This window comes from Ixodes scapularis, unplaced genomic scaffold, assembly GCF_016920785.2.
Source record: "Ixodes scapularis isolate PalLabHiFi unplaced genomic scaffold, ASM1692078v2 PGA_scaffold6__148_contigs__length_123643588, whole genome shotgun sequence".
Lineage (NCBI taxonomy): Eukaryota > Metazoa > Arthropoda > Arachnida > Ixodida > Ixodidae > Ixodes > Ixodes scapularis.
This window is the reverse complement of record NW_024609881.1, coordinates 67,431,454-67,503,542: the sequence shown is the minus strand read 5'-3', so window position 1 is coordinate 67,503,542 and position 72,089 is coordinate 67,431,454. Positions and strand designations below refer to the sequence as shown.

Below are 72,089 nucleotides of genomic sequence, written 5' to 3'. Positions count from 1 at the left end.
TTTCGCCAATCTTTGTCTACATTTCTGTTTGGTGAGCCAACATGAGTCATTTTATTTTGTTTATTTTTTTCCGTAAAATATATTGCTTGCCGCTTTTGCCAATGGCTGTGTGTTTTTGATATTTCAATTTCTTGTTGTTTGTATTTTATTGTTTTGTCAGTTTGTTTTATTTTGCTTTGCCCCTCCCCTCTACAATGCTTCGGCGCTTGAGGGTATTTACAATAAATAAATAAATAAGAATCCAGTGACTGCTCCCGATAACATCACTTGCATGATCGCAAGTGACATTCTTCTAGCCGTGTCCGCGTTGACTACGTCTACCTGATTTTTTATTGTGACCTGTTTTGCTGTGTCCAATCACTGCGTGTCTTGCCATTTTGTCGAAGTATTTTTGTGTAAAATATGCATTCCTGCAGCAATAATGGCGTGAATCAATGTTTTCTCTTATACGCCTTCCTCGTACCATTTCATACGGATCACTTAGCGCTGTAATATTTTGCCCGTGTAATGAAAGGTTTTCGAGACCCGTTGCTATGTGCAGCTTTCAATTTAGCTAATAAGACACGCTTATTTAACTAAAAGCACGTTACGACGATCGATCCACGCGCGTTGCCTTCGGTTCGCCGCGCGCCCCCGATGGCCTTCCCTCGCGACGTCACGAGTAGAGCGCTACGGCCTTGTCTTTTAGGAGGTATTGGCTCGGGGCTCCGTGTAACAGCGACGTGTCGATTGACAGAGAGCAAACCCCCTTTCGCCTTGCACGCCTAGCTGCGAGCTGGCTCGCGCTTCTCTCACCCACCATGCTCCGTCTCTACCTCCCCGACGCCCCCCGTCGGGCTTCAGGAGGCGAAGTCGAGCCAGTAAACGTTTTGTTGAAAGTCGAAGGCATGTCTTGTCTGTTTTTCATGAATCTACCTCCTTCCTTATCGTAAATTAATAACCAACACATTACGAGTTATACGTCTGGGCGACATTATGTTCAAAGATACTATGCCGAACATTCACTAGCTTAATTTTCAAATAAACGTTTTAGGGCACATGTTTATATTGAGGAAATGGAGGCAATCATTGTTAGCAACCAAACCAGTTCGTTTGTTTGTGTGTGCGTGTGTGTGCGTGTGTGTGCGCGTGTGTGCGCGCGCGCGCGCGCGCGCGTGCGTGCGTGCGTGCGTGCGTGCGTGCGTGCGTGCGTGCGTGCGTGCGTGCGTGCGTGCGTGCGTGCGTGCGTGCGTGCGTGCGTGCGTGCGTGTGTGTGTGTGTGTGTGTGTGTGTGTGTGTGTGTGTGTGTGTGTGTGTGTGTGTGTGTGTGTGTTTGTGTGTGTGTGTGTGTGTGAGAGAGAGAGAGCACGCAGTATTCTGGGAATCTGTCGTCGCCGAAACCAAACGCGCTATGCCTCCCGCAAAGACAACCCTTGTTCGAGACCGGAGGGTTACGTCTTAATGACGAAATTTGCGTCACAAGAATGCCAAGCTGAAACAATCTTACGGCCTATTGAACGAACTCCATGTATATGCTCCGCTGGCGCTGGTAATACACATTTCGAGTGGTACAATTAAAACTTAGGAATTATATATATATTTGTAAAATATGCATGCGCCGTGCCTCACGACAGTGTTCTCAGCGAGTTATTTTTACGTCACTACTTTGCAGGCGTTTAAAACGAAGCTAGGACCCGGAGAGGCGAACGGCATCTTGCCGCAAAACTTTTCCTACATGCACAGTGTCGCCGTTTGGCCCCGGAGAAACCCACCTGATCGTGTCAAAGCTCTCTTAGGGTAAGGAGTTTGAGTCTGTTCCAGAAATGTACACTAATACAATTATTTCCAGTAGTCGAAAGAACTTAACAACTTGGTTTCTGGTTCATTCTAAGAATATATTGCCATGGGCATCTCTGAGCATACGCTCCCGTGGCCGAATGGATATCGTGCTTGGCTTCGAAGCAAAGGGCCAATGCTGGATGGCTGGGAACGGACGCACCGTTTAGTTATTTTTAGAGATGTCGCGTTCTAGTGAACTCGAGAGCCCTGGTTCTTATTAGAGGTTCTCATGTTCTACGTGTGGAACGTTTTTCGCCGTTCGTTCCACAAGCTAACTCGTGTACATAAGATGCTCCGCGCCGCAAGCCGGAATCCGTCTCGCTCCAGTGTTCGATTCCGCTATTTCGCCGACATCGATGCCAGCGACACTAACATTCTTCTATTGTGTTTCGGGTACTTGTTCGCCCAATTAGATGTTTACTTTCTCCAGCTGTTCGCAGTTTCATCATTTGTCATTCGTGACATTCTTGTGGAGGTACGCAGTAACGCGTGTTCGGACAGAGTAACCCTCTGAAGGCCCGCAGTGCAAGTCTGACCCCAAGCTCACAGAGACACAACGAAGTGAATAACGAGACTTTCGCCACCGTAGACTAAGTAGCCAACGAGGCCGACGATCGACAATCGGTCGTGGAAGACCCTTGCCGCCGTCGCCGCCGTAATCCAGTCCGGCACACCAAGGACACCGCAACCTTTCCAAGGGGAGGTCCACGAAGACATTAAGGGTTGGCTGCAACACCAAGAACGTGTAGCCTGCCACAACGAGTGGACGAGTGAGCAGTGCCTCCAGAACCTCTTCTTCTTGCTTGGAAGCACTGCGAGGCACTGGTGTAAAAACCACGAAAACTACTTGACTACATGGGAGTCCTGCGCCGCCGAATCGAAGTGTGGACGTTCATCAACCACCACCGTCGGCAGCGAGCGGAGAACCTTTTTCAAACAAGGTTGCACGGCCCTAACGAACGCGTGACCAGCTTTGTTGAAGGTATCCTGCGCCTTTGTGCTCGAGCCGATCTGGATGCCGCGCAGGAGAAGAAGCTTCGCGTCCTCATGCGTGGCGTATAAAGATCGAAATTTTCGGAGCTCTTGTTCGCAATCTCCAGACGGCTGCCGATGATTTTTTACCTCGCCTTTCTTACCTCGTCTTCGCTCGTATGCCAGCGACGCTTCGCGATGCCAGCGACGCCGGATGTCTTCGATGCCGTCGACGCCATCGCCAAAAACAAACAGGAAGAACGCTTACTCGTAACGTAGGCAGCGCCAAGCTGCGCAAGAATGTCACTTCCGGTCAGCAAAACGCCTTATTCGGCGGCAGAAATAGGTTCTGGACCCATACGGCCCCCCCCCCCCCCCCGCGTTTTGCGGACAGAGTTTCGCCCCAGCGGCAAACGCAGCGCGGATTCGCTAGCGCATCCGCAAGCGTAAACGCACCTTTGTGGTACGCTTACACCTGAGAAGAAATCGGCTGCCGCGAGAGCGGATCCGCTCCCGGCGGTTGCGGCGATGAGCGGGTTGCGTTTACATCTATTTCCTTCGAGCAGCAACTGCGGCGGCGGCTGCGGCAGCTGTTCTCGTAACATCCCGTCAAACATGACGAAAAGGCGCGAGAGTTCCCACCTCGGCTGTCTCTTCCGGGCGTTGCTGCTCCCGGAAGAATGCATACTCATGACGTAGGCAGCGTCGCGCTGCGCAAGAATGTCACATCCGGTCATCGAAACGCCTCGTTCGGCGGCAGAAATAGGTCCCAGACCTATAAGGCTCGTTTTCCGCACAGCGTTTCGCCCCAGCGGCAAAAGCTGGGCGGATTCGCTGGCCGATCCGCAAGTCTAAACGTACCATTAGGCGTGCCTTTCAGGTTCAGCGGGTTTGGCGTCGCCATCGACGTCGCCGTAACCGCGCTAAATTTAGAGGGAAAATCAACGCCACGTGACCTTAAGGCCAATTCAATTACCCTCTAAATTTAGCGGAGAAATTCAGGTTCTCCGCCCGATATAGCGGACAAATTAAGTTTCCCCGCAAGACTTAGCGGACAAACTCAGTTTCCCCACTAGATTTAGTGGAAAAATTAATCTCACGTGACCTCAACACGAATTTAAATCCCCGCTAAACTTAGCGGGCAATCCAATTGGTGTTCAGGTAACGTGACGTCATTTTCCCCGCTAATCTGGCGGATAAACTGATTTGTTCCTAGCTGACGTGACACCAAGTGATTAATATTGACATCATTTTTCCGGCTAACTTTAGCGCGAAAACTGGATTGGATGAGGAGGGGAGAGGAGAAGGTGGAGGGCGGGAGGGTACGGAGGAGGACGAGGGGCATACCCTTTTCTCCGTACCTCAACTTCTCCGCTTCAAGAGTTGAGCTCTAATTTCGCATTGCAGAGATTTGTAAACGTCTCTCATTTTTTGTTTTCCTTCCCAAAATTGTGGACGTATAAAAAGACGCTTCGCACAGGCACTCTCTGCAGTGACCTGAAAGGTGGTCTCCCACTGTGACTCGGAGTACCTGTTCTCTGGGTGCATGTCGTTCAGGCAGCGTCCCGTTCGCCCAACGTAGGTGTGGCCGCACGAGAGGAAAATACTGTACGCAACGGAGGTCGCACATGGCACTAACGGCTTAGCCTGCTTCTTACCGGAATGTTGCGCTAAAGTGAGCCTAATGCAGTAGGCACAAGGCTGGTGGTACCACAACCCAGATAATAAGATACACCATACTAGTTTTCGGACCGCTAAGCCTTGCGCCTCTTGCATAAGTGAACGCTTTAGCGCTCTATCTCGCTTCCCAGGTAATCAATGCCTTCCTAAAATATTTTGCTTTATCGGCATTTGATGCCTCTCATCAAGTTTTTAGTGGGAACCATTTGTTTATTTTAAAAAATAAAAATGCATTGACATCTTGTAGTAAGTTATTCGACTTATCGCGACGCTTAACACCCTTCATAGTGTCATCCAAGCAGGTATATTCTAACCTTCACAAAACATATTAGTTACCTTTCAGATTTTTTTTAAAACACATATTTCGAGCTTATAGAACATTCTGTATAAATGCTTATTGCTGACCCATGTAAGAGCTATTTACAATCCAGGCGGGTATAATTTACAAAAAAGAAATGAAAGGCGGCTACACTTTTTCTGTAATGCCGAATTAGAGCGCAGCTCTTGAGGAGGAGAGGAGGGCATGCCCCTCCTCCTCCATCTTCCTCTCCTTCTCCTCTCCTCCTCCTCCCCATTTTCTTCCATCTCCCCCTTCTTCTCTCACTCTCCTTCACTCCACCTCCCTCTCCTTGTTCCCTCCTCCTTCCCTCCACACTCGTGACATTCGTGACGTCACTCGTGACCCTAGAGACCCTCGTTACGTCACTCATGAAGGTCTCATGAAGGTCGTCACCTTCACTGTGAAGGTCGTGACCTTCACGCGTGACCATCGTAGCGTCACTCGTGATCCTTGTGACGACAAACGTGACGTCCCGTGTTACGTCATTATGCGACACGACCCATAATGTAACGCGCGGTTACGAAGATTTGAGCGCTGGTTACGCCGCTCAAGCCGGAAACGGCCGCCTAAAAGCTGCCCTCTGAAAAGATATGCATTCAAGAATGTGAAGCACGGCTTAGAGCAAACAAATATCTGCAAATTTTAGTTACTTTGTAAGTGTGGCTCAAAAATTATGGATCTGTAACATTACTGTTCTCCCAGCCCTTCGCAGTCACTCTTAATTAAGAAAAACAAGAACGCTACAGCCACTGGCAGGATGACAACGGCAGGACGTGTCTATCGAACGCCCGACCTCTATCACGCGCTTGATGCTTTCCACCGTGCTGTGGCTGTTCGCGCGCACACTAGGTGAGCGAGACGCCCCATTTTCGTAGAAAGTAGAAAGCTCGCGCTGCAGGTTAGAGAACTGAAGCTTCTTCCAGTCGTTCCCACCTTAACAGTGTCTACAGACCAGGGGTGCCCTATTCTCAGATTGTGAATGTTTTGCAGGGAGGCGGACGTCGTGGGAATCAGCACGCATAATTCGACTGGATCCAATCACGATCTCCTCCGATGGAAAGCCGACTGGAAGTCTCCGCCTAATCCCATCGAGGGCATGGTAGGTTGTAAAAAAGAGCTGGATGACACCAAACACCCTGCTTTCCTCCAGTGAGGGGATCTGGCTGTCTCGGAGCATGTGTAGATGCAATGCCCGACAAAAGACGTGTGTTTTCCACCTTCCTACGAGATATGCGGGGAGGAAGGGCTACATTTCACGCGAAGCAGAAGGGCAAGTTGGAGATTCTTATACGAAAGCTCAAGCGCCCGGAAACAGAATGGAAGATGAGCGAGGGTAGGGGATTGTTCTGGATCATAACGTGATATGTTCTTTGGCTAGGAGCTCATAATTTCATGAAGCCTAATAAGCGTGGCCGCGAAGCTTGAGTCTGATTGGTTAACCTGGAGGGTTGCGTGAGTAGAGAGAAAGGTGAGGAGTGAGGCAGGCCAGAAGGAACTCGACCACCTGTGCGCACTCAAGGAGAGGAGGTCTAGAGCATGGAAGCCTTTGGAAGATTACTAGCTTTATCAGCCCTCCACACGTGAAACTCAGAATATGCATAAGCGTTTGCGACGTTAAAATGTGTCATGTATGGAGCGCGATTGCCTAACAATTTACCATATTTTTAAAGGCAAATTAGCGGAAAACCTTAATCCCAATGTCTGTCTATCCGTCCGTTCGTTCGTTGTTTCATTTTCCGCTAAATTGACGGGATTAAATGACTTCGCGGGACCTGACGTCACCTGACTTATGCACTAGTTTATTCTAGACGCAAACTTGAGCGGGGAAATTAATGTGACGTTACCTCAAAACCACTTCATTTTTCCGGTTAAGTATAGCGAGAAAATTGACCTTACGTGACATTACTTCACGTCAGCCTTACACAAGTTCAATTTACGCGCTAAAATTAGCAGGAAATCGATATCACGTGACCTGCACACCAATTCATTCGCCCCGTATTATATGGTTGGGAAATCGATGCCACGTGATGTGTCACGTGACCTAACCGACAATTGAGTTTCCCCACTGAATTTAGCGACCAAATTGACGTTAAGTTAACTGACGTCACGTGACATAACACCAATTTACTTTCAGCGCTAAATTTAGCTGGTAAATTACCGTCACGTGACATAAAAACAATTTAGTTTACCCGTTAAGTTTCGCGGGAAAATTCATATAAATGGCTTCTTCAGTTGCCGAAACGGCCAAATCGAATTTAAAGGTCGCTGAATTTCTTTTCTTCTGTTATTGCAATTGATGCGTCTATTATCAGATGTAACTACATCTGCGTTCAGTGAGCCAGACGCAGCACCCTTCGTTCTTTCCAGCAACTAAAAACAAAATTCCAACAAATGGGAGCAGCCCTGTGAGTGGACACAGTGTATTGGGCGCATAATACGGGCCGTGTCTGACGTGCGACTGGCACCAGATAATTTCAAATAATTCCGGAAGCAGCAAACCTTGTTGCTTTCGTACACAGTGTAGAACATACAGCGTGATATATCTTTATGGAAACTAATAAAAAGGTGCGAACTGCTAGCTGATGCCGTCTTTTCTAGGTGTTCCTCGAGTTCAGTGGATAATATAGGAGCGGATAACTGCCACAGTATGTTTAATGAAATGACTCAAAGTGTTTATTCATATGTTTGTTTGTGATAATAAACATATAGCTTCAATTAGAAACTTGCTGAGCACCGTAGAAAACTAGTAAATCAGTCACTTCTAGACCGACTTGAAGCACGTGGGAAACGCGTGGTTGGACCAAAGTTACTACTCGTCCATTCGGAACACCACCGCGTTTAAATAGGTGCTTTAAATTGTTAAAAAATTTACTGACTTAGTGGTTTTCGTGATGCTCAAGAAGTTTCTAACTGGAACTGGTGTTCTTGTTAATAAGACTGTTAACTAAGAAAATGTTAATTAATTATCCGGCTTTTCGCGCAGATTAGCAGCTTTTATAAAGTCCCCCTGGCCATATATATCACACGCATTAACCGGGTTAGTGCGTATTTTTACAGATATTTTGTAATAAATCTGTTCAAATTAAAACCACGCCGCCTATACATATGGGTGTGAACACCGCGCGGGTCGCATCTGCCAGATAAAGTCCCCTCATAGCCTTGGTTGCAAGCCGCGCTACCAGATGGCTCCTCGATACGCGGCTAATCGTAGCCTGTCGCTGGCCCAGTTTCCCATGCTTCTCTATGCCAAACATGCTTGTTTTTAAAGGGCAAATTTCTTGGCGCGCCACGTCATTTAGAACTTGGCCCTTGTACTGTGCGTGTTGCTGTTCTCGGTGCAGTGTATTTGCTCCAACTTACTTGCAGGGACCGGTAGGAAATGTTTGTATAAAATTCAGTCCAAATTTACATAACCTTGAAAAAAAACTAATGGTAATCTTGTTATGAATATGGGAACTTTACCAGCACAATTTGTTTTGTCTCGAAAGCGTGAGGTCTTTACGACACTTGTCTCAGCACTGCTAGTTGCCGGTCGTGCAGCGCACCCAGAATAAAACTCATTTTGCCAGGTGTTCACTTACCCAATTCAATCGCCATCATAGCCGGAAGCCTAACGGTGTTGACAGACCGCTTCATGCAAAGCGGCTTGTCAGAAGCGGTTAGCGCCAAAGACAAGAATAACCACAAAACTCGACAGGACAAGCTATACTTTCAACTGACGTTTGAATGAAAAGATAAAGAAAAAAAATAAAATTATACTAAGAAGAAAATCCACAAAAATTTGAAAAACAAAGTATGGAAATTTGGCTACATATTTTATTAAAGGTGCGAACTGCTAGCTGATGCCGTCTTTGCTGGGTGTTCCTCGAGTTCAGTGGATATTATAGGAGCGGATAACTGCCACAGTATGTTTAATGAAATGACTCAAAGTGTTTATTCATATGTTTGTTTGTGATAATAAACATATAGCTTCAATTAGAAACTTGCTGAGCACCGTAGAAAACTAGTAAATCAGTCACTTCTAGACCGACTTGAAGCACGTGGGAAACGCGTGGTTGGACCAAAGTTACTACTCGTTCATTCGGAACACCACCGCGTTTAAATAGGTGCTTTAAATTGTTCAAAAATTTACTGACTTAGTGGTTTTGGAGCGGATAAAATTTGTTAAAAAATGTATTAAGGCATATTAAATAAAGTAATGGAATTAAAAGAATAAAAATAATAAGACGCGAAAAGTTCAGCAAAATAAATATATTGCAGTTGCTTCGATGAAAGGTCACTCACACAGCACTGAAGAAAGCATCCCCTCTCGTTCCGATGGCCTCAGCTTTACACATTCCGCTAATTATCTTACTATGATACCGGACTAGGATCTCGGTGTTGATAAACACCGAGATCCTAACCCAAAAGTGTCGTTTCATGTAATAAAATCAGTTGTTAGTAGCGCACTGTGCTGTCTGTTTATCGCCTCTTTGTCCCGGTTTTTTGAGCGCTAAAATGTTTTCGAAATTCCAAAACCAACTAGCCCAACAATCTACTCTACTGATAAACAACGGGATGCATTCACAGTCCTTCACATGCCTGGCGAGATGTGCCGACGGGGACAATTAAAAAGAGAGCACATGTTTCCTTAACCTAACGTTGTCAAAGGTTCCGGACTCGCCCAGATGACCCTCGGCACACGAAAACGGGATCTCACAGACAACAGCGCAGCAACAGCTGTGTGTATATCTTACGCCGTATTCGTCATTTTTGTCTAGCAGAAAGTTCATTTTGGGGCAGAGTCTTCTGAGCTTGTCGGAAAGCACCGCAGGTACATCATGTCTCGAGGCGACTCTCTTGAAGTGTTGGAAATGCGACGGATCTGAGGGGCGACCGCCGGTCGGCGTCGTTTCACTTGATTTGTCTCTCTTTTCTAAAAGATTAAAGCAAATATTCAGAAATACCTGGAAGGAATGAAGTGGGGTAACCGAAACCTTGAAGCCGTCGTTGTTGCGCTTCAATGATCTCCCTTGCGCAATGACTACATGACGTTTTTAGGGCCGCGCTCGTACGTATGGTAACAATTCCTCTCTTGACGAGTTTAAGTGTGCCGAATAATATGCAAGCTGTCGTTTCTTAGATATTAACGGACACATTCAGCATACGTTGTTAGTTTGAACGAAAGGAGATGTAGAAATTGGAGGGTGCTGGGGGTCGGATCTTTCTGCGTAAAATTAGCCCCTCAGCGTGGTGGCCTCCCCTTTCGATGGTGTTGACGAGTCCGGTGCGACCTGCTTCTGGTGTTACAGTTAATTGCACAAGAAATGCGTAATTACGCATGCTACATGGCAAGTGAATAGACCGTGCGTGATGACCATGTCGCAGATGGAGAACCAAATGGCGTACAATGATGGGTATGCTTTAAGCATATCCAGCCATAAAAACAAGTAGCAAAGAGTTTAATTCATGCAGAAATTTAGTCTAATCCACAAGACCAAGAATAAAAAAAACTAACCTTAAAAAAAACTACCTTTAGTTAAAAGCTGTGCGTGAAGATAAGTCCCCGCGCCAAATAATTTAATAGAAAATTGGCTGCATGTTTTGGTCATTTTACCAAAAGTGTTTAAATTTCGGCGCCATGTAACGGTGCTGCTCTTAGTGCCGGTGGTTACGTAGGGCAGGATAACCCTTAGTCTTTTGGTGGCTGGCGTGTGTGGTGCTTCAAGTGGTGCCTAGAGAGGTTTTTGTATGGAAACATTGCGGGGCGCCAGTGTGTCTTGGTGACGTTGCGCGCGCTCCCATTCAGCACCCCCAGATACAAAGCCTTTGCACTGAATTTTCTGTCACAAAGAGAGCGGAAACGCGCTTTCTTGAACTTTCGGCTTATTGTTCTGTGCGTTGTTTCTACATGACCTGTTTGTGCTGCCCCCTTTATTGAGCTTGCCCCCCCCCCCCTCCTCCGCCCCGCGCGCTTTCTCACACCACCTGATTCTGCTCCTCCCGTTCCTGCGTGCTGGGTCCGTAGATCAGTCAACAGCGCTGTCGGTTTCCATGCCGGTGACTGGTGTTAAATCAACTGGCACCGGTTGGCATTTTTTTTTTTAAAGATCGTTTGACTGTACAGGGTGGCCGACTTACACATTTCGTGCTTACGCGGCTCCTGAGGTTCATTTGAACGTCCCGCCACTTCGCGGGCAGGACGCGACAAGAACCCTTTGTTGTTTGAGATAAAAAGAGAGTTCTCAGCGAGGACGGCGGCGGGTTTGCCCTTTCTGGAGGTACAGTGCTGGACGGCAGAGTGTTGTATCACAGGGGCGCGTCTTAGCCGACCCGATCACCCACGTTCATGCCGCTTCGCGCCGACTGTCTGCGGCGGTACGTTACAAGGCGACAGAACCGGTGCCGCTGAACGACAGGCATTTTGCGGTAAACAAACGGCTCATCGGGGCGTGTCTTAATACGCCCAACACCCCTCGTTTCTGCCGCGTCGTGATGGCAGTGCGCTGCGGCACGTTACAAGGCGACACGATGGGCGCAGCTGACGAAAAATATTTAGCGGTAAACAAAAGGAGGTTAGTTTTGACGTTAAATACAAACCCCCGACACCGTGTGGCGGAGCGCTGAAAGCGTTTAAAAGCCTGACCACACTCGCGGTAACGGCGCCTCCCATCGACGCCGCTGGGCAGCACCGCCGTCCGGCGTCGAACCGCGAAGAGGCCACACTGGCGCCTCCGTTTTGCGTAAGTTATAGTCACGTGACAGCACTAACTCTTGCGTCCTCGAGATCGCGCGCGCGCCTCCCGCCGGATTTCCCGCCCTTTCGTCCCATCTGCTCTTTGTTATATTCTTCTCTTTTAGCTCTCAACTTTCGCATATATCCGCTTCGAAAACGCACTCGCTGCCTACATGGTAGGTGTCGAACTACGATGATGACCTGGTGATCAGCGTCATGTGGTCCTACTAGCCTGCTCATTGGAATTGCGATATCGCGGCGCTCCGAAGGGAACGAGGCGCAGGTTTCGGGTCCGGCCGTGTTGCTGCCACCGAAACACCGAGGGACCGGCCGGTGCTTTGCTGCCCATTCTGTACGCCAAAGATGAAGGCTAGTCTCGAGGGCATCACCAAATCAACACGACATCCGACACAACGCAGGCGACATGCATCAGCATTCATGAATTGCAACAGTTCGTGTCGCTTCCAGCAAGACTCGCATAACGGGAATCTATCCTAAAGTTTTTTTCTTACAAGTCTTTCTTCCATCTCTTCGGTGATAACGATTCCGGGATAATGAGGCTTTAGAAGAGAATGAAACATGTAAACACGCTGTAGTCCGGAAGAAAAAAAAACGATTTTTTAATGAATCAGAGTGACTACGACAGCTTATAATTTGACCCTCTGGCTCATTTCCGCGAGTTTGAATGTTTCTGCATGACAATTTATGTATATGTTGCGTGCCAATTGTTTAAAAGTGTGCATTCTGCTCTTATCGCTAAATATATCCCGTCTATAATGTTATCAGGCATTCGTATAAATGACAAACCTTGGTTCAGCAAGAACCTGAGGTATCTCCCTAATAAAAAGCTACGTTACTTATAACGTACAAGAAAGCAATAAATCGGGTAACAAAAAGTGAGCTCAGATGCCTTCATCATGTTTTTTTTTTTTTAAGTTGGAGAAGTGAAACAGCATTTTTACTACTCTCGGTCCTAGGTTGGTTAACAACCCAAAGGAATTATCGAAAGTTGTTAAAAAATCGAGAAATGATTAATACGTAGGCATACCACCCATTCTTAACACCAATGAACAGACTTCGAATGACTTGGAAATGGTAACTTGCTTTACTTTCAATTCATTTTCTCCAGTACAGTTGAGAACATTACACCACAATCGTCGGAAACAAATCACAGAATATGATTCCTTGAATCGTGCTCTGTGAGTTGTGGTTTTATATGTAACGTGTGCGATCTGATTGACTTCGGAGTGTCAGCGGTTGAGTGATTCTTCTGGTTTGCCGCTCAACTGGAGCACTAGTCCTTCAATTTTGGGCCGTTCAACTTGTATTTCCTTGCCCTAACGCTTTACTTGATGAATTTGCGGTTGTGGTCAGGTCTTTTCTTGGACGATATGATCAGTAGTTGAGACGTAATAAAATATAAGGAGAGATCTATTTCCCAGATGTATACTTCGACTGCTCTGCAGCTATGGTAATGAGTGTTCCGGCATTGTCCGGGGATTCCTCGTGAAATCCTTAACGTTATGCCATCCAGGTAAATAGAGTGGTGTAGACCGGGGATCTCGTTCAGCTGTTTTGGTAAATCTTCCATATAGCGAGGTTGAATAGTGTGAAGGATATAGTTGAAACCTTGCGGTGTTCCCCGGTCGAGATATTTTATTTGCTTCGTTGGGCATGTTTCTGGAGGCCTTCCAGTTTGGAGGGAATGGTGCGCGCAAGTCTACATTCGATGTCCTCATTCCGTGTTGGCGATATTGGGCAGGATTTCTTCGTGTTTGAGGTTGTCATATATGTTGCGTATGTAGAATGCTACCATGCCTCTTAGTGAACTTGATTTGGGCCTATATGTACGCCATGTTGTAGGCATATGAGTGTATGCGGGGTGTATATGGGTATGTCTTCTGAAGGCTATTTAAGTTAGGCCCAGGTCGTTTCTTGGTTTGAGGTGTCATTCCAACCAGGCCAATATGATTTTTCCATTACCTTTCCTATACAAGAAATGAGGCAGATAAGTCTGAGATTTCTCAATAGTTTGGGCTTTCCTTGGTTTGGGTATGAAACAAATGGTGGTATACTTCCATTCAATTAGCAGTTTCCCGGTCGACCATACGTGATTGTATAGGTCGAGGAGGAGCAGGAGGAAAAAACTTGTTAAGGTTTTTGCTGTTGAGATTTTTTACGACTTTGCATGTCGCGAAGTAGTTACCAAGGTCTAGTGCTGCGTTTTATACCTGCCGGCGCTTGCGGAGTTACTCCGTAGTGAGGTGACTATCTCGTGTGGTGGCAAAGCAGGATGACAGGCTGCGGTTGGGAGGACTTTCTACTTTCAGGGAAGTAGGTCTCCAAAGTTTTCTGTCCAGGTCGTTTTTTTTTTTTTTTTTTTCTTGTTTTTTTTTTGAGGGGGGGGGAGACATCTCCCCGTGTCATTTGGATTCTGGTTAAAAAGTCTCACGTGACTGTTCGCTTGAATTATGCTTAGGAGTAGTGATCAAACGTTTTGGGTGGGCATGTGGGTATTTAAGGAGTCGGATTGTTGCCACCAGTTTTTATGTGCCAACTTGGTGGCATAATCTTGGACCTCTTCGGTCATGAGCTGTATTTGTTTGTTGAGGTTCCTATGTGTTTTTTTCCCATATCTTGACGAGTGCCCGCAAAGTTTTCCATTGGGTTAGCATATTTGGGTTCATGTAGGAGTGTCTGGAGTCGTATGGATACAGATTGTGTGTTACACGGTCTTTTGAAAATTTTCTTTCCCCATTTGTTCGGGTTGTGAATGCTCAGTTTAGGTGATGGTTCCTGGCGTTTTTTCTCAGTCTGTAATAACGTTTTGTCGGGGCTCATGGTTGCCTTTTTTATTTATTGATACTACTATCTCCTTCGGGAGATGTGGATGGAGGGGGTACATAATGTTGTATAAAGGCATACATTTCTACTCCTTTTAGCATACTTGAATAAGGCAATCAATGTCATCATTATACAGTATTGAATAAAAATTAAAGCAAAAAATAATCAACAACAAAAAACCTACAAGAAATACCATCAATCGCAGTAGTGACAGAAACTGCGGAGGTTAGCAATAAGTGATGACTCAGATGAAGGATTTATTATATGACTGGGTAGGGCATTCCAATCATGAATGGTTTTTGGGAAAAATGAGGACTTAAATACCTCAACCCTACAGCTCTATTCTTGTAATGATCTAAAATGGAAATTTCGTGTAGAGTAATTATGAAGAGCAGGTGAAATATATGTAAAGGCGTCAATATTAAATCGGTTCTTTGGTATTTAGAGCAAAAAGTTCAATATTCGAAACCTGCATCTATGGGTTAATGGGCTAATGCTGGAACACACATTTAGTTGAAAAACCGGGTATTGTCTCTTAAATTTGTTGAATATGAAACGCAAGCCTTTTCTCTGATTGGATTCAAATAAATTTATGTTGGTTTTAGTAAACGGGTCCCAGACAACGCACGCACATAGGCAGAACAAACGTTTTATAGGCTGTTAATTTTACATCTTATGAGGTTTGCTGTAAATTTCGCCGGAGAAACCAGAGCTTAGTTAATGCCTTGTGAACAATGTACTTAGTATGGGTGTTCCACGACAGGTCGTTTGAAATGATTACACCGAGGTATTTATAGGAAGTCACTTCGGTTAAGGGCAGTATTGTTAATGGAATAATTATAGGAAAGAAAACTAGTTTTCTTTGCTATAAAATTTGTGGTCCGGGGTGTCGAAACGGATATTATATTCTGATCGTTACCTAGGTTCTTCTCCGTATAGTCCCACGTCAGATGAGCCGTACCTTTTGCAGAATGTTAAGCCTCGGTTTATGTCCCGCTGCGCGGAGTTACCAGTACGAGTGGGTCGAGTTAAGTTGTTTAGTAGAACTTACTAGCTTGATGTTGCGCTTCGTCGAACATCCTGCCTTCGGAGTAGGTTTTGGGGTATTCCCGTGCCACGCGTTGGCAATTCCTCATCAAAAATAGGTTCTGATGTGTTATGGAGCCCTCTCAGTCCTTCGAGCCCCCTCAGACCATCAGACCCCTTCAACCCTTCAAACTCTTCAGACCCTTCAACCGTTTACAGTCACTTATGACCCTTCAGCCATTCAACTCCTTAGACGCCTAAATATTTGAGAACCATACACCGAACATGCAGGTGTTGAGAGTGTAATATAAAGTTTATTTTAGAAATTAAATTTTACAAACATGTTGAAACTCAGAAAGACGGTAAGAACCAACGTGTTCTCAAACCTGGGTACAAGCACTTGTAGAGAGAAACGACTACACCAAATAGCGGCGACTGAGTCCTTTGTCTCCAAAATATTTGTCGAGGAACTCGCAATGTCGCCGAGTAAACTCCTGGGACGTACGGCAGTTCAACCCTTAAAACCAAGCGGCTGCACCTTCAGCAAGACGTTTAGCAAATACCATGAACGCCAAACCATTAAACGGCGGACTTGACTAAATCATGAGCACGGTCACGTTGTTGTCTTTCGCGTCATCGTGTTGGCGTCCCCGACATATTTTTCACTCTCTGTACAAGCCTCTAAAGTCAGACAGACAAATAGGCGCAGGAAACCGGGCAGTGCAATGCCTTGTTCCTTATTTGCAGACTGAGGTATTTTATAAGAAACATCCCACGCGTGGGACGGGAAACCGGTGCTGAGCGACCGTCCGTTGCGGCTGCCCGACGCAAAACGACCAAACGGCTTCCCCGAGGCACATGTCCTGGAAGTTGATGTTGTCTTTCCCGCAGACCAGTTAGAATTAGATTCATGCGCCAGGTACCTTTCAAAAATAATCGTGACAGTCTCCACGTGACTCTAAAAAGCTAAGACGGACCACAAAGACCCTTTGAAAATCTTTGAATAGAAATTGCGTAGATGTGCATTTTTGCTTGTGAATGTGCGTGCTTGTGTGTTTGCGCGCGCATGTGCATGCGTGTGGAGTTATCTCTTGTTAGACTACATTAATTGCATTTGTTTCGTTGCAGATGTCTACCCTCGATAGGTTTCCAGACTACAAGCGTGCGTTGGGGGGTAAGCCTGTCTGCTTCTCCGTGTCCGCAGCTGTGAACTACATTCAACAGAACCAGATCTACATAACGAGATTACCTCGGAGCGCAGTAAGTGATTGCGTGTCGGATTTGTGACCTATAGTAGGCGACAGGTTGAGATTTCCGCACAGAACATTTTCCGCTTTCCTTGAGAGAGCGCTAGAAAGCAGGCCAGATGGAACTCGCCTCCTCTCCTGCGATTGTTTTCCTAAAAGGCAAAAAGCGCAGGGTTTGCAGGAGAAGCTAGTTTTCTATTTCTACCTTGTCCACGAGTAGAAATTACAAGTCTGTTTGGACAAATATATAGAAGTGAAGAAAAAACGTTAGCCACTTCAGCGAAACTGTGTTTGAATCTAAGCGGCTGCTAATTATGAAACAGGTATTTCGCTTCTTCTTCCGAAAGCATTAACTACGCATAAAACATGTCAAGCAACACGTAATCTACTATAATATTGGGATGAAAAATATGACCGATTAATTTTTTAGTATGTCCGCAACGAAATGCACAGAGTACTGAAATATGAGCAGCCCCAACACAGAAAAAAACTGCTTTCAGGGCACATGCTCATTTCGAACAAGACTAGGATAAACCTCCGCACTTTCATAAACGAATGAATGTCGGAAAAGAGCCACGGAAGGCCAGAATACAACGCTGGCCTTCGCCTCTCGGTAAAATCCGTTGAAATTCCTGCTATCTTGGGAGGGTGCGCGTCGTCTTCCCAAGGCCGTACCCGCCGTTTGGACATCGAGACATTGTAAGCAATAACAAAAAAAAAAAAAAAAAGAAAAATTGCTCCACGCTATAGTACGAAAGTACGGAATTAGAGTAAGCGATCGCGCATCTAAAATTTGGATGTACATTTTGAATGAACGGATGGATGGATGGATGCGAAGGGCTGTGCCCTCTATAACTGGCTGTAGCATGCTCCACCTAGCCTTGAATGCAAAGACGGGAAACATCGCTGCCTAACACATGAAATCAGTCACACCAAAATATTATATGGCATTATGAACCTAGTGGCTCGTTTTAGCGCTCCGGTCTCAATACGTTTATCTAATAATAGTACCAGAACGATTTTTTTTATGATACCTAATACCGATACGAAAAGAAAACAAGGAAGATGTGTGGTTCGGGACAGAGGAGCAAGCTGGCGGTCAGTTCGCTGGAGGCAGTGTTTCGGGTGGACGCAAATTAAAGATGCAGATAAAAGAAGCCAAACTGCGCAGGCTGCAGCTGGTTAGGAAACACCATATTCTAAACCCCGAGATTCTGAGTAAATAAAATTAGCGACAAGACGACACAAGGACTTGAACGCAGCTGCATTTATTTGCAAGAGAACAGCAATCTATAGCCGTCCATACGGAGAGAAAGGGAAGACAAAAGACATACCACTGCAAAAATTGGACAGACCTCAGCCAGAGAGACTAACCTCCAACCTAGGCACCGCACCAACCCCAGACACACGCAGCGAAGCAACCCCGAGAGAAGCGGAGCGACCTCCCTCCCCCCCCCGTAACCCGCCCACCCCTCGACGCCACCAAACACAAAAAACAAAAACACAAGACTCAAAGCAAAATAATTTTTTTTTTCTCGCAAGGAGCTAAAGTATGCAGTCGAGCTGGTCGGGAAACATCGGAATCTAAACACTGAGACAAGGAGAAATAATATAACGGACTAATGATCCGGCCGTTACGGTGTAGGACGTTTCGGTGCGGTCTTTTCGGTGCACGGACGTTTCGGTGCACGGACATTTCTGTGTACGGACATTTCGGTGCATAGATATTTCGGTGCACAATCATTCAAAATCTTGAGATTTTGTTTAACGTAATAAGCATTAATTTAGGCAGAAGTGATTTTTTCGCATTTTATAAATTTGTAGGCTTGATCATCTATTTAGGTCACTTTCTCATATAAAATATAAGTGACTTTGTAAGGCGCAGCACCATGCTGCGGGAGGACTGGGTACGTTGGACGTTATGTTTATTTCACCGGTGTCTCATTTCCAACGTTGCTAGACGCATCACAAAGTATTTACGCTTTGGGTAGGTACAGGCGTTCTCGGCGCCTTCTGTAAAGGTGTGGGTTTTATTATTGGTAATGTGTGTAGGAAAGGCTCCAACAGCAAGAAGCTTGAGATTGTTGAAAACTACTCGAGACACGTGATGTGACTAGTGCGCACGTTGGGAAAGAGACACCGACAAACGAAGCATAACGTCTAACGCCTCCAATCCTCACGCAGGATGGTTCTGCGCCTAACAGAGTAACTTAGGTGGTATGGTTGTTTTAGCCAATAAACAACTTTGAACCTTTTTATATCAGTAAGTGGCCGTAAATAAATGACCAAGTCTAAAAACGGTAAAGTGCGAAAAAAAAAAAAAACTTTCAGCTAAAATAGTGCGTATTACGTTTAGAAATATGAAAAAAAAACTCGTTATTTTGATTTCTCATGTACCGAAATGTCCGTCCACCGAAATGTTAGCGCACCGAAAAGTCCCACACCGAAAAGTCCCTGCACCGAAAAGTCCGTGCACTGAAAAGTCAGTGCACCGAAAAGTTTGAGCACCGAAAGATCCGTGCACCGAAAAGTCCGCACCGAAACGCCCTACACCGAAACGGCCTACACCGAAAAGCCCTAGACCTCTTGTGCAATATTTTATTTATCTTTGTCTCAGGGTTTAGATGAAGATGTTTCACGCTTTCGTTCAAGAATATAGACGGCTAGCTTACGCAGTTTCTGGGGTCCAATCGCTTTCTTTACTCAAAATTGAAGTTTCCCAGAATAATGGCGAGCGCGCCTTACATTCAGCATTATGTTTTGCTAGTTCTGATGATAGAGATAAATTTGTCGCGCTTCCCTTGAGTCCTAAGAGGCGGTCATACACCCCCCGACCCGTCTGGCCCACGTAGCAGTGTCCACAATCGAACGTAAGCGGTAACAGAACTTCCTTGACGCAGTCAATTGGAGGATCCCAATGCGTCTTCACACAGCCCCACCCTCGCTCAAACGCAAGCGGTGTAAAGGCCCGTTCACACACTTGCGGGTTCATAAGGCTGTATGTCTTGAAACCGCTTAAGATATTTTAAGACGAGAGAACACACTGCACACTGGTGGCACCTGTCGAACAACCGTAGACACTAGGCAGTCCCGTATATTTCCTTTTTTTCCGCGTAGTACGTGCACTTGACCTCGCAAATACTGCAAAACCTTCGCTCTAATGAAATGTCGTTCCAGGGTCACCACATAGATGGCGCCAGCGTGCGAGTGTGTCTTATCTACAGAGCCTAGATTGTGAAGAGGGTGCAACTGAAACCATCGGGAGCGTTTGCAATTTAATGTCAAATCCTTTTGCAGAGATTGATAGCAGGCAAAAAGGCCGAGACGTTTGCAGACGATCAGCGTTTTTGCCCAACATCGCAGGCTGGGGCAAAACGCTGATCGTCTGCAACGCGTTCTGTAAAACACGGGACCCCGATTGAGCAGTTGGAAGCTCTCTCTAATGCAGGCTCTAGTGTTTTCTCGTCGTAAGAAATTTTAAGAGATTTCAAGGCTCTAGGTCCTAAGATGTCACAAGTGTGTGAACGGGCCCTAAGACTGCCTAACCGGACCGTCCTAAAAACTACATTTACTTCGAACGTCTGAGCCAAAGCTCTTATAACATGCGAAAACATGTGAAAGTACGGAGTCACAACAACGATTTTCTTTGGAGCTCCCTCAAATCTTTTCGGGCTTTCTACAATTTGTCTGCGCAAAGTTTATCCAACAAAATCAAAAGTATATCCACCTAACCTAAAACGCTGCAACTGTCTCACTAGCGCACTGCCGACGCAATGAGCGCACGACATTTTTCAAAGTATTACAGGTAATTACAGGTCTATAAGGAACATTAGGACACCGACGCCAGAATGACCTATTGGCGAGGAGATCAAACTGTAGGTGGAACAGTTTAATTATCATATCATCACCAGGAACAATCGCTGTGTGGCAAACGACTTTGACGCTAGCACTCACCTAGCTTACGCCGCATCGTTTCCGCGCTCGCTGTACATTCGTTTGCAGCGATATGGTGAGCGCTAGCTGCGTACCGCACTGCTCGAAGCATGCCCTTAAACTGGGTATATGCACCGCGGAGGACTGCAGTACGTACGCGACGATACGGACACTGTCCGCCGTCGGCTCTGCTGCAAAGCTGCACTCGATGACCTGATCAAATTTGAGCACGTCCTCTACTTTCAACGATACACTCTTTGCTGTCGCCGGTGCTGTCCATGAATGTCGCAAGAGACGAGGTAACTGAAAAGTGATGTGCGAGTTTCGTGAATTTTATACAAAAAAAAAAAAAAAAATACGGACGCCGCGCTGGCCACGGACGATCCAGCGCACACGGCCGACACGACTCGGCTGCCCGGCACGCCTGCGCTCCGCAGAGGCGGCCGCAGGTATCTACAGAGAGGGGGGGGGGGGGGGGGGGGGGAGGGGGTTCGGTGTGTTATGTATTTGATACCCCCCCCCCCCCCCCCCCTCCCCTCCTCCCGTTTTCTCGCCCTTCGAGCCCATGGCAAACTCAAGGCGGGCAGGTATAGTGGACCAACTAGCCCAAACCAAAGTTTTAATGACTCAAGGCGGGCGTCTGGACATCCGCACTCCACCTGTGTAAGCCAGCCGTCTATATATTTAAACAAATATGTAAAAGAGTTCCTTTTGTTGTGAGTCCTTTTGTGTTTTTGTATAGTGTTGTTGGCGTTGCCAATGGGTGTGTGGTCCGCGGGGTTGGAGGGGGAGATTGCTGTCTTTCGCTCGGATCACATAGCCTTGACGGGGATTGGCTTGTCGGCTAGCTTGGCGGCGGTTCTCTGCTCTTGGTGCGGTGTCTAGGTAGGAGGTCAATATGTCTGGCTGAGTTGGCGAATCTCTGCGACGGCGTGTCTTCTGTCTTCCTTCATCGCGGTCGTGTGGACGGCTTGTCCTATAGTTCGGTAAGAGCGGATGGAGGGTTATTTTTCAGTGTTTATTGGAATTTACCAAAAAAACACTGATACAATGTAACTTGTAATTATCTTCGGTCCACAGATCCAAGATATATGCACCTAATAGTCACAGGCTTCGTATAGACTACCTGAAAGATCCAAAAAATACCGTATTTCCCGGGCTATAGTCCGCCGAATATACATGTTTAAAAGTTGAAATTTTAGTCTGGGCGAACTATCAATGCGTGCGAACTATACAGGATTTTTTTTAAAGATTGTTCATTACGAGACGCGATTTATTTTGTGAATGAAAGAATGTTAATGATGATTTATGTTTAATGCAAGTTTCTTTGTGACCTAAGAACGCAGACATTTGTCAAGATGTTTCGTGTATGAGAAAATGTTCGTGTTAACTAAGCACGAGGGGCGGACTATGCACCGCGCACGGAATATGCACCGGCTGCAGATTACCTAAGCAAAAACTTTTTTTTTTTGTTACATAAATTTCCTCCTGCGGACTGTACACTGGGCGCGGACTACAGCCGGGAAAATATGGTACTTTGGCGTACGCAACCCGTGTTGGAATCTGCATTCAACTCTATTGCACTCAGTTATTTCATCTTCACTGCGCTTTACGGATCCTCCGTAGCATTAGTGGCGCTTTGTTATATTGGACATTGCACTGAATAAGGAAATTTAAGACAATAGAGCGGAGTGTCAATTCACAGTGAATGCAGTTGAGCAGCTTAATATCGGTTGGCCATGTTCATAAATTGAACTACAAATAAAGCCTATGTGATTACTAGTCTGCCAATGTATTAAGTGGAGTTCCAAGGCTGTAAGGTTTCATTTATTTTCACTCTTAAAATATTCTGACAGGCATCTTCTATAGACTTTCTGAACGGTACTGAGAAAGCGGATATTTTATATTTTAATAAAAAATGTGTTTTAGCAGCCGAATTTTTTTTTTTTTTTTAGTTTTGAAACGTTTAGGCCGGTTTTAACGGCCGGCTCTAACAACCGGCTGTAACACAAACCGACATCGAAGAGCGGTACGCGTCCAGAAAACCAGATAAAAAGACTTCAGTCCCCGGCAGTACTTGAACACCTTTGACAACTAAGAAATTTGTTTGTTTATTTTTTTTTTTTTTGTTTTTTTGCGTGGCAAAATAGATTTTTAGCTTCGGTGGGTGCTGCACGAGAAATCGAACATAATGGTGCGGTCGCGCGCTTCGCGGCCTTTCAGCAGTCATTCTGCACTATATCATGGCGCGTGTCGAGAATGGGAGCGAATCTTGGTAGACAGTTCTGATCAGACGCCCTTCGTTTTTTCCCAGGAAGGCGCATCACACAATCTGTGCCATACCAATCTTTCTCAAACATGATCAAACTCGTTTATTTTAAGTTGCGTACTTCAAGATTTAAGGTGACTTGTATTTTGCAGCTCTGCAATCACACCTTCACTCAAAAGTGGGGCCCTATCCACGGGTTCGACAACATTACTAAAACGCATTACTTAACTGACCGCTTCACCCGTCTCTACTTTGAGGAAAGGAACCTGTTTAGACAAAAGGTAAGTATCATCGTCATTGGGTTTTGTTACATCGGCCTTTATCGAGTGTAACCAAACTACGATTGATTTCAGATAAAATTTTGCATCTAAATTTATTTATAGTACTGCTTCCATATAACTCAAATGCATTACAAATTTCTACTGGGAAAGAAAAATAAACAAATATTAAAATTTCCTCGAAGATATGTAGCGTCTTTGCTTTGAAATGTTTATTTGTGCATAAAAGAAAATGTGTTATTTATTGACGGGTAATTGTGTTGTCATTATCAATATGTTGACTGTATAAATCGCTGTTTAAAGCGTGCAATCCCACATGGTTGCTCCGGTAGCGGCCCCGCAATATGCTTCAGAATGCTGATCGTAAAGAAGTGGAGACCGTTCTCCACTCCGGAAAGTGCCTTATATATTTCTATAACAAGAAGATTTGGTGGTTTCCTATAATGCCCCCGGGAAGTGTCTGTTTGAAAACATAACTTTACGAATTAGAAGGTTGGTCTGTAGAGAGTAATTCACAAAATAATTAAAACAAACTTTATTCGTGTTTTCCAAATGACCAACGCCACATTAAATGGACAATGACAGGGTACTTACGTATGCCGATCTTTTTTATTTGAACACAACTTATGAGAGTCCGACTACCCAGAACACAATTTGCGGCTCAAAGTTCTAATCCTTTCCAGCCAGAAACCGCCTGTCGAGAATTGGATGTTTTCAGTCGCACTCATTGTCTTTTCTACAGTCACATGCCATTCCAACTGATGCAAACCAAATATAATGAACGTCGTGGGTTGTCTAAGACACACATTCAATATTAAAAAAGAAAAAAGTAGTAACCCCATTTTGGTGGCTTCCAAAAAAACTGCAAATAAGTTTATTAAAACAAAAAGATGTTGCATAGATCACGGGCAGCACCTGTATTAAGTCATTCTCAATATGGCGACGTACCGCTGGCTAGACGACGCGATGGCGGCGCGCAAAGAACCAGTGTTGCGATTGACGTGGGAACGCTACTTCGAAACTGGGGCTCGCGATACCGGTCAATCGATCCTCAAGCACAGAACAGCGAGCGGATGGGATGTAAATGCGGAACAATCCCATGACAAACGGTTTAATCAACCTCTTGGATGTCGTTGTCTGCTTCACACGCTGGAAAAAGGGACGAACGGGAAAAACGGCAGGGGACGATAATCACGTGACTTCCGGCAACTCTCTCCTCTGAGCTTCCTTGCAAATATTTCAATTTCTGTTTTAAACAAATGCGTCTTTTTTTTTTTTTTTTGGTGGGGGGGGGGGGGTTATTTAGAAATATACGTGACTATTAAGCAAAGTATTGATCGGGTATTATTCCGACATCATATTAAACCACTTGGCAAAAATTAAAAAAAAAAGAAAAAAACATTTGGCGAATATCAGTGCCCTTTAATTTTTTTTTTCTTCGTTTTCTCTCCGAAGCGTATTTTTCGCAAAAATTGTATGATGTTTTCGATATAAAAAAAAAACAATAAAAGTTTTAAAAAAATAAGTTATCACTTCAATAGACCGATCTCCCCAAGCGAACTGCGGAGGCTCGCGCATTCCGGAACTGGTGTTGCCGCCACGCTACATGTGGTCCTCGCTTTCCGGCTTCCCGGCTGCATGGGGCTCAGATTCTCGTACATTATGGTACACGATTGTGTGTAACGCTTCGGTATCGGATTGGAGTTTCCTAGAATGTGTATACCTCATAAAGTTTTTTTTTATGTTCTACTTTGTCAGCAAGCGCAGAAACAACAGTTACAGGCGTCTTATCACTCTAGAATCGCTCCTTCGTCTGCTGCCATGTTCAAGTCGTTCACGTGATAGTCCCGTGTGGCGGCCTGAAAAAATAACGGCGCCACTACTTGAGCAGTCGGCTGCTCCGACGTCTTAATGAACTCGGAAGCAAGTGAACATCTGGTTCAATTGCAAAGAACAGGAATATTCGAGGGGCCATCGGCTCAGTGTAACACAGCGGAACAGCATAAGATATGTCGGTGGGAAACGAAGCTTGGTAGTGCTCATGCTTTGTGCCTAACGTTTAATCGACATGGAAGTGAAGAGAGCTAAATAAACTTTCTCTTGGAGCGATAGTGTTGTTTTTTTTTTTAGCTTGTTTTATTTTAGCTGACACCCTGTGTGGTGGGGCACAGGTGAACTGAGGGGGAAGCATGCACACAATCAAGAATCTATCAACTGAAAGACCTTGCTTGACGCGCTATAATAACTGGCGCCTGTCAAAAACAGCAACCATGTCAGATACCTAAAAACATTGGGTGGAGATAAGTTTTCGTGTACAATCCTTGTGAAATTTGATTTCGTTTGCGCAAGCTCCGAGCGGTAACAGCCGCCCGATGGTGGGAGTTTTTTTTTTATTTCTGCGGTCTCGCTTCGTGTTAATGCAGAACGGATCAGTAACGCCAGCCATAATCAAGTTCTGGCACTATAGAACACCATAAGATGGGTGAGGTTCTTTTGCTAACTTTTCGGCGGTACGTTTTGCACGTCTAAATTGTTTAACCTTGTTTTTATTTATTAAACGGCTTTTCAAAAAGTTTGTTTTATTTCAAGCGATTCGTATCGGGAATCACTACATTTAGTGTGATCGTTCTAATCATTTGAAACACAGTTGGACTTGAAACATACTGTCGCAATAAAAGTCGAATCCACCCAACTACGCTGAGCAAAACATGTATTAAAACGACCGTTGCAAAGCAGCGCAGACGTCACGATTTAGAGACCGCTACAGAACCAGTGCTTAGGGAGATTCCAACGTACGAAACACTTCGGTACGCGTCTATGTTAATCGAAAAACAATTTTTTTTTCTTAAAAACGCTTTTTTTCCTCTGGCTCTGCCCGGCTCCATTTTCCTTTCTTAATCACTCTTCTCGAAGGCTGCTTTCTTTCCGGAAAGCATAAAATTCGATGCAGTTTCGCCTGTTGCTGTTATTGTAACACGTCGGCACAGAAAGGGTGAAGCCACTCATGGGAAACCGCGATTAAGCACCCGACTAAAAGTCTCGTGCTAACCCGAAGAATTTCCAAACGCCGGGCATACGACGCACACCCAGACTTGTACACGTTACTGAAAAATAGTAAGGAATTACATTTACAATTACTCAAGGCTAAATTGTAGTTTATTACAATTACAATTACCCTCTCATAAAAGTAACTAACCGTTACTCCAAAAAGTAATCCGTTACTTTCGTGGCGTTACTTTTGACATTACTGTCCTCAAGTAAGAAACAAAGAAAAGAGGGTTATTCAAGTCCTTATTGTTCCAACGTGTTCCATTTAATGACCTTGAGTATTTTGAGCAACTGCTGGCTCTCGAAAGTCTCGTCAGATATTTTGCACTATCTCTTACTCAATATGCCGACTGCTACGCTGAACACCATTTGAGCTGAGGCACTGGATGGGAGTGCCATATTGTTCCTCACGAATGCTTCATGCTCTGCACTGAGCTTTTTCAGCGAAGCAAGGGAAGTACTATTTACCTCGAATGTAGAGCAAAGCTTCGTCGTTGCAGCCGTTGCTTGCTATTCGAGAGATTTAGTAGATCCTTCTGATACCTCGTATACTTGCGATAACGGTACCCGATAACGATATGATGCATACGCAAAGACGGCGGCGAAGTATCGGATATCGTTATCGGAGTCATCGGACCGATCTACTAAAATTCTCCATTGTCTAAATCGCGAAGCTGTGGATGTTATCAATAGCAAAACATAGTTGTAACAGTAAGGTGATAATTAAATAAGAAATAAGGTTTGGTTCGATATTCTTCTTCCTTTGGTTCTGAACAGTTCGAGCCTCACTTGAGACGTTGGTGAATAAGAAGAAGTTTCCAGTATATACATATAAGTAATAAAAGAAAAGGAAGGACACTCATAATAACAATTAATTAGAACGTCGGTTAAAACAAGGAAATGTAAATGTGCGTTTCCCATGTGTACCATTCTTGGTGCCGTTCAAAAAAGCACGGAGCACGAACCGACAACAGTTTACTCCGGTGTTCTCCAGGAGTCCAGATAGACGTCCGCTGATGCCACGGGCAGCAAAGGGTAGAGTACTACTAAGTAAGCGGCACCCCACGAATTTCACTCTCTCCTCAAGCCCAGAATATCAAGTCTACGTCAGTCACCAATATGTTTTATTTGTAAAAATATCTGCTTGAGATAAGGTGCGTCCTGCTGGGGCAAAGCAGGACGAAGAAGAAAGGAAGACTATTACCATTTTCTAAGTGCTCGCAAAAAGCTGACTCACAAAAAGGGTAGGGTAGACGGAGCGTTGTCTCGTGTTGTGACATTATGAAAATGGTCGTAGTCACTATAACCGAGAAGGACATTGTTAATTCTTTTCAGTGCACTTAGCGCCTCGAGCTTCTCGAAGACGCGCACAATCACTTGGTGTCCTCCTCTCCCCGTCATCGACCGCAAAGAAAAAAACAAAGGGACTAAAACGAACCGGAAAAAACTTGCCCCCCTCCCCCCCCTTTTTTTTTTGCAGAAATGTTCATTTGGATTTTTTTACATTGTTGTTAGGGTCTAAAAAAATAGTTCAGGGGCTTGGTGTTGCAAGAAAAGGCTTTGCGGAACTGAAGAGTGTCAAGTCTCACTTTGCGCTGGTCAATTCGCGTGACAGTGTCACTGGGCTGGACTTTACAAAAATGAGAAAAAAAAAGGGGGGGGGGGGGCGTGTCCTGAGAAAACAAAATGTAACGAATTACAAGGAATCCGTTTCGTCAAAAATGTATGGGAATTACTTTAAAATTACTCTACAAAATATGTTATTATTCCGTTACTAAATTACCGATAAATGTAAGGGATTACAAGTAATTTCGTTACTTGTAACGGATTACGTACAAGTCTGCGCACACCGATGTGGCCGCAAACGTGGGGAGAAGTGCAGGTACCAAAAAGCGCCTCCACAAAGCTGTCGCCGCGCAACTCCTGGTGAGATTGGTTTATTGGCTAGCATATCGCAATCTGCGAATGGGATAAGCTATACGTTTCCTTTGATAGCATACATTTTAGACAGTGCAAACAGGAGCCACCCCAATATCCGCGGTTCGAATGGCGCGTGCCAAGTTTCTTCTTGAACACATTGCCATGCAGAATTAGAAGCACGGAAATCGTGGTGACTCGCGCTCAAATTTCTGTGCAGGCTCCCTTTCGTATGATGTATGAGCAGGGTGACCCGGGCCTAAGTATTCCGAAAAGTGTAAACGATCGCCCCACTAATGAATCAATCGGTATTCTGTCATCGATAATCCATCGTTTATGAATGACGTCATCGATATCTGTCATTGGTTAAAAATTGGGACGTCATCGCTTGACCCTGGTGACGTTACGTTTTCGCATGACGCCCGTGTCGGTGCGCTGTCGTTAGCTGGCGCTATCGCTTGATTTCGTGACGTCATGTGTCCCCGCGGCACTTGTGTCGAGATCAGCCGCGAGGTGGTGCATTCGACTCCTATTGACGCTAGAGAGCCGAAACTGAAGAGGGAGTACATCGCAAATTATGGGGAGCGTGTGTAATTTAATGGCGAACTCCTTCTGCGGAAATTCGTGGCAAGTGCGCATGCGCTGCGTTTTCGCGTGGTGAGGAGGAATGCAGGGAGGAAGGCGCAGACATTTGCAGACGATCAGCGCCTTCGGCACCTCCTCCCAGATCGTATTGCCTGTGCGGCTGATACACCACTTGATCCCTGTCGAGAGGTTAGAAACTCTCTGTGATGGAAGCTCTCTAGAGGGAGTATTCACTGGACGCCATATTTGTGGGTACTGTTCAAGGCGCATGCTCAGAACGAGCTCGCATCAATAGGCTGCTAAGACCGGCATTCTTGATGGTGCGGAATGCACGCTGCAAAAGAACTGTGGAAGCTCGCCATCAGCTAGCGCTCAGCATTCGCGCACACAGCTATGGCCGCCAGTGAATACTCCCTATGGTTGGGGACAGGTGTTCAGAACAAAAAAAAAAAAATAAATAAAATCCTCCTACCTCTTTCCACTTTAGCAGCGCGGACGCAGGAGAGGAAATTGCCTTCTTTCCAGCATTCGCTCGGCTAAAGGGTCAGACTGGGAAGAGCTTTCCCTGAACTGTCACTGACTATAGCTGTGGCATACGGGTCCGACCACGAGGCGTCGCGCTGCCGCGAGGTGGCGCATATGGATTGCTAAGCGGACTGCTGCCGGGGGAGCCTGTGGGGAGTGAGTGGACTTACTTAAAGCGCAGATCCAGTGATTTTAGGCATACTCCTGACGTCAGAAACAGCAACGTCACGAGCCTGCTGCCGGGAAGGACTTCCCGTCCTCGCCAGGTATCAAGCCTACGACCGCTCGCTCTCTTGTCCGACGCTCTAATCAGCGAGCCAACAAATATACTTAACGCGCGCGTGCTCAAGGCGAAAGGTCAATGACTTTTTCGACTCGTAGAATGACTGGACATATCGTCATCATCCAAGAACAATCCTGTTTCTGCGTCGCAGACAATTTATGTATATTCCCGCTGCCGTCTGCATCCTTTGCCCTGAAAAATTCGAATATCTCGCATTCTTTCTTGTCGCCACGACACTGTCAACGTCCGTTATAGAACTTCACGTCCCCTCCTTTGGTCCCCACTTGTACGATCTCATATCGAGCTTCCTGCGCATTCGAGCGAAAATGGTGCGAGCCAATGGCGATATCCCGCAAACACCGTCGCACCCGACAAAAGGGTTAGGTACGACAAAGTCAAACGCGTTCAGGCCTTTCAAGCTCCCTCTTGCTATTGCTGCACATTTATCTGAACCAAACGCTGGTAAGCCGTTACAAACACTACGCCTACCGCTCTTATCTTGATATCCTGCTAAACGCAGATCAAACGAGTGGAGGTTCTGCTCTTTATGCAATGCTCGGCGAAAACAGAGCAAAGTGAATAAGTCTGCAAATTTGGACATGCCTGCAAGGGACTCGCAGCTCGTTTCAAGCGTACCGAGTTCTCAACTCTGTGCGATATGTTGGCTTCACGCATTATACTTTTACCGGCAAAAAAAAATTTATTCTCAACGGGTTGGACATTCGAATAATATTGCGACAAAATACGGAATATTTCACACTCATGAAAGCCTCGAATGTTCAGCAAAAGAACGTTGTGCAACTCTCTCGCTTAGTTCTCTACATTAAATGTGTTCAAGTGGCTCAAACGGTGCTTGTGGGAATGGAGCGACTCCTGCTTTTACAAAATTGGTTAATGAATTTCATTTTAATGTTTATAGAGTCTACTCATCGTATCTTTCCGAGTCTCAATAGAAATGCAAATGAGTTTTGTAACGAATCCGCAAGGCGTTTACGAAAACTATTGGCCACCGCGTTCCAATTGAAGTTTCGACGTGCTACCGCATAAACTTTCTAATGTACTTCCTACGAATATAATTGGAAAGTCTATTGACACCGTTTCGAGTCTGTGTTGAAAAACAATTGATTCTTGGTAACGAGTCCCCAAGGAGTTTACGAAAACTATTGGCCACCGTGTTTCAATTAAGGTTTTGCCGTGGCACCTCATAAGAATTTCTAATACATTTCATTTGAAAGTCTAGATACACTGCTTTGCGTCTCTGTTGAAAATGAAATGCTTTTTTCTACCGCCTTGCAATTGAGGTTTTGACGTGCCATCTCATTAGGTATATTCCGACGAGTCGGAATATACCCAATGAGATGATCCATCAGAACCTGAATTCCGGCACGGTAGAAAAAACATTTGATTTTCAACAGAGACTCAAAGCAGTGTATCTAGACTTTCAAATGAAATGTATTAGAACTCATACTTCTAGCATAGGTTTCTAGATACGGAGCTCTAAGAGGAAAGACGGGAATAGGTTGCATGACATGTGTTCCGGATGTAACCGCTGTTTTGAAGGAAGCGGAAAGTGAGTGCAAGTGTCACTTATATATGCCTATATACGCATGCAGAGTTCACAAAATGCCTGCATAAAACCGTGGGAAGGAGTAATAACTAGTTTATTAAAAATGCGAAATTCGAGTATATGGTACACTGCCATCGTGTCTATGGGGGACCTTGTACTTACTGCCTTCGTGTCCACGGGAGACCTTGTGCTGGTAACCTATAAAGAAAAAAGATGCACAGTTACACATTGATCTGCTTATCTGAACTTCAATGTCGGAGCAAGGTATCCTGTTCACAGCGCTGAATCAGTATTACAAACCGGGACATCAGTCCTTTGTATGAAAGGAGGCAACTCAGGACACACAATACAAGCCATGGAAGTACCAGTGACTCGTTGCCTTGACAGGGATGAGTTAGCGCTGCACTGTATGAGTGAACCAGCCTTAAATGCGGAGTCACATTTAAAATCCCTATATTTTTGCTCACCCAGGCACTTAATTTACACACTACCTTGATAGTTTAATGAGTGCCACTAATAACATTGTCAGGGACACCATGGTGCAAAGTATATTTTGCCCCCGAGTCTGCGAAAATCAATCTTTCACTATTTTTGCCGCCACATTGCAGTCTTTTATTTCGGCTTTTGACAAGGTCTACCAAAGATAAGCGAGCAGATGTTCTCGCTTATGAAGTTTACCCAATTTGAACATAGAGAAGCTATGGCTTATAAGCATCTCGAAGAATTACTATGCCAATTCGGGCCAATTGGTTCGTAATCGTAGACAAGCACCGCAAAAAGCACATGGACAATAAGTGGTAGTAAACACTGGCGCCAGCGTTTTATGTCCAGTTCTTGTCCCTGCGTATTTTTTTTGTGCTTGTTTGCTATCTTGACGAAGTATTTTTAATCACAACAGACAGGAAAGAAATGATAATAGAGTTCTCGGTGGATCAAAAAGCCATGCTCCGATTGTGTGTGTGTCAACGGCAACTTTTCCAATCGATGCAATACACGAAGTTTGAATTATTGGGAGGATCGAGACATCAGAGGCCGAATTAAAAAAGCAAACTTACGATATAAAATTGCGTATGACAAAGTCCGAGAAGAAAGCCGTAGTAACGAAACATAAATGTCGCAACGTTTGTGTGACTTACAAGTTACAACGGAATATTACGACATCATCCAAAGTGTCTTACAAACTTCTTAGGGCAAACATGGCCGCACGTCACTTGGCTATTTCACCGCGACCAGCAATCAAGTTAGAAGCGTGGGCAAGAGGCATGTGTTTTGCGCACTGTTTGCTTGCATCCCTACTTGAAGCAGCACAAGGACAACGCTAAACTACACACGAAGGTTTCAGCCGGCGAGTGTGCCGAGCTGTCCATCCCGCCGGTTAGAGCTAACGAGGTGCAGGACTGCGGTCAACCGCAAGACGCGCCGATGAATCAACGAAAGAAAATGCCCACACAAATCTTCAGTGCACCCAAATGGATCCTTCTTCTATGAATGGCGTGAACCTGATTTGGTGATCACTAGCGCCCCCTCGTACTTCAGTTGTGATTTTCGAAGTGGTAGGCAGCTATGCGACTCTGCCACATGAAAAGGCACATTCCTGACTGGATGGGCCTTTTTAATGCGAAAGCATTATATGGTCCATGGAGCAGAAAATCAGGTGTTTGGCGGCGTTGACCGAGTGGTGACAAATGCCAACAGAGGAATAAAATAAGAAATAAAATGTGCTTCCACGGCTGAGATTCGAACACGGTGTTGCTGTGTGAGAGCCGGTCATGCTAGCTGCTGTGCTATCTCAGCCGCCTCGGAATGCGGCATTACTCTCCCCTCAAAAAGAAGCTTGTCCCATTACGGCAAAAGACGGCGTCAGCGTTGATGTGCCCTAAAGATGGTCATAAGAATATGTCCTCGGTTCGAAGACATCGCACTTCACGTGACGACATGACCTACCATGATGCATGATGTGTGACGCCGTATGATGTAACGTAAAAAAAAATATTACAGGGGCATTTACGTATACCTACGTGGATTGTATGCTAAAGGATTGCTATTTCTAACAATAAAGAAAAAAAGAAGTGTCGTTAGGAATGGCAATGTTTCAGCATTCAATCCACAAGGGGATATCTAAGTTCCTCTATAATTTTTAGTGCGGAGTAGAGCTGGAATAAACGCCGTACGGTGCAATATATCCACGATTAAGTAGCTGCTAGTCATGAGACTTAATGTTTTGCACTAACAATACCGTGAAGTGTTTCCTCAGTTGCGACGAAGCGCCACTGCGCTACGAACTTGTTAGAAATTTCTGCATATGCGACCGCTTTCTTCTGGAAACCTATGGCGACCTGCCACTCACTTTTGGCCAAGGAACAGTGAAAATACCAGATGTAAAAACAGCCATACAAGCAATAAAGAAATCAAGATGGGGTCACAGTATTAGCTTCCCAACGTGGCGAGAACGTGGCGAGACTAGCACAGGATTTTTGTTACTCGCCGTTTATAAGACAGGAGCTCGCGACGTTTTCTAGTCTGATCCTGAAAACTAAGTTTGGTCCGGTTAATTTTGTAGCAGAGGGCCCGTGCTATCGCGTTCGTGGGGTCATTTTCTCTGTTCAAAATATCTGCAGAGTCCTTCCCATAAAAACGCATCAGTGCCCGCTAGGGCTCTTCGAAATGATTAAATTAACCGAAGTCGCGCTATACTCTGTTGCAGACATGTACAAATTACTCAAAAAAGGTAGTTAAGTTAAGTTACTGAGTATCGACGCCAAAAGTAATTGGAGTAGAGTAGAAATTACGCATTTGTAATAGTAATTGAGTAAACTACTAACTACTCTAAAAAGTAGCGAGTTACTTTGAAGTTACTTTCGAAGTTACTTTTTTTATATTTTTGTGGTAGCGAAACGAACAACAATTTTGATCAATGAAAAACCCTGCGAGCCTAAAATAAATGCACTCTATTTATAGCTTGCGTTTGCGCCAAAATAATTTATTCGCTCGCAGAAGCAATTGACTTTCAAAGTTCTTGATAGGAGAGTTTTCCCCTTTTCCTTTTAAAGACGTCCCCAGCCGAGGTAAATACACGTTCCACCGTGGCACTGAATAGAACGGCAGCGTTGAATTTGAGAAACCGGCTGTGCAGGGTCGAGTAAGCGAGTGTCGGCATCTTAGGTGTCCATGACGAAACATGTGAGGTTTGCCTCGGGTAGAGGGTCTTTTATAACAAACTTTCCTACTTTTTCTTTTTTCTTCGTCAAGTTGAGACTGTTATGACTGGCCCCTCTTTATTCCGACGTCGTTCTGAGAGTACGCTGAGCGAGTGCACCAGACCGTCAAGGGTTCAAGTTTCGCGCCACGACGATGAGATCATCAGGACGACTGCGCGTCCCGTTGTAGTGCTAGTGCTACGCTACTGAAAAAAGAAATGTTTTGGTCTAACAGAAGATGAACCGAAGTATACTTCGCCGCTGACGCCGGGTCCAACAAAAGGATCTCCCAAGGGTAACTCGCAATCCTCGCCGGCGACTGCAATATTCTGACGCGCCTGACACGCCTGACAAGTAAATCGTTTTTAACAAAGAGGAGGTCTCCCAGGCATGGATGGTCGGAAGGACACGAAGGATTACGTGAACAAGCATCGTCGCTCGTATACAGTTACAGCTGGAAGCGGGAACGTGCTCCCATGAACGGATTATCCGTGCCAGGGTTTGTGCGCGGGGGAGTCCGGCTTTGCAAAGGCGTATGCGCTGACGACAAGGCGACCATGGGAACAGGCGCCCAGCTGCGAGGTCATTCCAGTGGCGCCTCCCGTGGAACCTACCGCTTGAGTCAGAACTCTCTAAAGACAGACAACAACTCTCGGAGTGTCCCCGTCTTTCACGGTTGCAGCTGGAAACGCGGCGCCTGCGTGCATTACCGGATTAGGTCAATACCCGACCAAGGCTCGTTAAGCATCTCTTCCTGCGTTCGTGCGTGCCGGTGTTATGTTTTGGCTGCTCGTCGCCACCTTGACCCAAGGACGCGTTCCCGAACAAGGGTGCTCCTTGTTAGGAAATGCCACCTCATCTGCCGGCGTCTTATTCATTTCCGCGCTCAAACTTTCGTGATGGGCAAAATTAGCACTATATAATTTCGAAAGTAGTTAGTAATTTGAGTAGAAGTTACCTGAAAAAAAGTAGTTAAATTAAACTACTAATTACCTAAATCAAGTTGTAATTGAAAGCTACCAAGTTACTCGAAAAAGTAGTTAAACTACAGTAGTTTGAGTAGAGTAGTTGAACTACGTCCAAGTCTGCCTGTTGCAACCTTAGAATAGCAGCCCTTTACTCTTTTTAATAAGCAAACACTAGAGAGGAGGAGAGCCGAGAGGACACCGCCAATCATGGCGAGCAAAGGGAATTGTGGGAGGGGCTTCTGCTCTTCGATACGTGCAAAGGACTGTAACAAAAGTTTACAGTGCCATGAAAACAAAAAGACCAAGCGTGCAGAGAAATTCGCAGGACTCAAGTGTAGCAGGGACAGAGTAGAAAAAACTGGAGCTGCAATATTTACCCTTTAAATTTTCCTCGACAGCCCAGCAGAGACGACATGCTGGTCGTCAGCGCCTGGACAGTCACCTCCATGTACTGGGAGCGCATATAGTCTGAAACAAACACCCAACAAAAAATTAAATGTATGAACAATCTGCACATGCTGTTATTTCACTTCATTGGCAGCTTCAGAGAAAGCAAGCATGCACACCGTTTTCCAACCATGTCAACTGCTAGCCGAAACTTACTGCCGCCAGGATTAAGATATTGCTTGCGCTATAAAAACACAGTTACACACTACCCAGCTGGCACGCTGAAAATTCAAACATTGAAGAAACTAGCTCATAAAACTTCAATGTAAGAGCTACAACTTGTGCAGGCTTGAAAAAATTATTTTATTCTAAACCTTGGTGCACTGCAAGGCTGTGTACCTCAGCCAGTTTGGAACATCTGCAGTTTCATTTTTTTCAAGATATTATGCCTGAAAATTAATGTGACGATTATTAACTGGGTTAAAACTTTTTTAATCGACACCCGGCCCAAATATATATGAAGTATACTAGTGGGTTAATTTCTAACTTTCCATAATTGTTTTCGGCATCCTGAAGGCGTCGCTTCAGGGTCCAGTTATCATATTGGATCCACCTCACCCTCACAACTGCATCCACACTGAGATGTTTGGAAAGTTTCAGGCAGGACAATTAAAAGTCGGCAGATTCTCTTAAACACCGCTGTCACAAATATCGTCTTCTTTGTCATTTTGTTTTATTTAAGGGTGGTTCGGGGGGAGGGAGGGGGGGGGGGGTTCAATTGCAATCCTCGCGCACGTTTACCTGAGTACCAAAGGCATGAGCCCGGATGAGACTAGTGCCGGCCGAGCTTCAAACCAATGGGAGGAGGAAGACGAGAAGAAGGAAGTGGGACTTGGAGCGTTTTGGGTTGACCAACCACGAACCTGTGACAACCGCATAGGTCATTTAACACACGTCAGAAACCGCTCAAACACTGTGCCGAACTGCATTTTGAAGTCAGTCCCGCTTCCAACGTTGTATGAACAGGGGCATTAATCTCGTGGCATGCCTTGAAATTAATCAAAGTGACGCAAGCTGGGAACACACTGCTGCAGCTTCATTTGGGAATAACTGCGGTCCTCGGCTTGATCACATGACAATAGCAAAATGAAAAAAAAAGGCGAAAAAGAACAACTGCTCTTTCAAAATTCTAACAGAGAAATGTAAGACCAGTTAAATTCTAGAAAGTCAAGGGACCGAAGTTTGTCCTAACAGTACCATCCAGTCCACTTCCAGAACTTCAATACAAAAGATGGATATCTTCTTGAACCATTTTGACTGCAAAGGAATATTGGCTCTGCATGAACCGAATTCCAAGGAAGTTTAACTTCTGAAATGTAATGAAGTATAATTAATGTAATCAATTTATAGTTATACGACATCAGTACACTGCTAGACCAATAAGACATTTTTTAAAGCAACGGACTGAAAGTAGCATTAGGAATTCAATAAGTGCTCTGTTGACCTAGGCTACGCTTTCTCGGACCATACACAGAATGATTGGCAACATTTCATTATACTACGCACAGATCCAAACATAAGAACAGATAAAGCAAACCCAACTAGTTAAAAAAAAGAAAAATAATCAAGCTTAACGAGCAAACGTGTGCCGAGAAAATAGAGAGGTTTAGAATACCGGGCGCTACTTTACCGCGCGTTACGGACGGCAAAATAGCGAGGATTGCGGCGCAGAGTTTTAGAACTCTTCATGCTTTAAACGCAAGCATCTCGCGTTTAAAGCGCCACCAAGATGTCGCGACGGCTTTTATTTGGAAGTTAGAAAGTTATATCTTGAAAATTAAACGAGTTTTCCGTATAGAGTAACATTTTTAAAGGTGTTTTATACTCAATGCCACCTGTTTTGTTTTTGTCACTGCCAAGCTGCTCTGTTGTACTTATGATGCCCATACGGTCCACTACCCAGGCACGTTTACATGTCTGCCGCGATCGTAAGTACACGCGCTTCGATAGCGTTGAGCTGTGAATCCAGCGATCCGTGGCGTTTTCAATACGCTTCCAGCATACCGACCGCGGTCGCCAAGTAGAGACCACGCAGTTCCCGAGCGGGCGACGGCGCCGAAGACGCGATCAACGGAGATTTCGTGGGCGCCGTCTTTTGCGGTACGCACGCTATTTTCGAGAAATAACGGGCCCCAGAGCTCGAGTCCAAATTCTTGTTTGGGGTCTGCGCATGCACAAAAGCGACGACGTTATTCTGAAACTCCCTAATCTTCACTTCTCGTTCAACGCGTCTACTTGCAATGCAAACCCTGCTGGAAATGGGCGAAGTGAAATTAGGCCAAAATTCACATTGAACCAATGTGCAACTGTAGGTCCAGACACACTGAGCAATATGCATTTTTGAAACAAAAACCTATGTGCACCATTTGGTAATCCTTTAGGGAATTCACATTGGGCTGATGGCATTTATGAAACAAAAACCAATGAGCAGCAATTGGCAACAGGTACCCCGGTGCATATTGCATTGAGAGAATTTATGGGGCAAAAACCAATGAGCAGCGATTGGCAACAGATGCTCCTGCGCACATTGGGTTGATGGTATTTATGGGGAAAAAAGTAATGAGCGGCTATTGGCAACCGGCCCCCCTGTGCACATAGGATTGATTGTATTTATGGGGCGAAAACCAATAAGCGGCAATTGACGACAGACACCCCTGTGCACATTGGGTTGATGGCATTTAGGGGGCGAAAACCAATGGCGGTAATTGGCAACGGGTGCCCCGGTGCACATTGGTTTGATGGTACCCAGTCAACCAGCAACCGTCTATTAAACATCCGAGAGATGTGTTGTCCGGAAATTTGACATATCCAGTGGATATCTGCTATGATCCATCTAACACTGAAAGTATGTACTGTGCAGTGCAAAATGATTCCCCAGAAACTGTACCACTAACGCAACCTGGATGATGCAGCTGGACATTCAGGACCATTGTAGGATGTTCAGCCTGATCATGTGGATGTACTATGTGCATACCTCAGAAATATTACTCTCCCTGGTATAGGGACCAGCCCTATGCCAGAAGGCAACACACAATAGTACTGCCAGTGTCTAAGCAGCCTCCTTTTTATGCTAGCATATCGCCTGTGAAGTGCCCTACAGAAAAATTTAAACAGATATGGGTCCAATTCTTTACAAAACAAGAGCTCAGAGGGCAGATTTGCTGTATAGCCCGTGCATGCTCTCAATGTATACCCAAATGGCGCATTACAGGTGTATAATGTAGCAATCAGGCCCGCAGCAGACGTTCTCTATTTTGAAGTTTCTTTTTTTCACCATCAAGCTAAGAAGCTTTATCGCAGGATCAATGCAGATGACACTGACAAAAAGGCGACACTGCTGACACTGACTCTTTAATGAGGTGGACCCCGCCACATGCGAGAGAACTGTGAAATACTGAACAGAAACATTGTCACATGCTATGACGACGACCCTGAGGAATTTACTGAAGTCTAAGGCGAGGACATGTGCTCTAGTGACGAGGACACCAGAGTCCCATGACAGCTATAGCACCGACTGCATGGCAAAAGATGCCGCTGCAGTCTTGCAGCGTAACTTTGATTGTGAGTAGCGCACTAAATTTCTGTCCAGCCTGTCAGGCATGCACATCCATTCTGTAAAAAAAGTCGCAGTGCCAAACAAATTGCCATTAACTCTTTACTATTACTGTTAGACATACGAGCGGTGCTTGATGTTTTTAAAATAAAGTATAATATTTGAACAATGCTGCATACATAGCATAAAGTTTTCAAAATAAAGTATACTTACTGAACAATGCAGGATACTTTGCTTAAAAAAAATATTTCTGATAAACATAATAAAAAGCTCAGTGCATTCAAGGCCCACTTAAGGCAGTTCACATCACTCTCTTCTGTGGTGCAGAATGTTCCTGAAAAAACAACGAAAAATGTTATGTGAAAAATATGTGAGCAGTGGTTTACCATGCTTTGAAGCAAAACTAATAAAACAGTGAAGTTCAACGTGAAGTGACTCAAATATGCAAGAATTGGAACTGATGTAAATAAACCACAATTATTTTACGCCTTGTTTTTTAAAGCACATTCATGCTGGATGTGTGTACTGTATTGCCAACTTTTGTTTGTTAGATTTACATCAAATATCACAGTGTTCTTGAAATTCGTTTTCTATGCATTCTTTTTAATCCATAATAGGTACTATTATATAATTAAATTTTTCCTCTTAGAAAACACTCTAAAGAAAATGTTTCTATTTAAAATTATTCAATGCTGTTCACACCTGTAGTATTTGATATCAAATTAAACCAAAAGAGGTGTCACTAGCTCAGTGATGTGATTGGCCTAAGCATTTTGGAGCACCTCTTGGAGCAGCCAAAACAGTGTTTTGGAGCAGCAAAAGTGGCCTTTGGAGCCCTTGAACACGAATAGACCAGGAGATAAGTGTCTAAATTTGGTCGTAGTATCCCTTTAAAGGGAAATTTTTGTAGTAGAGTATGATTTAAACAAGAGCAGGAATGTCAATGAAGAAGTTTAGAAAGCACCATATCTGCAGCGACGTGGGGACGGCAACACCCGACGTCGCGCGACCAGCGTTTCAGCTCTCAAAGCAACTCCTGTCGCGCAAAAACGTGGTTTTGTTTCACAACATGACGGCATGTCTGGCATCCGGCACACTAGCGTCGGAGCGTCCGCACACGCCCGCGCCTATCGTTAAAAAAGTTTAAAAAAGAGGCGAGACGAGATTCGCGAGACAACGAGGCGCGAAACGGGAGACGGCGGCAAAAACATTGCAAGAGCGGATGGAGGCAGGGCACTTTGTGTCGGGCGGCCGCTTGCGCCACCTAGCTCATGCATGCTCAATTACGTTCTTAGTTTAGTTTCGGTTTTGAAAGGCGACCGAAATTAGTCATTGGGCGCAGGCTTGGCAAAGCTTACTCATATTTTGGCAAAATGTAGCAGGATGTAGCAGGGTTAGCCCATTGGCACTGTTTGGCGCAATTGGCGCAGCAATCACATCACTGCTGGTTTTAACATTTAAAGCATCAAAATACTCTCACATAGAAATTATGCTTTGAAGAAATCGCGCACCATACTCTACTGTTTTAGAAAAGTTAGAATTATGTGCTGACGTCGGCTTACCTTTTGAGATGACTGATGTCAGGCACGTGCGTGGCAAAGTTAATCCGTGACTAAGGTTTCTACCTTGAAGTCTTCACATTTATGGCAGCTCCGCACTGCATCTGATAAAAAAAAAGCAACAGACGCATGACACCAACAGTTCCATAAATCTGATTCCATGTGTGAAGCGATCTGCAGTACTTTTCCAGAGATTACTTACTTATGATGCACTCAGCAAGGTGAAGATTCCTGAATGTCAACTTTCCTTCACGTCCTCCCCACACAACTTTTTGCCCCAACTGGTCAGTCAGGAGCCGCTTTGTGATCCGTCTCGTACAGGAGGCATAACCAGATCCGGCAACTTTGCTGAGCTGTCGAACATAAAAAAAACATCCACATAGCAGCCGCTTAGTTCAACCATAACTAGGGATTGGATGTTTCTACTTATTTTTAGTAAAATTTGGCAGGTGTTTATCAGCATCTATATCTTCATTAAATTTGATATTAATAATTATACCTGCTCTTATTGAGGCACTTCCGACATTTAAACTGAGGAATTTTGACGTCTTTATCTTAATATGGCGATTGGATTCAAGATTAGACCACTAGGCACGGGCTCGGGCCAGCACGTTGGTTGGCCTGGTCCGGGCTCAGGCCGGCTGTAACTGGTCGTGGTGCCGAAGGAGGCCATCGTAGAAATCGGCGTCTCGATTATCTCAGCAACATCAACTCCAGAACCGCTAGACAAGTATTCATGAACGTAGGCCCACCTCAAGACAGAGGACGGCAGCGTCGTTAATCATGAGGTGAGCTTCAGGTTAAAATAGTGGCGTGATGTTTTTGCTTGTGGTGATAAATAGCGGCAAACCAAAAATAAAGGGACATTGAAGCGCTCTGTTAGGAATTTAAAATGGGGGACTCACAAACATTAACGCTAAACAATCTCAACCTAATTGATCATGAGGAACACAATAGCTGGGGAGCGCTAACATAGCGGCAATGATGTAGTGGGGAAGCTTACAGACATAGTAAACAATTATACACATACTGGGGAATGCCTGGCACATATTCAAGTATGAATACATGCTCACTAGATCTAAAAAATATTTTAGAAGATACAAACTGCAAATTAGTAGCCTTTCTTTCAAAACGCATTGCTGTATTTTAATCACAGTGCTGAAACCCATAAAAACACTTTTGACTACATTTATTTTAATAAAATGTTCTCAATATGTACATGACACCAGCAGTCATAACTTTGATTTAGTTTATCGCAAGTTATATTGCTTTGGCAGCAACGAAGACAAACTTTTTAAATGTGCAGTGAACCAGAATTAATAGAATATGATGAAGTTTCCGTATACCACTTCAAAATAACCAAAAACAACGCTTTTCAGATCAGTATGTTTTGCTATAAAAGGCTATAAAGCTATAGCCTTTATAGTATATTATAAAGCTTTTAGTCTTGCCACATCCAGTTGTGCATTGATGTGATTGGCCTAAGCCATCTTGGAGCACCTTTTGGAGCAGCCAAAACAGTGTTTTGGAGCAACAAAAGTGGCCTTTGGAGCAGCCAGAACAGTGTTTTGGGGCAGCAAACGAGGCTTTTGGAGCAGCCCAAACAGTGTTTCGGAGCAGCAAAAGTGGCTTTTGGAGCAGATATTCTTAGAAAAATTAAGTATTTGTTTTAATTGTTGGACACACGAAGGCAACTTTGTGATATATTGTGACAGAACTCGCTGTTTGTGTTTTACTGCTGAGACATCCCACAAGTGTACAGTGTTATAGGCGTTGCCGAGCCATTCCGAAAGGAACGCTTGTCACCGTTTAACTGGTTCCCGACGTGCCAGATTTTCGTCCAAAGTAAGCAAACGCAAAACAATGAATGGCAAGCGTCCTGTCTGGCGCCTTTGTCATGCAGTCATGTTCACATGCACGTGAGGGCAACTTCGTTGTGTGAGTGGAGACAATGGCTGTTTAATTGAAACCGAAACAATGCCACTCTCCTCCGTCGCCAACTGGTTCCCAAAATAAAGTGCAAAATGTAACTGTCCAGTATACAAAAAAAAAAAAAAGCAGTCGAGCGGCTTGTGCTTGCCAGGCCGGCAGGCGATGTACAAGCTGTACACACAGAAAAAAAGAACCTAAGCGCATCGATGCATGACATCGCGAGCCAGGGTCAAAACGTTTTTGGAGCGCTTTTGTGCAACGACCAAACTCGAGGCAAATAAGCGCGCTGTGCGGGTTCAACGTGCAGACATTGCTTTCTTTGCTTTAGCTCACTTCTCTTCACCAACTTTCTTTCGCGGCAAATTTTTCACGTACCAGGCTCCTCTTGAAAGGAAGTCCACCGAGAGGAACCTAGGTAATCAGTATTTCGACAAGCAGTCTTTGAGTTAGAGGGCTTCTTGTAGTAGAGTATGATTTAAAGAAGGCTAGGAATGTCGAAGAACAAGTTTAGAAACCGCCATATCTGCAGCGACGTGGGGACGGCAGCACTCGACGTCGCGCGACCACGGTGACTGTGGTCGCGCCGGCGATTCAGCTCACTAAGTAACTCTCGTCGCCAAAAAACACGGTTTTGTTTCACAGCATGACGGCACTGGCACCCGGCACACTAGCGTCGCGGCACCCGCACACGCCCGCGTCTATCGTTAAAAAAAAAATTAAAAAAAGACGCGAGACGAGGGCAGGAGCAACGTTGGGCATGAGGGCACGAAACGAGAGACGGCGGCAAGGAGGTTAAGACGGCGGGAAACAATATGCGAGACCGGATAGACGATTGATGCAGGGTACTTTGTGTCGGGCGGCCGCTTATGCCACCTAGCTGACGCATGCGCAATTACGGTTCTCAGTTTAGTTTCGGTTTTGAAAGGCGACCGAAATTGCTCCTTCGGCGCAGGCTTGGCGCAGATTACCTGTATTTTGGCAAAATGTAGCAGGATGTAGCAGGGTTAGCCCCTTGGCGCAGTTTGGCGCAGCAATCACATCACTGAGTTGTGCAGTTTGAAGGTCTGCCTTTGTGCAGTTTGAAGGTCTGCCAGTTACAATTCGCCAAGGGCCATCTATGTTGAAGATCATTACCGCACCTTAGTTGATGAACATTGATTCCCTCTTCTATTTGAGAACTTTCTTGTGTGAAGTCTTGTTGAGCCACATGCCATTACCAATGCACACAAAGAAGACAAACTTCAGTTCATCTTTGAAGCAGCACTATGTACAGGAAATTTACCAGCGCAATATAACCTGTACTGGAATTTAAAACAGGGTCCTATTTGTCAATGGCATGCCTCAAAACTAATTTTGTTGATGAAAAAAAATTGTAGCAATATTTACGCGGCAAAACACAATTTGAGTTTGGCACAAAACAACCGGTGTAACTAGCAGTTATCCTTCTTACCTTATAATTGCCGGAGTTAACGATTTAAATGATTTGACAAAATCCTCATCCTCCAATTCTTCTTCATCTCCTCTCTCTCTCTTTACCCCCCCCCCCCCCACACACACACACACATCTCTTCTCCAAATAGACACAGACCGCGCCACGCCTTGACACATATAATTCATTCTAAGCTTAAGCTTATCAGCACAGAAAAAACGATAAAACACATAAACTTTACCTAGTTTCTGAGCATATGAAAACAAACACACGGCACCCCATCAATGAAGTTCCTGGTACTTGTGGCGGTATAACTAAAGAAAATCTCAAATTTAAAATACGTCTTATGAATTGCTTCGCAAGCGCGAAAATGAAATGACGATTACCTATTTCATACAAGCTTCCTCCAGCCCTCCCGGGCAGGCACTCATCTCGTCGGAGGAAATTTTCGGTACTAGCACCCACTTGCTGTCACTGGGTTTCCGCGTCACTCGGCGATCCTGAAACGACCGGCGCCGAGAGTTACTCTCACATATTGAGCTTAAAGCTGCAACTTTTAGCTTAAAGGAGATGGTCACTAGACTGGGCCTAACGCCGTAGGCAGACTAGAACTTACCAAAACAGCTTTAGGATCCGCGCCCTGAAGAAGTCCGATTCCGTTTCGTCGCACCAGCTTGACGGGCAGAAATTCTCCACATCAGAAATTGAGATGATATGTGGCTCATGGTCGTCCTCAAGACGTACGCTTGCATAATCGTTCGTAAAATTCGGGTAGCTCGAGTCTCTCGACTCTGCAACGTGCTTCAGGCGGTTAGACTTCCCGCGAACGTTGCTTCGGCCGCTTCGGTTCATCCACGTGCTTCCACAGCTGCCACGCTTCCTTGGCCTCCGGCTGGAACGTTCGGTTTATCACGTCGGACTTCCTGACGCAGGGGATGTATCACGTGACTATATTACTTCGTATTTTAACCCTTGTTTTTGTTTGCTGAAGTAAAACAAATAGTTAAAAGATTGATTGATTTATCTTAATATAGCAAAACATTTGCATAATTTGCACTTTGAAAACTTATTTTGACCCCACTGCTCACTCCAATGACTCCAGCTCACACTATATTGTCACGTGGTGTAACCCGCAAGCCCGCAAGTCCCGCAAGGGTGACTCGGACTGATGAACTTAAGAAAATAATAAACGTTTCTAAAAATTATAGTATTAATTAATTGTAAAATTTAAATACTAACTATACATTAAACTTATAACGAATAATTTTTTTTTGTTTGTCATTTTAAGTAGAAACTTGCATTTGCTGCGGGATGACGTCGGCGCGAATTCTAAAATTTCAATTTGAGACATGTAGGGTGTCGCGCTGTGCGACCATGAACCCCAAAAAAAAAATATTTGGAGCCAAGAAGTATACCCAGCTTGCCAAGGACAACAGTCCTGAGACGAAGTTGTGTCCTGAAAAATGCTACAACAGGTCAGGGACCCGAACCGACGACGCCGACAGCATTTTCTGTAAGCTCGGTTGTCTCGGAGCACGGTGAGACAAAAAGTCCCCGTGAACTAAGTAGTACCAATGAAATCGGAGGCGGTCGCAGTGCTGGTCCAGTTAGTGGAGACACAAGTGATAAAATTGTGAAAGGCGACGGGATATTTGAAGACAATTTCCTGTCCAAGTTTCCGAAACGGCTACTGCCAAAGACGAATGTAACAAGTCAGACGTACCCTGTTTCGGCTGACCTTAATTCTAATTGGACACAGGTTGAAGGGCTTTTGAATCTTGAAAACTTAATTGCTGGAGTGTACACTCTTCCCGGCACCAAGGAAAAGTACAGCATTGGGAAGCCAGAACGAAACTAAAGGCTCAAACGGCCAAAAAGCGCGTAAATTTTCTTTCAAAAAGGAACTTCCTTGCTCAACTACGAAGTGGAAAGCGCTGCCTGACACTTATGGCGCATTCACACTGGAAGCGGATCCGCGTTCGCGAAGCGGTCGCGGATGCGGTTCGCGAGCGACCCCGTTCAGACACACCGAGAGGCGGTTGGCGGTTTCTCGGCGATCACGCGTGATCTTTTGAGACTTGCGTTTGGCAACCCTGTTTTACAATCCAAAGCCAAACTTTTGCTATATTGGCACTCGGAATATTTTTCTCCCCGGGATGTTCGCGCGCATCACGAGTTCAGGAAGCGAAAAAAAAAAAAAGCATGGACCCGCCAAACTCGCCTGTAATTCCCTCGACTTCGCCCACAAGCAAAGCCCAGCTAGGCGCGCCTTGCTGACTCAGAACAGGAAGCCCCCGACCTTTTCTTCGAAGTGGACCCTTCCCGCATGAATAGCTGACCTTGTTTTCGGGATGGAGGGCCAGTTTTCCCCCTCGTTGTTCGCTCTTACCATTTTCGAAGTTGTGGGCTGTGGGCTGGGGGGCTATGTTGCGCTTTTTGCTCTCCCAGGAGACTAGGGAGAGGGAACTGACGTCAACGACACAGCAAACGCAGATTGGGTGTTGATTTCGTTTTCTTCTGTCAACATCCAATCTGCGTTTGCTCTAGTCATTGACGTCACTTCCCTCTTCCAAGTCTCCTGGGAGTGCAAAAAGCGCAACATAGCACCCCTGGACCGTGGTGCGGGGGAATGTGTTCGGTGCTAGCCGGTCGTGGCTTCGTTGGTGGCGGACTCTCCTCTCGTCACTCGCTCGTCGATCGAGTCTACTGTTTGTTTGACATTAAGCTCAAATAAACGCCGTATGGATTACCTCTGCATTGTCTGGTACGTACACTTTATTCCTTGAGTAGGTTCCCTTTAATTATTCTATTAGTAGCAAACGTTACAGGTCGAGCTAGCGCAGGTACCCTGCCCCCTCCGCGGTAGTGCGTTGGCTACGCAATCAAGCTCACGACGTCTCTATCGGCCTTCGTGGTAGTCATGCACGGTGTCGAAAGCTTTCAATAGTTCATGCGACTATACTAGTGGGTAGAAAAGCTGACATTTCGGTCGATCAGGAGCGGGTTCCGACGTTCTACGGGCAGAGATTAACAAAGCAGCGAGCTTGGGCTTGTGGCACCCGGAATAATAAGCAAACTCTTACCCGAACCAAATCACCGGTGCGAAGCGCGTTAAATTTACGAGTCAATTCTTTTCGCGGCGGATTCAAGTCACAGACGTGAATATGAAGTTTCTCTGTTGATTTGTCGAAAGCTAAGACTACATCGCTAGGACTACAGCGCCTTGGACGCCTCACCAGCGACAGGTGCCATCTTGTTTCGAAAGTCACTGACGTCACGTCAGCGTCTCGTTGTGATTGGTTGCCGCTTTGCGGTTCGTGAAAGCGGTTGGGAGAAATCGGTCCCGAAGCGGTTGGCAAAAACGCGCTCCAACCGCTCGATCCTAGCCGCTTTGCGGTTGAGAACGCGCGGATCCGCTTTGCGAACGCGGATCCGCTTCCAGTGTGAACGCGCCATTACTCTGCGTGAAACAAGGTGCAATCATAATTTAGGGAAGGTCATCCTTATTTCGTGTGTGTGTGTGCATTTTATGTGCTTTTTTTATGACGTCCATGGTTTTAATAATTATTCGATGTTATTCGGCACTACCGGCTTTTCTTTTCTGTTAATAAAAAGCATGTTCGCAATAGAATGTGCACGTGATCTGCCGCCCCGGAACGGGCGCGTAGCCTCTGCTGGGGCTCAAACAGGATACGTTCACATGGCAAAATGGAAGCCTGAAGTATCGCACTTTTTCGCCAACTCCGCCAAAGTTATAAAGTTCTGACGTCAAATGTCGGAGAGCTTTGGGCCAATCGTGGAAGATGATAATATGATTTTTGAGTCAGTGTTATTCTGTTTTTGACCCTGTTTTACTCTGACTTACTCAATTCTGGAGCGAAATTTATACAAAAACGAGAAGGTTCCACTCCGGAACCAGGTGGAACTGAATAAAACGGAGCAAAGTCGAATGTGAATACATAATCCAGTTGGTGCAATCGTTTACGCTATTACTGTTACTGAGACATCCTGGAAAACAAGAGGACAGAATACACCGCTAAAACTGCAGAGTTCCGATGATACCTGAATTTCGTGGTTTGCCTATATATAATTATTCATGAATCTTGTGCATACTATGTGCACACACAATGTTGCCGTTCCCCATAGTCTTTTTTTTTTAATGTTTTACTGGCAGCCGCATGTTTTATAATACGAAAGAGTACAATACATAAGTAATCAGGAAATTCTAAAACACGTGCCAAAAAGAGTTCATCTTCACTTTATTTACTGAAAGTTTGGTTTAATTAGTGTCTATATGGCCCAACTCAAGTTATATAGCTAAAAAGAAAATGTTCATTTGGCAGAGAACCCTCCTCCCAAACCTTCCATTTGGTGGGGCCTCCTCTCCCCCCTCCCCCTCATAAAGCATTTTGTCATGGGCGAATCAAAATCCTGGCTGTGTGCCTGCCATCGGCTATGTTTGCGGAAAAAAAGTATTTTCCTGTGCTGAAAACATAAAACTTTAGTATATAACACCTTTAATTTCTCCACTAAGCATACTGTTTAACCTGATAGATGCCCACTTAATAGATTTCATGTTCTCTATGATCCTCATCTTAAATGGTCCAATAGAAATTCCCAGTCGACCATTAAAAGTTCCCGATTTGAAATGCATTTCATTTGACCAATGAAGCTTTCAGTTTAACCAGTACAACGTTTTATTGATCCTATTGAAGGACCATTAGGCACTTGTATTGGACCGTAACATATTCGTGTTGTTCCCATAGAATTTTCTACGTGTCCCATAAAAGTTCCTAATGGTACAAGAGAAGTCTTTATTGGTACGATATAACTTTTTATCGGCCCAGTAGAAATGCCCATTGGTACGATGAAATCCTATTGATCCCATAAAAATCTCTACTGGTCCCATAGAAACTTTTTGCTAGTGCTGATTTGGCAATTGAGCATTGTCACTGCCATACTGCACCGAGTTCGCTTCTCTGCAGTGCATGGCTCATTGCTATCTCCCGCACAATGGCTCTGCCACATAGCGCCACTGGCTGGAATGAGCGGCAATGAGCAAACTGATTGTCGTGCACATTGGCGCAATTGGCATCGTGGCGCTTGCCCCCTAAAGTTGACTTTCCCTCGACCTATTCTTTTGCCTTCACCCGTGCTGCGGCTTCTCAGCAGCATTTCCAGTTGCACCAATGTGCAAAACATCGGATATTCTCATCGGCGCCAATTGCACATTCATGCTCATAGGTTTTGGCTGTGCATTTCAATTGGAAAAGGCCTGCCATTTCCAGCAGGGAACACAGGAGCATGCTTACCAACTGCGTTGAGTTGCTCGTTCTGTCGCGTGGTCGGTCTTCCGCGCACTTCTTGAACATAATTATCACATGTGGAAAGTTCACAGATCGATAAACTTGATTGAATTAGCACGTTTCCATGTCTAAAGGCATTTCCATCCCGCGACACACATGTACCCAACACCCAACGGCATAACGCACGACAAACTCAACGGTAGTAAAACCACGCCGGAAAAAGGAAAAAACGAAGAGCTGGTGTCGCTACCGATGGGGCGTCGAAGACGCGATCATTACAATACGAAACCGAAACCAGTAAGAAAATACCGAAACCGAAACTGACCAAATCGCGATAGAAGGGTGCCGTAAATATGTCTTTAGAAACTTAAGAATAAAAGAGGGTAAATACAGTTACTATTATAAGCACAGGAAATAAATGAGTAAATCACAGCTAGCACCGACACGCTATTTGTTTCGGATGCAATGCAGTAGGGAGTAGATTTATTTGTTTGTATTTTTTTGTGTGGATTACTTTTAATTTAAACTCAGCTTACCGTATTTTATTAGTAAACTTATTTTACCGCACCATGCTCCTAAGTTTTATTTGGAGCATGGTCCTAAAATTCCTCCAGAAAAGCAAGCATTGCAATAGGGTATTTTCCTCTAAATTCTGACTGTATCTGAGTGTTTGATTCTAGCATTAATTTCGAGCTACAAAACTCTTTGAATATTCATAACACCATTGATGTGTAACGATGGTGTGTTATGAGCTGGGCTGAAACCATTTTTGCCATCCAAAAATTTTGAAAAGAAGCGTAACATTGTCGCATAATTAACTTGACTAATGTACTTTTATACATGCCACAATTCTAGTGTGGACACATTCTTTGGACCTGGAACAGATATTTGCATCATACAGCCCAGGCTACATAACACATGCATCAAACGGGCTGGTGTATTTCTGACAGGGACTATTTTTACCTCAGTTAGATATCTGATAAATATACATCAGCTTCGTTCAAAAACAACTTTCCAAAAGCGCAGAAACATGTTCCCATTGACCCGAATCTCCCTTGTTGCGTCCATTATACATTTACATCGTTCTGACAGACATACGTCTAATTACTTCCTATTGCTCAAATATGCATGCACAATTGGCCTAGACATTCCTGTTTGACCAACAAAACAATTGGTTTGACTGATAAAAATTCCTCATGGTCCGATAACGTCCCTATGGAAGCAGTCCAACCTCCCATAGGACCAAACGCTATGCCGATTGGCATTCCTATTCCTCTTTTATTTTCATGTGTATTGAATTTAAACAAAATGACAGCTGAGAGTTAATTAATCAGCCTAGTGTGTGTTTCGTCTTGTGCTTACTGGTCTTAGTTCTGTGGACACTTGGAATTAGGTTTCTGTGAGGTTGTGTGAGTGTTGGTTTAAATTTTTGCGCGGTATTAGGTCAACAATAGCTACTTATAAATGTCTTGAAAAATGTTCTAAGCAACACTTTGTATTTGTAATATTAAACAGCAGGTGCTTCCCAAAATGAGGCGCGAACCCCAGGGGTGTCATGACTGATCTAGCGGAGTGTCGCAAAACAACTGCTGGCTTGTATCATTTTTTTTTCAATGGATTGTAAATTTGTTAGCTGTTAATTACCTGTATTACCTGAGCAGCTAAATTTCAGAGACAATTTCAATATGTTTCTGCTTAATCACTGAGATGGTAAGACTTGTGGTCTAGCCAAATGCGAATGGAGGAGGGGGCGGGTCGTGGCAGGATATATTTTATATTTTAGTGGATTGCGCGCGTAGGGAAGTTTGGGAGCAGATGTTGTATATTGAGTTATTGTGTCTATCGCTGTGTTATTTTGATCGCCTGAGACAATGTGCTAGTTGAGAATAGGAATAATTGATTATGATTTCATAGAAGGGTTAATGAATGGTTAATAAATATGAGAAGTTATTGTATTGCAATTTTGAACCTGACTTTATTTGAGGAGAATGTATTCTGAATAGCAGGCAATCTGCATTCATGATTATCTTCACCTTTCCTTTATCGAATTTCCCCGTTGTGGATCAGCTGATGTCTATTGGGTGTCTTATGGTAGAACTCACCTGAGTCTCCATGGATAACCTCAGAAGAACGGATATTGCATTCTTAATAATAATACACATTTACATGGGTAATCAGTACATTTATAAACTAAAAAAAATGGATATTGCCTGGGTAACGATAAAACTCGTTGGAATTTGAAATGAGTAAACTCAAAAGATTGGATACTGAGCCGGTAACGAGTAAACTCATTGCAATTTGTAATGAGTAAACTCAAAATAATGGATATTGTGTTCTTACTTATAACACTCATTAAAATGTGAAATGAGTAAACTCTACAGAATTGATAGTGATTGGGTAACGATAAACCGCACTTGAGTTTGTAATGAGTAAATTCAAAAGAATAGATATTGAGTGAGTAATGATAACTCTCATTTGAATGTGTAGTGAGTAAATTCAAAATAATAAATATCCATTTTCTGATGATAAAACTAATTTAACGTTGAGTTTCTTTTGAGTTTCATTTGACTCTATGAAAATACATTAGAAGCTCAATTGAAACTCGTTTTTCATTTTTGTAAGGGTGCAGTCCTCTCCCGCCACCTATACCTCCTTCGAGTCCTGGAGATCAAAACAAGGACCTTCTCCCCAGGAGGGTCGCGCATCGATCCCAACCATATTTATAATAATCAGATGCCTTCTAATCTTGTAGTCGCCTTCGTCAAGAGCGAAGCATTTCAGGGAGCTCGTGAACACGACCCCCTCAAATTTCAACTCTTCCATCTGAAAATTGCCCTCCTGGGTTTCGGCGGCTCACTACAGATGGAGCATTTTAATTTTAGTCAAGACCTTCATAGGAAGGTGTAAATTATCAGCCCAGATGCGCCACTTCGCGACACCGCTACACCTCGCAGCCGGGTCCGATGTTCCACCTGGCGCCAGATGCGCCATTCTGATGCGCCACCTCGCGGCAGTGTGCAAACACAGGCGTCACGTGACCACATGACGTCACAAGGTCAAACGATGGCGCCAGTTCGCTATTGTCAACGTTACTAGATTACCTCAGTTGTGGAACTCCCGCGGAGGAGGGTACCCCCCTCACTCACTCCAATCCGCCAAGCGTCGATCGAAGGGCCATCTCTATTTTCGTTTCATAACTATGCGTTCCGAAGAGCCCAGCTGAAGGGCTAAATGGCGATCACAACGCCGCCATTTATCCTGGTTATCCTGCAGCGGTCACTGAAGGAACTGTACGTAACATCTATTTTAGCTTCGATCGGCCATTTCGGAGCCGAAACATATTCGCGTCTCCAGCTCGACGCTCGCCCTCCCGCTGCGGAAACGGGAAGCGCTCTAGTGAGGGTCCCCCGATTCTCGTGTTCGGCGGGCACGGCGGAACTGCTCGCGATCATGCCTCGCGATATGTTATTTCCGAATGCAAAGAACACTCTTCAGTCTCCCAACGTAGTGCTGCAGCCGGTATGGGAGTGTGTCTTACTGGCGAGTTTTAGTATTGCGTATTGAAGCAAACGCAAGCGGTGTGCGTTTGCTTTAGAGTTCCGTTCCCCACGTTGTGCGTGCGCCTCATCGCCATGCGCCATCCAACACCGCACTTTTGAACTCCGTGCACGCGAAGTGTGGAACATGCAAAGCTAACACAAACACACAGCGCTTCCGTTCGCTGGTATACGCAATACTAAAACTCACTACTGTTTCACCGGCTTCCAACGCCAACGAAACGTGCTGCAGTGAGCAGACGTGCAAGCAGGTAGGCATCCCTTCGAACTGGAAAGGCTGAGATTGGCAAAACGACCGAGAGTAACTAAAAGAGAGTATCTAAATGTTATAAAAAAAAATTAATAGCTAAAAAACAAATTTGTTTTTCGGCATTTGGTTTGCAAGGTTATTGGCGACGATTTTGGACGTTTTGCCGGTTGTCAAAAGTTGCTACTTTGGTAGCAAAATATACTTTACCGACAATCAATGTAATTTTACTCGGATTTCTCACATTAGCTAGAATCTATTAATTGATTTTAGACTATTTATATTTTATTACTTGGTAACTAAAAATGCTGCAGTGGCACCAGTCATGATATTTAGCAAAATTTTGATTGTCATATTTGTTCGCGTGTTTGAAATTAGATCATAAGCAACAAATTATATTAGAGCCTAAAAAATTGCGTATTTGAATATCGTAATTTTATATTATTAATATTAATGCAAATCGCGGCAATGTATGTCCCCAATTAACGCCAAGATCACGAAAATACGCCATTGAACCTTAACAGTTTTTGCAGAAAGGTATAACTTTTTTTTTTAGCTTATGAAAAAATCTTACTTCGTTATCAAGATAGACAAACAGTCAAACGCTGGATGTAATATAAAGTCCTATGCGTCGCGCGTTGCTATAAAACACATACACACAATTCAGCTGTCTGACTCGTATTCCGTCTTTGGGGTGTTGCAATGAGAACAGCGTTTATTAATTTATACGTCTTGTGGACATATTGTAAAAATTTGAATTATTCTCTTTTTCTTGTGCTGGGAATAATGTTAAAACAATGAATCATCAAAATAACCTAAAAATCGTTAAAAAGTCCGCAATTTATTATTTCCAATCAGAATTATCTGAGCGAGAAAAGGCCGCGAGGACGCACAATTATCAGCACTGATTTTTTCAACAACGACAACAGCTACACATATCAGCCTGGATCGAACACGTAAGTCACGAAATAAAGCTTTCGCCAACAACTCGTCAAATTAAATAATTACGGTGTGAGACACGTCTTGAGTTATGAAAGAATCCGAAATAAAGACCTATATCGAGAAATTAAATCCAAAATAAAGCTTAGTTTCGGTTTCGCTCCAGAATTAAAACGCGCATCCTGGCGTAAATATTACGCTAAACGCCGTTCTTGTTTTCAGGGTAAAGAGGTAACTTGCGCTCATAACACCCTAGCTGCCTAGTATTACCAGGAATAATTTGTGTTGCTCAGTGAAGCCAGCACACTAGACAGGCTCAACAGCGGCACGCATCTCCAACTCTTACTATAACCGCCATTTTGGAAAATGAGTGGCGCCACCTTTAGTTAGTTGGAGTCGCGAACACAGTGGTAAAGGTACAGGGATGCCACCCCGGTGTCCCCAGCCAGGGCGCTGGGCGCGCCCCGAATTTTCCCGAAGATGAGCCTAGGTCGGGACGTACTACCTGAAATCGCCGCTGAGGCATGGTTGTATGAAAACAATATTAATTGTACTGCAAAACCTCGCAAACTAAAGATTTTAGAAAACATCACGCGCCCCCCATTTTGTACTAAACTCCAATAAAAGTTACTACAAAAATAGTTTTTTTCCTGTTTTTTTTTTTTTTTTTACGTTTCTAGTAACGTTGCAGCGTACGTCTCCTGATTCAGTTACCAAAGCAGCCGTCTGGCGGCGCGTCGAGCGACGCTTGGCGAGTCGTGGTGAGTGAGGGGGGGTACTGTTCGTGTATGCGGCGCCTATGAGCAGTTTCGTAACTGAGCTAATCTAATAACGTTGGCTATAGTGCGCCGACTCAGGCGTCATGTGACCACGAGAATAAAGCGATGACGTCACGATGGTCAACCGATGACCGCCATCAATGGCAGCATTGACAATTATCGATGATGTCCCACCAATCAACCTATGGATTGATTGGTGGGACGACCATGTACACCTTTCTTCCTACTACTCTATACCAGATAGGTCAAGCGGCGAAACAAACTAACAAAATGTAAGATATTTAATCCAAGCCGCCGTTGTCTAAAAGCCAGTGCGAAAGACCAACCTTGTGCTCTTTGGGTTAGTGCTATAATGATGGTCAAACGTATGCACAGTAACGACGATGAAGGGATATTAAATCATCATTATATTAATTATTTGATAAACCTTTTCTTGCCATAAGGTCATATACGGGCGCCTGCCTGAAATAATATTTCATGGTTTTATGTACTACTCCAACTGCGTATGCAAAAATACTTTGCAGGTGAAAGATCTGCTCGACAAGTACCCCAATGACAAGTGCATTATCTTTGACGGGTTGGACATGGATGCCATTGGAGACGACACCGGAGCTTACGTCACCTGCTCCGTTAGAGCAGGGAACTACACCTATGAATTTCGGAGGTTCGAGCTGCTCACAATTGTGTACGAAGAAATGGTAAAAAGATACGGCGAACCGTTTCCAGCCAGCGAAATAACCGAACAGCGAAATTGGCCACCACTAGAAACAATACTTGGTTCTCCAGGAAAGAAAAAACAAAAGTGAATGCTTGTGCAGCCGTGAGCTGAAACCATAACAGCGGTGCGCGCAGATGTTTGATTGGACAGAAAGTGCATTATTGATATTCATCTTTATATGTCGTTGAGATTTGCGGGCACTGGCAATATAAACAATGCCTATGGAGAGGCGGGCTCTGCATTTGGCCTACCTGAGGAGTATTTGAATGTGCCGCTGCCCCGCCCCCTCCATTTCACGATCCGTTATTGTTTTAGGATAAATATATTATACAGTACATGATTCTTATGGAGCCATATTAAATTCACCATGACATACAGGCTAGAAATCATGATTACATTTCTACTACTTGTGTGCAGGACTGAGAGACCTCTAAGCTTCTTTATCCGTGTACAAACAGTAAGTAAATGTGACAGCTGCACAAGTGTTGCTACAAAAAAATGTTTTCTTGCGGAGCTGTGTTTTTATGTGATGCCCGGAAGGGATGCTGAAGCGGAATGTTGATTTCAGAAAACAACGCTTAAGTGCTGGGCGGGGCGCTACGAACCGAAAGCATCGTTGATAAAGCGACATTTCCAACGGATTGTCGTATTTTTGAGAAAGAAGAGCGCGCTTGAACAAGGCCAAAAACCCCGTGACGTCACGATTCACGTTTCCTTCTCTTCTTGCTTTGACTCCGCACGCACACGAAGAGGAAAGAACGAAAGGCCGTTTTCTCTGCTCCTCCTCAACAATTCTGTATTTAACGCGACGTCGCGATTCTCGCTCAATCGCATCCTTATGTTACAAACATACGTCCACCCGTTGGAGATATTGCTTTATGAGCGGTGTTTTGGTGTTTGTGTCGCCCCGTTAAACACTCCTGCTACCTTATTTTGCGGAACCCAAATTTGGGTTCAGCATCTCTTTAAAGAAATGCCGAACTGAAATTTGGATTACACAGAATAAGGCCGCAGAATCGTTGAATGGGACGCTGCGAACTCGAAACAATCACTTGTACATCGTTATCTCGAGCGGATCTTCGTATTTTTGGAAAAGAATACGCGATAAAGCGAGAAATGCGACGTCACAATATCTTCGAACTTTTTGAGAAAGGAAAAGCGGCTCGCTTCTCGCCTCATCGCTTCGGCTCAGCTGCTCGAGGGACGAAGCGAAGAGGAGAGGGAATTAGGATCGTGACACGACATGTCTCGTCGGCCTCGTCGGCCGTGCTCAATCGCGCACTTGTTTTCCTAAGATACGGCCAAGCCTTCGTGATATCGCTGTATGAGTTTTCGGGTTTTGCAAGGTCCCGCCTATCGCTCCAGTCCTGTTTTGTGAGCTCTAAATTTCGGTTCAGTATCCTTTTAAACAGCGTTTCTGACGGTGTACAAGTTGTGACAAACTCTACGTACAGTTGCCGGCAAGCCGGCTCCTATATGTCCGCGGTCAATTTGGCAGGACCGTGTCCGTCCGCAAGCTGCTTACGATCCTAGATCGTAAGTAGATCAACAATTTTAAGCTGCGGAAAGTGGTCCCAGCGGCAGCATCCTCAAAACATACTTCAAATTTGTGTCACGAGCTCCCGCTAGCAAACCGGAGCTCTTGCGCACGATGTACTAAAAGTCTGTTCAATAAACTCAAGGCCAGCTATATGTATTTATAACGCATAGGCTAACTACGGCAGTGGTACAATGGTCATGTGCCACGTCATTGACAAAGGACTAGGCCTGATCTACGGGCCATTACTTCCGAAAAGTAGCGCGAAAGGGACAAGGACAAAACAGAAGTACAACACAGGACAAGCGCTGACTAACAACTTATTTTTTTATTGGAATGTGTAGGTGGCACTATGTTAACTCAGGCATTGGGCGCGCCATGAATTTTGCACTTTTTTGTTTCGTTTCACACTCCACGTGCTAATTAACGAGATCCAAAAAATAAATCTCACTGTTCGTTAGAGTCAGGGAAGGTTGGGTCACGCAAGATGGTTTATTTGATGTTATGTAATAGTTTTTTTTTCATCTCTCTACACGTTTACTTTTGGTGTTTAAATAATACGCTTGTGTTGAAAAACCGCAGACCGCACCCGCAATCTCAACAATTCATGGCTAAATGCGTGAATTCAAAGAGCTTAGGTGTTCTCTTAGTCGGATGTTCAGGCATCGCCCCGTTTGCCCAATGTAGAAGCGACCACACGAGAAAAGAATCATGCAGACCCTGTCTTTTACACCGGTGACAAATTTGATGCGACGCTTCAAGTTGCAACTGTTACAATCAGCTGGTTTTCTTTTTTTATATTTTCGCTTTTGTGTCGGTTTACCACGGAGCATAATCAGCTTTGTTTTTTGCAGACAGAAGAAACCACGTTAACTCTGCATCTAGATGCTACCTCTTTAAGTCCATGTAACTTGGGGTGAATATATGTAATGATCGCAACCTTTTTCTTTTCCTTTTTCAACTGTTCATCTCGAGCTGAATCGGCCTTAGCGTTTTTTTACTACTTTGTCACAAGCTGTGGAAATGACAGAGTCTGGAAGCCCTGTTGCTCCGATCATTTCAATCTGGAAGTTGAAGTTAATCTTTATTTTGTGAATACACGACTTGATTAATTCGGATCTTAAACAAGAAAAGGCTATGCCTTTCTTCACTAGGTTTTGAACGTGCTGACTGAGAGTGTAGAAAACGTATTGCGGATCTGAGGTGGTACGACCAGCATATGTGTTCTTTTTCTAATTCTACATGGAGATAAAAAAAACTGGATATGGTTGTCTTTTGGGGTCTCATTCGTAAACCGAAAACCCAGACCTAGTTCATTGAATGCTTTTAATAATCCATCTAACGTTGTTTTTGTTGTTTATTATGGGGAGAGGGGGTGGGGGGAATCGGAGCTTTCAATAAAAGCCAAAAAATTGTCGACGTGTCTGAAAACCTTTTTTTGTGTTATTTTTCAATTTTAACTCTAAAGCCCTGCCGATCTTACCGAGAAAATTGTTGCTTAATACGGGTACCACCCGCTATCGTATAAAGATCCTGACTTTTGTAAGAACACATTATCCTGCCACCTCATAAAGGTGGACGTGAACCCTTTCTCGTGCGGGCGCTCCTACATTGGGAAAACGGTTCGATGACTGAACATCCGACTCGAAAAGCAACCAAAGCTCCTTTAAAGGGACTGCATACTCGAATTAAGCAATGCACTGTCGGGATTCCGGCTGCGGACCGCGGTTCTCTAACACCACCATATTGTTTAAGCACCAAGACTAAACGTGCAGAAAATGAAAAAACCTATTATATATAAAAAAGAAGACCATTTTGCGTGAGCCAACCCTCACTGACTCTAACGAACAGTGAGACTTATTATCTGGGCCTTGGTAGTAGTAGTAATAGTAATCTTTATTGGCTGAGGAGAGCTGTGGAACCGCGGAAAGCCGACAGCCCGTACTATGGAGACCCGCGGTGCCACATGTAGTGGTGATGATTATGAGATGATCTGTACAAAGGGAGTATGATGACGCATAGATGACAGGGAGGTGCCGACGATTTTGAATTGGAGCCTGCGGGCGTCAGTGCGGGCTGATGTTGCGGGTGGTCTTCCGTCCAGCTGGCAGAAACGTCTTGGCAAGCTCTCCAGGGCGGTTACCGTAGCCTTTACCATGCGTTGGGGCTGGGGAAGCCCCGGCGGCCTGGTAGTCGTGAAAACGACATGCACGATTAGGACGACCTGTTCTTCTGAAGGGCCACGCGAGCCTTCGAGGTTCGGTGGCGGTTCAGCCGAGCAGTTCAACGAGTTAAGGCGACTGTGGTATCTGGAGTAACAGGCCGATGGGGTTCTTCGCTGGCACATCTTTATTGCAGGACTACCGGAGTACGACACATAGTCACGGGCGTGAGAGAGCGGCAGGATAGCAGCGGGTGGTGCAAACGGTGCGCTGGCTCAGATAGATATGGCGCCCCGGAACAGTGGCGCGAGACGCACGAGCGCGCGCTAGCTGTTGCCCGCTTATTGTGTCACCCATACAACACTCCCCCACACTTAGTTCAGCACAGTAATACCATTCGACGGCGTTCCAGTGCAATACTCACAAAGTAACACGATATGACAATTTAACAAAACACGAGAATAATTGAAGTTCTGGAAAGTACAAAGTACAGACATACTAAATACAAAATAATTACAGTTCTGAAAAACACAAAGTCCTCGTCTTTTTCTCTTCCTTCTCAAGGCGAAAACCTATTAGGCGCACGCCGTTGCCGTTCGGGATACCGGCGCTGAATTTCTTGCGGCTGGGCTGGGGAACGACCGGAGACTGGAGTTGATCCCATGTCTTGTCCCTCTACCACCGGTGACCCAACTGGAGGCAGCTCGTTCACGAGTCCCCCTTGCCCTGGGGTTGGCGATGATGGCAGGACACTCGGTATCAGCAAACCACCTTCCTCCTCCTTTGGGGTAGACCTCTCCCGCAACCGCAGGTGGTCTTGGTGTCGCCGCCACACGAAGGTCCCCCGCGGTGTGGTCACGCGAAGCCTGTAGGAGACCGGTCCGGATCTAGCCATGACGACTCCGTGCAACCACCTCTCACCCGGCCGGAAGTTCTTGACGTACACCTTATCACCCGGCACGAAGTGTCGGTGTTTGCCACTGTGCTTCACCTGTAGCACGTCCTGCTTGCGGTGAACAGTTTCCTCTGCAGAGGGTCGCAGTCTGTCGAGACGGGTAGTGAGCCGCCGCCCAAGCAGCAACTCCGCAGGACTCTGAAGGGTTGTGGCGTGCGGTGTGTTTCTGTAAGCTAACAAGAAACTTGCTAGTCGACGGGACAGAGGCCGGCCCGGCATCTCTTTTCGTAAGGCCTCTTTCAGGGTGCGGATGAAACGCTCAGCCAGCCCATTACTTGATGGATGGTAGGGGGCGGTCCTGACGTGCCTCACACCGTTCTCTCGCAAGAAAATCTGAAATTCTTGGGAACAAAATTGGGGGCCATTGTCACTGACAACAACATCTGGCAGACCGAAATGACTAAACAGCTCCCTCAGCTTTTCAATAGTTGCTTCGGCCGATGTGCTGTTCATCACAAAAACCTCGGGCCACTTGGAGTGGGAGTCGACGCTCACCAGAAAATGGCGGCCCTGGAAAGGTCCCGCAAAATCCAAGTGCAGCCTTTGCCACGGACGAGTTGGCCAGGACCACGGATGCAGCGGGGCTGGACCTGGAAGACTCTGCTGCTGTTGGCAGGTATCACACGACCTGACGCGATATTCAATATCCGCATCGACCTCCGGCCACCATACATAGCTGCGTGCCAGTTCTTTCATCCTTACGATTCCAGGATGCCCTTCATGCAGCTCGTCCAGTACGCGTTCGCGCAGTCCCTTCGGGTTCACAACCCTCATTCCCCACAAAAGGCAATTCTGGTGCCACGTCAGCTCGCTTCTTCTTGCAGAGTAACGCTTCAGACAATCTTCTACTTTTGCGGGCCACGCACCGGCAAGGAACCTTGCCACTTGACAGAGCACTTTATCTTTTGCTGTAAATTGTGCGATCTCTTGGCTGCTTACCGGAAAAGACTGCAGGCGGAGACTGAGAAACGCCGCGACGTCATCCTCGTAGTCTTCATCCTGAAACCCAGGAACTGGAAGTCGTGACAAGCAGTCCGCCTCCACGTTGAGTCGACCCGGTCGGTAAACCAATCGGTACTGATAGGCGGAAAGGGTAATAGCCCATCTCTGCAGACGTGCGGCAGCAATGCTCGGAATTCCCGTCTTTGGACCAAGAATGGTTTGCAACGGTTCGTGATCAGTGACCAACACGAAGGATCGTCCAAACAAGTAGATGTGAAATTTCTTCACGCCAAACACAATAGCCAGTGCCTCCTTTTCTAGTTGGCTGTAGTTCTTTTCACTCGATGTCAAGGTTCTCGACGCAAACGCGATAGGCCGTGTGTCGCTGTTGGAGTACACCCTGGACAGGACGGCTCCGAGACCGTATGCCGAGGCATCACATGACACCTGAAGGTCTGCCTTGGGGTCGTAGTGTGCCAGGACAGGTGCGTCAACCAGAAGCCTCTTCACCATGTTAAAAGCGTCTTGACAGCGCTTGCTCCAGGTCCAGACGACATCTTTTCTTAGTAGCTCGTTCAGCGGTGCAATTGTGGTCGAGAGGTCTGGGAGGAACTTTCCGTAGAATGTCACCATTCCCAAAAACGACCGTAACTGTTTTGAGTCTTGCGGTTGAGGTGCATCGAGGATCGCTTGCACATTTTCTGCCAACACAGCTACCCCTTGCTCGCCGACTTGGTGCCCCAGGAACTTCAAACTTGCCTTCAAGAACTCACACTTTTCTTTCTTGACTCGGACGCCCTTGTCACTCAGTTTCTTTAGGACTTGCTCCAAATTCTTCAGGTGATCCCCGGCGGTCTTCCCTGTTACCAGGATATCGTCGAGATAGCAGGTTACTCCTTGAATTCCCGCCAGCAAGCTGTCCATTATCTTTTGAAACAGTGCTGGAGCTGAAGCGATCCCAAACGCCAAACGCTTGACGCGGAAGAGACCCTTGTGCGTGTTGATTGTCAGATAGGGTTGTGACTCAGGGTGGACCGGAACTTGCTGGTATGCACGACTTAAGTCTATTTTCGAGAAAACAGTCGCCCCAGCTACCGTTGCTAGAATATCTTCCAACCTTGGCAACGGGTACTGCTCCACGTCCAGGCAAGGGTTTACCGTTGTTTTGTAGTCCCCGCAAAGGCGTACAGACCCATCCTTCTTCAAAACCGGGACAACTGGTGTAGCGTAGTCACTATGGGCCACCGCTTCAATGACACCTGTCACCTCCAGTCTCTTTAGCTCTTCTTCTACAGCTGGCTTCAGGGCGAACGGCATACTTCTAGCTTTCAGAAACTTTGGACTCGCACCTTCCCTTAAGCTTAGCCGAGCCTCTTCCCCTCGCATGCATCCGAGCTCGTCCTTGAACACATCCTGGTAGCGTATTAGGATGTCTTGGAGAGACGCTTTTACATCAACGCTGACCGCGTTTAGCGATCCCAAGTCAAACTTGAGCTTGTAGACCCAGTCTCTGCCAATCAAAGGTGGTCCATCTTCTCCCAGTACGTGAAGCGGAAGTTTTCCTTTGAAGTCTCGGTACTCTACGTCCACCGTCGCCACTCCTTTTGGCTTGACACGCTCGCCGGTGTACGTGCGCAGTATTAGTGACGCCGGAGACAGCTCTGTGCGAGGAAACAACGATTGGAACTGGCGTTTCGAAATGATAGACACGGCAGCACCGGTGTCTAGTTCCATCTGAAGAGGAGCGTTCCCGACCTTGAGCGTGTAGTAGAACGGCGCATTCATGTTTCTGTATTGAAGCCCGTATATCGCTTCACTCTTTTCTTCCTCAGCGGAGAAGTTTCTGAACTGTTTTGCTCTGCCTGGTGTATTGGCCAGTGGAGGTTCAGCCGAGCAGTTCAACGAGTTAAGGCGACCCTCGGCGGGTCGTTCGATGCACGTTCTTAATGGCAAAGCCCTGGCTGTTGACGGTGCGGCCACTCGCTTCGGTGAAGGCAGCGGCACCAGGGGGCGGCCCAGTCGAGGCAGACTGCTGCCACCCCCGGCTGCATTAATGTCCAGGACTCAACGTAGCGCCGCGCCCACCCGGTACCACCTCGTGTAATCGTTATGGTATAAGCACTTGGAGTGGGAAACGGAAAAGAAAGAAGTACAAAATCAAAGGTACGCCCTATGTCTGGGCGTACATAGTGTCATCTACACATTCCAACAAAACGTCAGTGGTTAATCAGCGCTTGTCCAGGTGTAGTCTTTCCGTTTTGTTGTGTCTTTCGCGCCGTTTTTCACGATGAGCTTATACGAACTTGCTCAAATGTCCATTCGGCACCTGTCGTACCCGTTCTGTTAACCATAAAAACACGATACCTGCTCTTGCCCAAGTACTACACTAACGTCCAGGGGGAGAGAGAAGGAGGTTTCTTCCAGCCATCGCCACAGGACTCCGAAGTGCCATCTATTGGTCAGAAGGGCAAATAGAGGCCAAGAGGCGACTTCGCTGTCTCGAATCGCTCCGCGATCCCGAAGCCAGTGAGGCGGACGCCTTGTGAAATCACGGGGTGACGTAAAGTTTAGCTTAAATATATCTGCAACATTGCGTTGCCTCCTTCTTGCTCAGTCATGATGTCCATGATTGAATGCAGATACATTCAAAATAAAGACATTAGCGCAAAATCATGACTTCACGAATGTCCGACATTCGTGCTTAGAAGTGAGGGTGGAATATTATTGGCAAGTAATAGAGCATATTTTTGAAAAACCCAAGACGACGGACGAAAAGGGGGACCAACAGAACCCTCTTAATGCAGCTACTAAACTTTATTCGCCACAATCCTACATATACCATCTCCCACACGCGCCTCCCGGCAAGTGGCAGCCGTCCCCTTGACCTTCAGCTAGGGTACATCTCGTCTTGACCTGAATTCAAACTAACACCACCAACTCCTAGAGAGCAGCCCTAACCTATCCCCGTACACACATCCTTCACACAATCACTCAAATACCGAACTCGGCGCAACTCTCCCACACCCGCACAAAGCCCCCCCCCCCCCCCCCCCCGCCCCCGAAACCTGATAAGGCCCCATGAAGAACAAAGTAATTTTCTTCTACAAATATTTACGAAAGCAAAAACATGTGCGTTTGTCCGTCTAGTGTGATTGAGGGTCCAGTGATACAAGCACATATGAAAGTAATTCTGATTGTCTTCTTTAAGACTCTTTTTGCATCATCTCTTTCTTTGATTAACACAACAGTGCAACCCAAACATGCAAAATGTATTGCATTCTTGCACCTGTTTTAGAGACCTTGGAGCACATGTCGGCTGTTAAGAACAGGTTTCCAAAAGGATCTGAAGGGCACTTTTCGGTATTCAGTATCATCTGGTTACTTTTGACATAAAAATTACCGTACTGAAAACTGTAAATTAATTTATACCTTTAAAGGTGTTTTGCAGCGTCTATCCCTCACATCCTAACGCCCCTAGAAAAATGATGTTTTAGATGTAATAACACCGATGTAATGGCTGTTCAAGCAAGCATACACCCTTCAAAAGCGTGCAAGGGTGTAATGGTGAATTGGTTTTCAGATTTACGTTTGACTGTGAAACTGCTCATAATAGAAATAATGGCGCCATCAGTCAAAAGGCTTTAGAGCAGATTCGACCCTCAAATAACCAGGCTGACCGTTTTGTAGTATTCGCAAGGTCAAATTACAAAAGTCACTTTTAACATTTTTATATTTATTTTATGCCCGTGGTAAAATTGGTAAAAACATGCAGGTTGGAAGTGTTCCATGACACCTCAGTAGATAGCATCGATGTGTTATTTATCACAGGCAGTAACAAGCAGTCGTTACACAGTTGGTCACAGTCAACTGAAAATCTGTGATAGAACCATACTTTTATATATTAATCGTAATTCACACGGCGCCGGTAAAAATAATATGTTTCTGCTCTTGAAAATGTAAAAAAAAAAAAAGAAACATGCTCGAAGTGTGTGCTGCTAGCTGCATCCACTCACGTACAAAACACAGAAATGGCGAATAAAGATGGAACTCATTGAATTTTTGCTTCCTGCACATACAGTTCTTTGGATCTGAAAGATGCCCTGTATGTTGAAATAAAACGTTCTAAGATGAAATTAAGTCTTGAAATAGTTATGCCTAAGAAAAGCATTCCAAAGGGTGCAAATATTAAATGGCATTCTTGTGTACCTCGAGTTAAAATGTCAATTGGCTTTTGTGATGATTGTAGTTTATTCCCCTCATTCGATGGCCGAAGCAGACGTCTCCCCCCAACATACAAGAGCGTGTCCGTCTCTTCGAAACTGGATCCGCGTACATGCCGCAAGTAAGGTTTTTTTCTGCCTCCTAGAAAGAAGATTATTAGAAAACAATATTGCAGATATAGTGAAATGCTACAGGACATTTTTGGTTCAAACTCAATCCGGAATCCGTGCTGCTGAATCCCCAACCTGTTTTGCTTCACGTGGAGGCATAGTGTCTCAAGTAATAGTTTTTGTGCTGTGGACGATGACGCCAGCTGGAGTAGTCGGCAACATTAAAAAGCTACGGAGAGTATTGTAATTGTAAATATCGGCTTGCTTGCGACGCCATAAGGCGCAGAATTATTTTCGTGCGCCTTCACCTTCTTCAGCATACATTTTGCACCATATAATTTGTTCTTAGCAAGCCTTGCCGAGATGAACAGATCTTCTGATGCCAAAATGCACGCTGCAGCGAATACAGGCACAGGAGGAGGATGGTACAGAGCAATGGTGGCCGACGTGACCTCAACGCAAGTCATGTAATTTTTGATAAGAGGAGCCAATACATGAGGAATTGAGTTGTCGGCAGTCATCCGCCAAGACTACTCCGGAGGAAAGCACCTAACGGGGCGAAAAAGTATGCAAACCAAGTACGCCCCAATGTGTTTCTTAAAATTTTGTCAGGAATTGAGCCGCCATCCAAGCTTCCAAGATTTATGAACACCACAATTTATGTAAAGTAAAACTTTCTTAAATGCAAGCCTTTAGGGTGATATGCCTAGCGGGTTCACGTGCGGGATTTAAGACAATGTACCAGAAGACAGATGCGGTTTTGTGAAGCCAGCATATGCTTATCTAATCAAGCCACCTCTCTCAAGTGAGCTGTTACCTCAATAATCCATTGTTTTGTCTCACTTTTGAGAAAATCTCACATTTGTCACACTTTTGAGAAAATGCGCCGCAAGACTGAGACGGAGTTAGGAAGACAACACCTAACATTTGGCGTCACCAAAAACCTGGGCCGGAAACCACTTGGTGGTATTAGTGTATCGTTTTGAAAGCGCTACAAAACACGTCGGGGACACTGGAATAATGGACCAACTTAGAGTGCGTGCGCGTGTATGTGTATGTATGTCATTTCCTCTACACTTCTGTACTCCAGCCTACCCTTCCCTGAGGAGTACCCACACCAAGAACTCGGGCTGCCCTCTCCAGAGTTTTAATAAATATTCCCTTCCATCTCAGTAGGTTATATATGGGTCGTTTCATCTCAAATCGTGCAGGCAAAAAGGGTCGAATTTTTATTTTCGATGAAAAAAATATATGTTATGGCGACGTTTCTAAAAACACAGTCGCCACAAGCCGCAAGTTCGTCGGATTATTTGTTCTTGACTTATGAATTTTTAAAGAGGCCGCGGCGTAAATCAGTGTTTTTCACACCCGTCGTGGGTCGGATGTTCCGCTTGATCTCCCGCCCTGGATTTTCAGTCCACATTATATTATCTTTTTTCAAGCACTCTCTGGATAGATTTAAAAGGCTCCAATACCATAAAGTAATTTTAGGCGTCTTGCTTTTTTCTGTAAAAATGTCAAAAACGCCTCCTCGGTCAATTGTTGACGAAATTTGACAATTAATTACTGGCGATATACTCGGGTTACATCAATGTCTTTAATGTCCACGGAGATCCCAAAACACGCTATATATATGTATTATAAGATGACTCGGCTGCACAAAATATCCTTTGCGGTACGTTTACGTTAATATTATGTGAAAAGCAAAAAGTACCATTTTAGAAAGTGATTTTCTCAAAAAAAAACTTTTTTTTTGTTAAAATGTAGATGTAATAGTTTTCTACACGAAAATTAGGTCGAGAAAGTGTGTATTTTGTTTGTATGTTCTATATTTAAGCATCAATATCGTACAAAAACGTGTTTTTACGGCTCCAAATGGACTTGCGAATTGCGCGTCTTCACAAACTTCGTAATATTTTTGCCTTTTCCAACCTTCCCACATAATAATCAAATATAGTAGTTTCACCCTGTTATATTTATTGATTATTTAAATGTTATTATAGGCGGCAAGCTGCATCGAAGGAGTTCAAAAGGGAAAGCAAGACCAGCAGGCGTCGTAAATTTTTAACGTGTAGGAGTCGGCAGACGTCGTATTGATTCGGGGCCCTCATTGGCCTGCATGAACGTTCCACCCTTTCGGAGCCAGCAGATGACCACGACCTTTCGCGCTCGTTGTGTTAGATATAACGGCCCGTGAAAGTAAACCGAGCAGCGCACCCTGTGTCACGAGGAGTGAAATGGTACGAATGTGTCGTTGACGCGGCGAACAGTGAAAGCCACCCAGGAGGCGTCAGTCAGAGTATTGCACAAGGGAAAGCCAAGGAATCGTTGCCTGAAAGGATGAGGACACCACGGCTTTACAATATCGACGGTCAACAACTAACTGTTCTGCCAGCCAAAACAACGCCGCGTGCGCGCTAAAAACCGGCGGCGCGGGACACATATCCCGCAGACGCACACACGAAGATGGGCCGGTTTCGTTAGGGATGTAGGGAAATTTGAAACCAGCCATCCGAGCATACGTGAAACGATACCACCTGTTTGCCCTAGCTTCGAGCGCCCTATCCTTACCTTGAAACGGCCGTGCTCTATCTCTCTCCGGGGAGATCCGATAGCACCGAAGGGTTATCTATTAACCTTGAGGAAGAAAACGAGAAGTGACTGTTTAAGTTTAATTATCCCCACCAACCCGCTCGTTCTGTCCTTATAAAGGGTTATCTCTTTTGGAAAAAGCAAAGCCCGGAGACAGACATTAAAGCGAGCGTGTTGGTAAATATACTTGTGTTTGTATTCCGCCCGGATACTAGTTGGGTCGAAGTCAGCCTCCTTGTCAACTATAACCGTTTGTGAAGAGTGGGCTTCTCCCGAGATGAGAAGTTAGCGCCGGCTGACGTGTTCTTTTGAAAAAGGGAAGTTGAAAGAGAAAGTTTGAGTAACTGCAGAAACTTCCTCGAAAGCTCCTCTCCCGATATGAAGCTTGAGGCATAGCCTCGGTTACCTTCTCGCGCATCGCTGCTCGAATCTTATCTTCACTTTGTTTCGCACAGCCACTGTTCGGCACAGCCGTCGTGGATGTGCGTAAGAGGGAGGAACAGATTCGAGCATCCTGCCAGATTCGAGCATCCTGTCATCCTGCCAGACTTCAGTGTCATGGGACCGACACGTGTGTGTTTCTTCGCCCCGCTGAACTTTGTTTCTCGGGTGCGGTTTTTTCTGAACGTTTTTTTTTTTCAATGTTTTTTTACTAACCGTTTGTTAGCACTGTTCAGTTGTTGGGTTTATTTGGTCATGGCGTAGCGGCCTGGCGGTGATGTAGAGAGCGTGTTCGCACGCATTTGGTTGCGTCCCGTTCAGGGAATGCCAGGAGGAGGTGGTGTTTGTTCTTGCAACGTGCGGCTGAGTTTTCCGGTCTTTATTAATTTTTTTTTTTTTTACCTTTACGTCTCGTCGACTTCTTTGTCTGTCTCTCCACCAGGCATGGACCTGTCACCGCTCGAACCTAAATACTTTATTTTTTTTAACGCAATTTTCGTTAAGATCAGAGTTAGGCAATTTAATTCCTATTTATTTATTTTTATTTCCTACCCCTCTCCGTAACACACTCTCTGTACGTTTCGGACTGTTTTTGTGCCATCACTTTTGTGCATTACGGAAGTGAAAGGACATTCCCTGGTGACCTGTGCGATGTGCGGTGATCAAACCCCAGTGTTTGGTTTCGGAAAGAATTGTATATAATATATCGACGATGTGGTGACTTTCTTTGTCTTAGTAATATGACAGCTAATAGCTAGTCGTGCTAGTTTACTGTGAAAGGTTTGTAAATCGAAACAATACAACGTCTGTGCCTTTTGGTTATTGAAAGTCTACTAGGCCTGCTGATTTGTTTATATATGTATATCGTGGTTCCCGCTCTTATCAAAACATAAACAAATATTCAATACCACAAAATCCGTTTATAATTGATTACAAAATGCGGAAGAAAATCCAAGAAAACGTTTTCTCAATTCATAGAGTCGCATGGGTCGCTATATCTGGCTTAGGTCTTGCAAAACAAAGACGTCTTTTTCCGATATTGAGGCCTAAATGTAAAACATACAATCAAAATACATATTTTCTCGGCTTGATTTTCGTGTAAATAACTATCACATCTACATTTGAACAAAAAATAAAAAAAATAAAAATGGTCTTTTTGAGGAAATTAATTTCAAAAATGGTACTTTTTGGTTTTGGCATAATATTAACGTAAACGTACTGCAAAGGATATTTTATACAGCCGCTTCATTTTATAATAAATATAAAGAGCGTGTTTTGGGCCCTCCGTGGACATAAAAAATATCAACGTAACCCAAGCAGATCGCCAGTAATTAATTGTCAAAGTTCGTCAACAATTGACCGAGGGAGCGTGTTTGACATTTTTACAGAAAAAAAAGCAAAACGCCTAAAATTATTTTATGGTATTGGAGCCTTTTAAATGTGTCCACAGAGTGCTTGAAAAACGATAATATAATCTGGACTGAAAATCCACGGCGGGAGATCAAGCGAAACATCCGACCCACGACGGATGTGAAAAACAATGCTTTTCGCCGCGGCCTCTTTGGAAATTCACAAGTCGAGAACAAAAAATCCGACGCACTTGCGGTTTGTGGCGACTGCGGTTTTAGAAACGGCGGCATAGCATATATTTTTTTCATCGAAATTAAAAAATTCGGCCTTCTTTTCCTGCACGATTTGAGATGAAACCATCCATATAGTTATGGAATGGAGGGTCCGAGCACTCGCGTGTTAAAGCTCATTTTCGCGGGTCCACATCAGATCAGCGATGGCGTTTTAGTGAACGGCAACTTTTGAGCAAATCAATGTTTTAGCAAGTACTGATTTTTTTTATAGGTGGTGCAGGCGGGTCCGGCCCCTATTTTTATGGCCTCAGGAACAAAGTAGCATAGCAAGGGTCCCTTCAAACGACAATATTAATAATTATCAAAAACTTCCGGATCTCCGCTGCAAACACTTAGGATCGGTGGAGTTGTCGTCACGATAAAAAATCTAACGAAACAAAATAAATAGACCAAAGGTCGTCGGCGGCATCATGAGGCCTGCCCGAGTGCGGAGTATAACGGTCTTGCAATACGGTATCTATTGTGCATTCGTTATTTTCTTTTCTTTTCTACCACGTCGAACTGTGACGCCAAGAGACTCTACTTCCTCCGTTCCAACGCGTTGTTTGTTATTGAATTAACAAATCAGCTTCAAATCAGGGTCGTATCATCCTCAAGGGTAAAAAAAAGGAACATTTGAGCAGCCAGAGCTGCACGGCCGCTTCTCCTCTCATCAAAGAAGACGCCGTCAGAAAAGCCAACGGCTTTTTTCTTTTTTTCGTTTTATTCACTTTGTTATTTATTTTGTTGTTGGGCTCGACTGCTCCCTTCTCTGTGACGGTCCCGTCTGTGGTCATACGTTTGTTCTGTCACGTTGTGGTGTGGTCCGACCGATCAACCAATGAGTTTGTTAGAATGGTGTCACCAGGTATAAAATGGCGCATCAAATAAAAAAAAAATAAATGCAAAGGAGCGCAGCCGTACTCGTTTGGCCCTCGGCGCTTTATTTTTCCAGAGGCGAGCATCGCAGTGCCATGTTATTTAACCTGTGCCGTCTTCATGACACCATGAAAGACCCTCTTAAGCAATGAATTTGCTTCAGCGCATGGGCTTGCTCTTGGCTTCTGGGTTTTTGTGCGTGTCTAGAGTGCAAAGCAGCGATGACAAGCAGCAAGTCAGAGCTAGATCTGCGCATGGCTACTCGTTGAGGTGGGGTGTGTGGATGACCAGCGAGGTGTCCCAGAAGAAGCCGGTCAAAGTTCAGTGCCGGGGCGAAGTCTCGGTACGGAACGGTTCCTTTTTCGAAGAATCCCACCTCACGCTTCTTCAACTCATGAAAATCATCCTCCGGTGTCAGAGCCTACCTTGCGCCGTCATTTAGCGGGAAACTGATATCGGAAGTAAGAAAATTACTGATTAGACGAGCTTTAGTAGGGAGGTTGTGGTAAATGCCGTCTTTAAGCATTCAGACATGATTGGTGGCGAAGGCGTGACAGTAGAACTTGGCGAGAGTATGTTCGGTCGACGAAAGTACCATCGCGGGTATTTAGGGCCTGGCCAGTGGGGTTTCGGCGGTGTGGAGCGTGGCAGCGGGTGCTGCTTTTTTGTTCTCGTAGAAACCCATGACGCTAAAACCCTGCAAGGGCTAATAGCCGAGTGGGTCCGCCCTGGAACAAGAATAATCAATGACTGTTGGGCCAGCTATCGCAAGCTTGCAGATGACGCTCGCTTCACGCAGCTCACCGTCAACCACAAGCTGCACTTTGTCGACGTGAACACTTGTGCGCACACAAATACGGTGGAGGGCTCCTTGGCCCACGTCAAAAACTCTCTTCCCTCTGGACGGCGCGAAAGCCATCATTTCATTGGTCACCTTGAAAAGTTCATAA

The 72,089-nt window shown here is 45.1% G+C and overlaps 1 protein-coding gene and 1 long non-coding RNA gene across 2 annotated transcripts; one reads left to right on the top strand and one right to left on the bottom strand.

The window, feature by feature from the left end:
* The first annotated feature begins 16,568 nt into the window (after nucleotides 1-16,568).
* On the top strand, nucleotides 16,569-55,533 carry LOC121046894. Its single transcript, XR_006078489.1, has 3 exons — nucleotides 16,569-16,655; nucleotides 22,997-23,125; nucleotides 55,485-55,533. It is a non-coding gene; the product is annotated as an uncharacterized LOC121046894 (long non-coding RNA).
* Nucleotides 55,534-59,525: 3,992 nt separating this feature from the next.
* On the bottom strand, nucleotides 59,526-60,558 carry LOC115310433. The gene has a single exon (XM_029968821.4). It carries the CDS (start codon nucleotides 60,549-60,551, stop codon nucleotides 59,937-59,939), a length of 615 nt encoding a protein of 204 aa, XP_029824681.4. The 5' UTR covers nucleotides 60,552-60,558; the 3' UTR covers nucleotides 59,526-59,936.
* Between the last annotated feature and the right edge of the window lie 11,531 nt (nucleotides 60,559-72,089).

Bases quoted from the DNA above. Each gene is read 5' to 3' on its own strand.
- LOC115310433 (XM_029968821.4), bottom strand. From the start codon at position 60,551: ATGCCGGGCCGGCCTCTGTCCCGTCGACTAGCAAGTTTCTTGTTAGCT.